Source organism: Mobula birostris, chromosome 3, assembly GCF_030028105.1.
Source record: "Mobula birostris isolate sMobBir1 chromosome 3, sMobBir1.hap1, whole genome shotgun sequence".
NCBI classification, from domain to species: Eukaryota; Metazoa; Chordata; class Chondrichthyes; order Myliobatiformes; family Myliobatidae; genus Mobula; species Mobula birostris.
The window spans coordinates 147,053,300-147,125,388 of NC_092372.1; the positions used below are offsets into that span (position 1 = coordinate 147,053,300).

General features: G+C 40.5%; 1 protein-coding gene across 2 annotated transcripts; it reads right to left on the reverse strand.

Moving 5' to 3' along the window:
* Positions 1 to 3,919: 3,919 nt before the first annotated feature.
* Positions 3,920 to 33,579, reverse strand: sem1 (SEM1 26S proteasome subunit). Of its 2 annotated transcripts, XM_072253419.1 has the most exons (5): positions 33,474 to 33,579; positions 17,889 to 17,982; positions 14,526 to 14,619; positions 8,221 to 8,452; positions 5,683 to 8,125 (listed from the first exon to the last, which is right to left on the reverse strand). In XM_072253419.1, exons 1-5 carry the CDS (start codon positions 33,547 to 33,549, stop codon positions 8,040 to 8,042), a joined length of 582 nt encoding a protein of 193 aa, XP_072109520.1. In that variant the 5' UTR covers positions 33,550 to 33,579; the 3' UTR covers positions 5,683 to 8,039. The 2 variants fall into 2 exon arrangements, with proteins under 2 accessions (XP_072109521.1, XP_072109520.1); XM_072253420.1 differs by lacking the exons at positions 5,683 to 8,125; positions 8,221 to 8,452; positions 14,526 to 14,619 and adding an exon at positions 3,920 to 4,485.
* Positions 33,580 to 72,089: the final 38,510 nt, after the last annotated feature.

The window sequence follows — 72,089 nt, forward strand, 5'->3', positions numbered from 1 at the left end:
TAAGGGTCAGAGGGGCCCAGCCTATCAACCTGTGCACACACCTTCAGAGAGCTATGGACTTGGCCTCCTAGAACTCGCTGCACATGAACAGTTAAGGGCTGAAGTATTTAATGTCCCTTTAATTCGCTCTCTCAAAGGGCAACTTCACGTTTGACTGGATTAAACTCCATCCGCCGCTTCTCCAAGTCTGAAACTCACTATATGTTTTGCCAATTTCCAACATTATCTGTACTCCACCAATCTTTGTATAACCTGCAAATTTACCAATCCATCCAATCTGTGGGTTTATGCTTTATGAATCAATGTCTTTTACAATATTTTACTTAAATGTTGCTGAAGCCTAAGGAAATAACATTTCCTGCTTTCATCTTAAAAAACTTATAGATCTATCATGCAGACTTGCTGTTCATTTCCAGAGTATCATGTTTTTAATAATTGTCAAATCTTTGTTAGTAGCGTGCTTGAGATGTGTAATATTTGTGTATTTATTAATAAATGCAATGAATGCATTTTGAAACAAAGTTTAACAAGTTTAATGTTGCACATTCTGACATGCTGTTTACAAGCATGATCTATAGAATATGGTAACAAATTTACCTCCTTCACAACACCATCTCTTTCAGCCTCTTCACAACCGAATTTTATCTCCTTGGTTTTTGCTATAGGCACACACTTAAAACGTTACCCTCATTTGCTACACTTTCAGCAGTGATATTCTTTGGATTTTGTCTGTTCCTTATAGATCAGTAAAGTCAGTCTCTAAATTCTAAAGAGGAGGAAGTATTAGCAGTCATGCAAGGTGCTGCATAGAGAATTCTTCAGTGACATCAACCACAGCTCATTAAATAGAAGGATGGCAGAGCTAATGTTCACAACTCATTTTAAATGGCTCAGCTTCTCAGTCCGCAAAATACCTTTTCACAAACAATGAATTGGCACCTGCTGTGTGGCCTGAGAATGCACTTGCTTTACTGTGGAGTGAGCAAGTCGGAAGAGCATCGGAAAACGGCAAACACATGCTGAGAATACCTTTGTTTCCTGAAGGCCTAGCAAAATTATCGTGACAAAACCCAACATCCGCAGCATGCCACTTACCAAGCTGTGATCTTCTTTAATTCCTTTGAAAGGAAGGAAATGAACCAACACACAATTATGTGCTGTATCAAGGTTTGTTGAAATGCTGTGACAATGAAATTCAGAAATGATGCCAGAAACCAACTTTTCTGATCTGTATTAGTAATCAGTTTTAAAATACTCATTCAATTATGTATTGATGGGTAACACCAAAAGGAAATGGGAATTCACAGTCCCTGGGACAGTAGGAACAAATGTCCGCCTGACACGAGTCTATTTTTTCCTTTTCAGTGTTACATTAAGTAATGATCTATGCTGCAATCACAGCTTTATCTGGAAAATCCACTGTTACTTAGTGCACTGCAGCATTAGCACCTGTGTGATCAGATGCAAAATGGAATGGACATCACTTATCAAGGAATGTTTGTTTATCGGATTAACTCAGAAGCAATAGTAAACAAGTACTTAAAATTCAGAATTCCAATATGTGAAGGAATCAAAATAATCTTCAAATACTACACAATATAGCAGGTGTGCCATAAAGAAATGAAGTGTGATGCTGGAGTTGGTCATATTCAGCTTGAATTCAACTGATGCCAGAAAGCAAACATAATACCAAGTCTTTGGAGTTTGAATTATCAATTTTCTCATTGATTGCAGTTGATTTTATTTAAGGAAATGTAAATACAAAATAAAGTTACTCCTAAATGCTTTGATCTTCATTCACCCTTTGAAGTAAAAGTGATAATTTGAACATATATTCAGTAGTATTGCTCAACAGGCAACATTGAAAATATGCATACAAATAATCACACCACTGTTTAATACACCATACGTCAATAACCATTCCTCTGTACTGGGGACGCTGCACAAATAACCACCCCATCAATCTCAGGATGTCAGAAACTGTTTGAAAGCCAATTAAGAACTTGCTGAAATACATTTACTCCAGCAAGTTGGGAAAGATAGCAAACTATTTGCAGCCAGAAGAGTCACACAAAATGTCAACAAGCCAGGACTAAATAATGCCTTCGTGGTGATGTTCCTTGATGCATAAATACTGGACAAAAGACGACATGCCTGTTCATCTTATAACAGTACCATGGGACTTTTTTTTAAAGTATCACCTAATACGGTAGATAGGGAGCCAGTTTAATGCTTAATAGCTAGATGGCACCAATGCATAATTCCTATAATACAGAATTACTGGCCTGGATATGGGTTCCAATCACTGGACGAGACTTTTTGATTCAAAGAGAGTACTGATTCCAAGCCATGTACATAATTAACTATGCATTTAATTACATCTGTCAGACTCAGTCATGGTATGCTGCTGAGGGTTAAATGAAACTACATATTGAAGACTAACAATTATATTTTTGTATTTAATGCCCATCTACAGAACAAGGCTGTTTTTTTTAAAATGCAGATCCAATTTTCCAATCAACTTTATAATCACTTGAAGGCAAGAACTTTAAATCACTGCTGTGGAATACAACTATTATTGTAAACTTGCAATTAAACTTGGAATTAACTAAAACAAATCAAATGCGAGAATCCATGTTCTTAACTCAATAATTTCCATACCAGAAACAGTATGGGTTTCTCAGATATACTCAGCAATTAACTATAGGTTAGTTTTCATCCCACCCCACCCCCCTCCCAGCAGGTTTCCTGTTCTACTGCTAGCCAGATTGTTATATTATTACCATATTATGACTGCCAGTTGTTCTGTGAAGCACCTAGGTTAGTAGTAGAACATGGGGCAAGCTGAGGGAGATGAAATTACTGAGGATGGGTACAGTACAGTGAGTCAGGTTAGCTTGGATTGATAGGAGCTGGGCGACATAAAGCAATGGGGGAAATCGGAGACTGCAGTTGTCTGGGGAAGTTGAAAGATTGGAGTATCAAAGGAAAGGGGATTCAGAAATGGAAATTCCAGGGGACAGATTTTGAGGAAGATGGCTCTTGAAGGCTGATGCAGTAAGTTGCCTTGCTGACATTACAGAAAACAGCCTCTCCAGTGAAAGAAAACAAGAGGTTAACATTTTTGATGAAAGGTTGATATAAAATATTAATTACCAGATCCTAGCCAACCCAGCGAATGTTATGAGCATATTTACTTCTGAGCTTCACAATATTTATTTCTCGAGCACTGAAGTCGATAAACAAGATTCAAGAGCAACTGCTCATATTCCAAAAAAACCAAATCGAGATTACTTATTCCTAGCATGAGAAATAGTCAACAAATGAGATCTTGTTGACAGGTTTACTTAAAACCTGGAAGATAATGCCAACATCACATTATAAAATGGAGTTGCTATTTGTTTTAACTCACTCCTATAATTGCAATTTTTAAATTAATGATTTCATTGAAAAAAAAACAATTTCAAATTATAGATGCAAGTCCTATGCAACTGACAGAAGTGCCTCACAAACTAACCACATCTCTCAATCAGCGTCCTCCTGCTGCTGTGCAGAAGAGTCTGCTGTTCCCACATTGGACTCATCAAGCACCATGTAACTGACAAAATTTAAGAGGGTCATTTCCCCCCCCATCATTTTTATTTGAGGTATAGGGAAATTATCAGAAGTACAAACAAAGGATAGTCCACTGATAATTCAGAAACTACTCCCTTCCAAAACTAATCATGCAGGGTCCTGTCATACAGCCTGAAGTTACCTTTTTGGTTTGTGTAATTTTACTCACTTTCAGCAACCAGAATCTATATGCCACCTGTATTTTAGAACTTTAAGTACTACTACTACTACTACTACTAAGGCAATGTCAAACCATTTGGTAGATCTGTTAAACAGAAGGTTGAAACACAAAAGTATCCAAAAGCATGTTCAACAAGTTAAATTTTATTTTCTTAAAGCCGAATACTCAGCCCTCTTGTTCAAATAATTTCAAATAAGCTGCTCAATTTAACATGACGCAAAACATAAGTCATAAAGTTTAAAGTTCTTTTTGAAATGGCATTTATGACCCAGCCCACTTCAGAACTCATCATTAAAAAAATGGCAAAATACTAAGAGTGTCACTTGAAACCCAAAGTTGGTAAGTAAACCCTTGCACTTTCGACATAAACCATGAACCTGGGTGAAATCTGTACAATTTTGAGTTTGTCCACATTGCACCCCAATTCTTTGAGATTATGATCATTACCAAGTATGGAAAATTTAAATACAGAACTCACTTTAGGAAAATAAAACAAAAGTCAAGAGAAAAACTGCCCTTTGCAACAGAATTTTATGCAACTTTTCATTCTCCACAAAGTTGTGTTTTCAGCCACAACTATTTTAATTACACAGGGTTCTCTTGTTCTACATCTTCAAAACATTCATATCCTGTAGTATTGATTCAGCTATGAAGTTTCCATCTTGTATCCAAATTTTTCTAGTTCAGCTCTGAAAAAAAAATGAAATAACATTAACTTGCTAAGAGATCCAGGACTGCTCCAAGATTCTATTTCCTTCCCCCACGATAACCAATCCCACCCTGACTCCACATCTTTTCATTAGTACAGCTTTGCAGAATTGCAGGTAATACTCAGCCTAGAATTATTTTTCTAATCTTCTCAGATGTGGACAATGCTTTCTTCAAGATTTCATTGGCAAGCTCATTGTAATAACCACACATTTAATTTAGCTAAAAAGAGGTTTTATGACAATGAACAGAATTTATTAAATTCTGATGCAGCAGTGTACCATAATGCAAAGTATCCTCTTATGATCTTCTCATCTGTGTGGTTCAAGGTGGCAGGTACAAAAGCACTTCTTACTTAGCTGCTAACAAGAACTAAGGCAAACATTTTCATTTGAAACATCTGTCTTAAGTTTTGATTTTTGTTAATCTATGATGAAATTTACTCCAAGGAACTGTTGAAAATCATTTGGTGGAAGAGGTCTGGGTATCAGGAGAGCACAAGAAAAAACATGGACCTTCAAACCTCTGGATAAATGACAAGGCAAAAATAAAATCCCAATATTAATATGGTAGAGAGTGGACTTTGCAGGAACATATGCTTCAAAATAGCTATAGGAAATAAATGGGAGATTAAGTTTTAGAAATGTTAATAAACCATGAAAACTTCAGGGTGCTAATAATATTTATCATAAATTTGGTTGCACATCTTCAACCCATACATTCCAAATTCTTTCTAGATTGTTCATAGCTTTGAAAACCATTGATTCCTGATAAACATTTTGTTCTGCATTATCAAAAAACAGTTTGTTTACCTTCTCATTTCTGAGATATGGTGATAAATGTAAATTTTTATTACACAGATAGAGAGACATTATACAATACATATATAATTTTCCAATAATCAAGCTAGATCCAGAATTGAAACATGGAGCACATTATATACTTTTGAAGAGATCCAGCAGCATCTTTCAAAAATTACAAATACTTAGAGAAAAACTGCTGATCCATAATAAGATTTTTTTAAAAATCTAAGGCTGAGACTAACTAGTTAATTTCACATCAGGACAACATACTAAAATTTCCTTCTATGATGCAAGATTCTATGATTTCACTCTCACAAGAAATCATGAACAAACCACATCTATAATATTAAAAAAAAGGTCATTTTAACTGACTTTCTCACCCCGCCCCCCCACTCCCCCAAACCCAAGTAGTGAGTGATGTTCCATCTCAATTTCAATGTGGAATGCAAGAGTACCTTCAAGTTCCTTGGCATTAACAAGTCAGAGGATCTACTGTGGGGCCAATACATTGATAAATCACAAAGAAGGCAAGCATGTGGCTCTATTTCATTAAGAGTTTGAAGTTTTGGTATTTGGTATGTCAAAGACTCTTGCAAATTTCTATAAATGTATGATGGACAGCATTCTGAATGGTTGCATCACCGCATGATATGCAGGCTCCAATGTGCAGGATGGAAAAAGGCTACAGAGTGTTGTAATCTCAGCCATCTTCATCATGGACACAGCCATCCTCACCATCAAGGACATCTTTAAGAGGCACTGCCTCAAAGCGCTGTCCATCATTAAGGATGGTCAGTACCTAGGACATGCCCTTTTCTTGTTACTATCATCCCCCGTCTCTAAACAGTCCATGAAGAATAATACCTCATTATTCCTTTTGTAATAACATATTTATTTTTGTAAATTTTTATGGCATTTTAAAGTGCCAATGATTGGAATGCATACAGCTGAATTTACAACAGAGAGCAAAGTTCATGTTAAGACCATAAAACCAAAAGATAGAGGAGCAGAAGGCAGCATTCAGCTCCTCGAATCTGCTCCACCATTCAATCATGGGCAAATCCAATCCTTCCAGTCATCTCCACGCTCCTACTTTCACCCCATACCTTTTGACGCCCTATCCATCAAGATAGATAGAACCTATCTATCCCTGCCTTAAATACACCTAATGACTTGTCCTCCACAGCCGCTCATTGCAACAAATTCCACAGATTTACCACCCTCTGACTAAAGAAATTTCTCCGCATCTTAGTTCTAAAAGGACACCCTTCAATCCTGAAGCCGTGCCCTCTTGTCCGAGAATCCCCTACCATGGGAAATAACTTTGCCATATCTAATCTGTTCAGGCTTTTTAGCATTTGAAATGTTTCTATAAGATCCCCCCCCCCCCATTCTCCTGAACTCCAGGGAATACTGCTCAAGAGCTGCCAGACGTTCCTCATACAGTAACCCTTTCATTCTTGGAATCATTTTCGTGAATCTTCTCTGAACCCTCCCCAATGTCAGTATACCCTTTCTAAAATAAGGAGCCCAAAACTGCACACAATACTCCAAGTGTGGTCTCACGAATGCCTCAACATCACATCCTTGCTCTTATATTCTACACCTCTAGAAATGAATGCCAACATTGCATTCACCTTCTTCACAACCTGGAGGTTAACCTTTAGGGCATCTTGCACAAGGACTCCCAAGTCCCTTTACATCTCTGCATTTTGAATTCTCTCCCCATCTAAATAATAGTCTGTCCGTTTATTTCTTCCACCAAACTGCATGACCATACACTTTCCCACATTGTATTTCATTTGCCACTTCTTTGCCCATTCCCTTAAACTATCTAAGTCTCTCTGCAGGGCTCTCTGTTTCCTCAACACTACCCACTCCTCCACCTGTCTTTGATCACTGGCAAATTTAGCCACAAATCCATTAATACCGTAGTCCAAATCATTGGCATACATCGTAAGAAGCAGCATTCCCAACACCAACCTGTGTAACTGGTAACCGGCAGCTAGCCAGAATAGGATCCCTTTATTCCCACTCTCTGTTTTCTGCTGACCAGCCAATGCTCCACCCATGCTATTAACTTCCCTGTAATTCCATAGGCTCTTATCTTGCTTAGCAGCCTCAAGTATGGCACCTTGTCAAAGGCCTTCTGAAAATCCAAGTACACCACATCTACTGCATCTCCTCTATCTACCCTGCTTGTAATTTCCTCAAAGAATTGCAGGAGGTTTGTCAGGCAGGATTTTCCTTTCAGGAAACCATGCCAGCTTTGGCTTATCTTGTCATGTGCCTCCAGGTACTCCATAATCTCATCCCTAGCAATCGATTCCAACAACTTCCCAACCACTGATGTCAGGCTAACAGGTCTATAGTTTCCTTTCTGCTGCCTCCTACCCTTCTTAAATAGTGGAGTAACATTTACAGTTTTCCAGTCATCCGGTACAATGCCAGAATCTATCGATTATTGAAAGATTATCGTTAATGCCTCCACAATCTCTCCAGCTACTTCCTTCAGAACCCGAAGGTGCATTCCATCAGGTCCAGGAAATTTATCCACCCTCAGACCATTAAGCTTCCCGAGCACCTTTGCAGTCGTAATTTTCACTGCACAAACTTCAGTTCGCTGACACTCTTGAATGTCCGGTATACTGCAGATGTCTTCCACTGTGAAGACTGATGCAAAATACGCATACAGTTCCTCTGCCATCTTCAGTTCATGTTCAGTGATCCTTTCAACATCTTAGATAAGGGATCTTCCAGCAATCTGGTAGATGGAAGCACTTCTTATTATATCCACTAAATTGAACAACCCAATCTCCTTAAAAACACAAATTCAAAGTTTATAATTCTACAATCAGAATAAGTGACCTGGTTAAAAGTGCAGATGAGAATATGACTTCATTTATGTATTACCTTTCATGTTAGGGTTAATCAGGCCCTCTGCTGTGCTGGTAGAAATTGAGGTGACCCAGACCTCATTAAAAAGCAGCATGATCCAAGAGTAGGCCAGCAATCTGAGGCCAGATGAGGATATGACCCAATGTAATTCCACCTTCACAGCAGGAATTCTGACATCCTCACCCGGTATTACCTGCATGCAACCCAGACGCAATCGTTCCCACCAAATGACCCGATTGTACCATTGCTGCTAAATTTAAACAGAAACAGAAGAGACAGATCACCAAGTGTTACACAAGGCACTACATTTGGATACTGCCAAGTTTCCCTCAAGTATGTGGCGGACGATTTGGGAGAGCTGTCCTAAGGACAGGTCAGGCATTACTCTGACATTGGCTGTATTCAGAGGATCATGCACAACAAACAATAAGCCTGAGCCCTCCATCACAATTCTTGGGTATATCTTGTCCTACTGGTTAGACTCAGCAGCACTGTAGAACACAGACAGGAGAGAGAAGCCTCAGAATGCTTAATGTTGGCTCTAGACTTGCTCAAGTCTCATGGCATTAGGTCAAGCAAAAGAAAACTGCACAATTACCTTCTACTGTTCTGCTGCCAATGAATCATTGCTTCTCCTTCTTGAGTGTCGTGACAGCACTACCACTGACCAAGCAGGTAGCGAGTGAATCAATGAGAGATAAACTTGAACAATGAATTTACCAATCTACTGTGGCCAACCCACTTATCAGTGATAACACTGGAAGTGAACATCACACTGTCCTTGTGGAGACTATCCTGTCTGCACAATGTGGACATCCTCTATCTATCCTGGGGTCTGGCACAGAAAACACATGAAACAGAACATAGAATAGTATAGCATAGGAACAGATCCTTCAGCCCACAACGTTGTGCCAAATAATTAATCTAGTGATTAAATGCCTAACTAAATTAATCTTTTCTGTCTACACAATGTCCATATCTGTCCACTGCCTGTACATTCATGTGCTTACCTTCCAACCTCTTAAACTCTTTGTTGTGTTTGTCTCAAGTACAACACCTAGCAGTGTATTCCAGGCATCCACCACTTTGTATTTTAAAAAAACTTCACCCTGCACATCTCCTTTGAACTAAACCACCCTCTCCCCTCACTGTAAATGTAGCATTAGACATTTCAACCCTGAGAAAAATGTACTGTCTACTGTATTTGCGCCTCTCAATTTTAAAAATCGCTATTTTAAGAAGCTGTTTGCAAGCTGCATCACTGCTTGGTATGGAAGCTGCACTGTGGCAGACAGGGAGGCACTACAACGCGTCATTGGCACCAGCCTACCCACCATCAAGGACATGTATACAGAAAGGTGCTGGAAAAGGGCCAGTAACATCATGAAGGATCCCACCCACCCTGCACATGAATTGATAGTCCCACTTCTATCAGGAAGGAGCTTATGTAGCATCCACAGCAGGTTCAAAAACCGTTACTTGCCCAGCAGCGAGGCGCATCAACACCCCTCGCCCTAACAAATAAAGATTATTTAGTATAAAATAAATATGAAAACTTAAAGCACACGGTATTGGGGGTAAGGTATTGATGTGGATAGAGAATTGGTTGGCAGACAGGAAGCAAAGAGTGGGAATAAATGGGACCTTTTCAGAATGGCAGGCAGTGACTAGTGGGGTACCGCAAGGCTCAGTGCTGGGACCCCAGTTGTTTACAATATATATTAATGACTTGGATGAGGGAATGAAATGCAACATCTCCAAGTCTGCAGATGACACAAAGCTGGGCGGCAGTGCTAGCTGAGAGGAGGATGCTAAGAGGATGCAGGGTGACTTGGATAGGTTGGGTGAGTGGGCAAATTCATGGCAGATGCAATTTAATGTGGATAAATGTGAGGTTATCCACTTTGGTGGCAAGAACAGGAAAACAGATTATTATCTGAATGGTGGCCGATTAGGAAAAGGGGAGGGGCAACGAGACCTGGGTGTCATTATACACCAGTCATTGAATGTGGGCATGCAGGTACAGCAGGTGGTGAAAAAGACAAATGGTATGCTGGCATTCATAGCAAGAGGATTCGAGTACAGGAGCAGGGAGGTACTACTGCAGTTGTACAAGGCCTTGGTAAGACCATACCTAGAATATTGTGTGCAGTTTTGGTCCCCTAATCTGAGGAAAGCCATTCTTGCCATAGAGGGGGTACAAAGAATGTTCACCAGATTGATTCCTGGGATGGCAGGACTTTCATATGATGAAAGACTGGATCGACTAGGCTTATACTCTCTGGAATTTAGAAGATTGAGGGGGGATCTGACTGAAACGTATAAAATTCTAAAGGGATTGGACAGGCTAGATGCAGGAAGATTGTTCCCGATGTTGGGGGAAGTCCAGAACAAGGGGTCACAGTTCGAGGATAAAGGGGAAGCCTTTTAGGACCGAGATGAGGAAAAACTTCTTCACACAGAGAGTGGTGAATCTGTGGAATTCTCTGCCACAGGAAACAGTTGAGGCCGGTTCATTGGCTATATTTAAGAGGGAGTTAGATATGGCCCTTGTGGCTAAAGGGATCAGGGGGTATGGAAAGAAGGCAGGTACAGGGTTCTGAGTTGGATGATCAGCTGTGATCGTACTGAATGGCGGTGCAGGTTCAAAGGGCCGAATGGCCTACTCCTGCACCTATTTTCTATGTTTCTATGTTAAAAGTGGCATAAGACATCATTGCCTTTATTAATGCACCAAGTTCAGGAGTTGGATAAATATGAAATTAAAACCAGCTGCAAACAATGCAGCAGGCAACATCCCAGCTGAATACCTATATTTCAGAACTAGTTACTGTGCCTATAATTATATCTACTATAAAACTGGTATCTTCTGGTCCAAATACATGGCTATTCGCAAAAGTACAGGACAAACATATTCAGAGTAATTAAAACCCATCAGTTTTTTCAGTGATGTACGCCATCACCAATTTGCAGCTCTTACTTATCACAGATGCCCAGTTTGGGTAATGGATTACAGTACTTGGCTCCTAACAGCATCACAGTCTTGGCCCAGAGAGATGGATTGAAAGCTCAAAGCAGAATTTGGCTGAATGTGATCTAAAGACACCACGATAAACCTGAAGTCAACTGGCATCAAAAGGAAAAACACTCCAGTGCCTTGGAATCGTACCTCACACAAAGATAGATACCTTTGCTTGTCAGTCCCAGGATCTCCTAAGGACAGTCATGCCACATCAGTGCCAGATAATAATCAAAGAGTCCAGTAACTAACCCTACCCAACGTTAATATTCAATGGCAATACTATCACTGAGTCCCTCCCAGCTTCCAAAATGCAACTGGACCAACCATATCAATAATGCTGGGTGGCACGGTAGCGTAATGCAATCACCAGTCAGGGCTCAATTCCCACCGCTATATGTAAGGAGCAGTACATTCTCTCCCTGGTTGCGTGGGTCTCCTCCAGGCAAGTCCAATTTCCTCCTACATTCCAAAGACGTATGGATTCGGGTTAATCAGTTGTGGGCATGCTATGCTGATGTCAGAAATATGGCAAGACTTGTGGGCTGTCCCAAGCACCTAGTCAGACTGTGTTGGTCACTGGTGCAAATGGTGTATTTGACTATGTTCCAGTGTACATGTGACAAATAAAGCTAATCATTAAATATGATGGTCACAAAAGGTCAAAGAATCACTTCCTGACATGACAAGGTTTTTGTACCGTCTACAAGCATACATGGGATAGAATAGCCTGGGTTCATGTAGTGCTGATAGTAGAAGTCTGAAATCAGGCCAAAGCATTAACTTGATTGGAACCCCATCCACACTGCTGCTAGGAGGCTGTAATATACACCATATGCTGCAGTTATTTGCCCAGCTACTCCAATGACCGCCCCCCCCCCCAGCTACAAACCATGGGCAGCAACGTATAAAAACACTGCTTTGTGCAGTTTACTCTCTAAGTGATACACTATACTGACGTGGACACAAATATTAATTTCTTCATTGCTGGTGTGTCCTGGAATGTCCTACCCAATAAGATTGTATAGTGCCCTCCTGCCAAAATGACTGTAGTAGTTTAATGCCACTGCTCACAAACTTTTCCAGGGCAATTAGGTTTGGGCAATAACTTGCATCCGAAAAATAACTTTAAACTTCTTGAGTTCTAAATATAGCTAATCATAGAAGTAGATTAAAACATGAATTGAGGCAAGATGAGAAAATCATGATTCTGGTTAATTCTGTATTGCTGAACATATACAAGAGCTCCACTGTTTGGAAAACTTCAGAATTTCAGCATGGAGTATATCATTCTTCTTATTCCTGATCCCGATGAATTCCAAAAGACATCAGCGAATAAGACATTGGAGCAGAATTAGGCCATTTGGCCCATTGAGTCTGCTCCGCTATTCAATAATGGCTGATCCTTTTTCTCCCCATTGCCATTAATATTTGAAGGGAAGGAATTATTTAAAAAAATTACTCATATCAGGAAAATTCATTCAGCAAACTGTTGCAAATTTTAAGAAATAGTAAGCGCAAATCTCCACCTGAGGAAATCCAGTTGTGCTTTCTTTGCAATCATTTTGTATGATGGTTCTAGAACAGGTCCTCTGAGATAGTGACACCCAGGATTTTAAAGTTACTAACTTACTGACCTTCTCCACTTCTGATCCTCCGATAATTACTGGCTTATGGAGCTCTGGTTTCCAACATCTGAAGTCTACAACCAATTCCTTGGTCTTATTGACATTGAGTGAGAGATTGTTGTTATTGCACCACTCAGCCAAGTTTTCAATCACCCTCCTATATACTAATTCATCATCCCCTTCAATACAGCCCACAATACTGGTGTTAAGAGCAAACTTGTACATGGTAGCCACATAGTAAAACTGTAAAGCGAATAGAGCAGGAAGCTAAGTACACATTCCTGAGGTGCTCCTACGCTGATGGAAATTTTTTGTCGATCCAAACTGACTGGGGTCTACAGGTGAGGAAATTGCACAAGGGGTACTGAGGCCCAGGTCTTAGAGTGTACTGATTAGTTTTGAGGGGATGATGGTGTTAAGTGCCAAGCAATAATTGATAATGAGCATCTTGATGAATGCATCTTTGCTGTCCAGATGTTCCAGGGTTGTGTGAAGAGCCAATGAGATAGCACCTGCTGTAGACCTGTCACTTCAGTAGGCAACTTCAAGCGGACCTAAGCTGCCATTCAGACAGGAGCTGATGTGCTTCAACACCAGCCTGTGCAGCAAGTGAAGGCGATTGTGATGAAGAATTTGTTGCGAGTAGAGGTTAGTTCAATTGTTTCAAAGTGAGGGCAAATTTACATAATATTAAAGTGCAAGGTGAAGCAGCAAGTGCCGATGTAAGTGCTGCGAGTGATTTTCCTGAAATGCTGAAAAAAATTATGAGGGGGGGAGGTTATTTGCCAGACCAAATATTTAATGTATTTGGAAGTGTTTCTTAAGTGTTTTATATGCATGGAAAGGTAAAATATATACTATATACTAAGACAAACATTTGACTAACTGACGATAAAGAAGAACCCTATGTACCTGTCCCGCCCTACCTAGAAACTCGACTTAAAGACAGACTGAGGAACAGATCTCATTCATAACCCAGGGACAGCCTGCACTGCAGTACCAAGTTAACCAATGAGCACATGCTTATTCACTTAATGCAAAACAAATCAGCTTGCAGAGCTTTCCAGTATACTTTGTAGAGCTACCAGAGGCTTATTAAATGGTTGTGCATACTATACCAACTAGGAATCATAGTAAGCAGTTACTTATATACAAGTACTTATAAGAAATAGAAGCAGATAATCATTAAACTGCAGAAAAAAATTAAACAGTCGAATCCAAGAATTAAACAGCTGGATTTAATAGCAGGAAACCTCAACACAAGACATGTCAATGACAATAGAAAGCATGAAAAAAATACCTGTGTCCACAGAATAACCCAAGATCATTAACAATATGAAATATTATAGAATGCTGGAAATAAACAATGAGGCAGCTGCTGTGGGGAAAAGGATTTAATGATTCAGGTTGAGCAGGAAGATTCACTGTGGAATAAATCTGTTAGCTTTCGAAGGACAGAAGTAGTACATAGTTGTTAAGAAAAAGTTTGTGAACTCTTTACAATTACTTAGTTTTCAGCATTAATTACTTAAAATGTGGTCTGCCTTCGTCAGTCACAATAATAGACAAACACGATCTGCATAAACTAATAACACACAAATAATTGTACTTCTTGTCAATACTGAGTACACCATTTAAGCAATCATAGTCTATGTTCATAGAATTATGTAAACCTCTGGGGTAACGTCTTCTACAAAAGCTATTTGGAGGCAGGTGTTCCAATCACTGAGGTGAGACTGGAGGTGTGGGTTGTAGAGGTGCCCTGCCCTATAAAAAAAAGACACACGAAGTCAGGTTACTGACAGAGGCTGCTCTTCAAGAAAGCTCTGTTTGGCTGTACAATCCCTCGATCAAAACAACTTTTAGATTAATTGTAGAGATGCTTGAAGCTGGAAAAGGCTACAAAAGCATTGCTGAAGACCTGAGCGTTCATCAGTCCACAGCAAGAGAAATTGTCTTGAAATGGAAGAAATTCAGTGTACTGTTACTACTCTCCCTAGGAGTGGGCATCCAGCAAATATCACACCAAGAGCACAACATGCAATGCTGAAAAATACAATACTGAAAAAGAACCCAAGGGTAACAGCAAAAGACCTGCAGAAATCTCTAGAACTTGCTAAAGTCTTTGCTCATGTGTCCACTATAAGAAAAATGCTGAACAAGAATGGTGTTCATGGAAGGACACTATGGAGGAAAACACTGCTCTCCAAAAACAACATTGCTGCACATCTTAAGTTTGCAAAAGACAACCTGGTTGTTCCACAATAATTCTGGGACAATGCTCTGTGAAGAGAGACAAAAGATGAACTCTTCGGCAGAAATGCACACCACTATCTTTGGAGGAAAAAGGGCACTGCACACCAACACCAAAAAATCATCCCAACTCTGAAGCATTGTGGAATGAGTATCACAGTTTGGTTTGCTTTGCTGCCTTCGGGACTGGACAGTTTGCAATTGTTGAGGGAACAATGAATTCAAAATTGTATTAAGAATGTCCATCATCTAAAGCTTAATAGAAGTTAGGTCATGCAATGAACCGAAACACAAGAGTAAATCAACAGAATGATTTAAAAAGAAGAAAATTTGTGTTTTGGAGTAGCTAAGTCCAGATCTTAATCCAGTTGAGGTGCTGTGGCATGACCTGAAGAGGGCTATTCATGCAAGGTATCCCAAAAAATTGATGAACTGAAACAGTTTTGTATGGAGAAATGGTCTAAAACTCCTTCTCACTGGTGTGAAAGTCTGATCAACAGCTACAGGAAATGTTTGGTGGAGGTTATTGCTGCTAAAGGAGTTTCTACTAGTTATTAAATACAAGGGTGCACATACTTTCTCCAGCCTGTACTGTGAATGATTAAACAATGTATTCAATAAGGACATGAAAAATACAACTGTTTATATGTTATTAGTTTAGGCAGATTGTGTTTGTCTATTATTGTGACTTGGATGAAGATCAACCACATCTTATGAGTGATTAATGCAAAAAAAAAAAGGTCATTGCAAAGGGTTCACAAAGTGTTTCTGGCAACTGTATATGCTGGAACTAAAGTAGTGGTCAAATTAAGTTAGATACCTCTGTTCATTCATACCACAAGTTACCTAAACAAGTCAAGTCATTCTTTCTGAATCAAGAGTCTAGACTTCAACTGAGTTTAAAATAAATAAAAACATTTACAGATGAAATATTATAAACTGCAAATGTGAAAATACTTTCAAAATGAAAAATTGAAATGTTTTGGGTAAATGTAACTCAAAACGACAAACTGTATGCAGTTTTCACTGAAGAGAAATACTGTAGAAGAGAAACAATGCACACAGTGTACTCTCTCTCTCACTTTTAGATCAAAATAGATAAACAATTCTCTGACTGGACAGGAGATATTTCATCACTCCATCCTCAATCTCTAGAGACCTATCACACTTGGTCTCAAGTTCAGGAAACAGCCATTTATTATTACTGGTAGAAAATTCCAATCCAAGATTACTTACTTTAAAAATCAATCGGAGCCATGTCTTTCAAATAAAAAGCCAAATTTACCTTTATATTACTAAGAAAAAACTACCAGCAAATTTACTGAGATTTTGCACCCTGTTCAAATGACTTCAGTGAAAGTGCAAAATCAACAGCTTTGTCACCAACTTTTCGTTCACTGAAAAATACTGAAATTAACTTCAACCAATTTCTATTAATGCTGAATGACCCATTTGATAAGACCGTCCTAGCTACATGACAAAAGATCACCAGGAGTTGTAGATAAAGGGATGACAAGTTTTTCCAAGCAGTAAACTTAATTAGATTTTATAGAACAATGCAGTCTTCTCAATTAAACAGCTGCTATCACCATGAAAGAAAGCAACATTTCCACAACCCGAAATGACAAGATGTTTCAATCTAGAAACACCTTACCCTAACACCAATTATACATCTCAACATGAAATGAGATATAAAGGAATTGATCTGCTCTACAATTAAAATTAAAACTCTCACAGCACACAAGGCCACTAACCTGGTCTGTTCTTATTTAAGTTCAATGGAGGGACATTGTTCATTCTCCCCATACCAGATCAGCCCATGATTGAATCGCAGAGCAGACTCGATGGGCCAAATGACCTACCTCTACTCCTATATCTTATGGTCTTATCTCCTAAATAACCCAATCATCCAATTTTAATGGTCAATTCTAATTATTTAGAGAGCTACAGCATAGTAACAGTCCCTTCCGGCCCAGTAAGACTGATTATACCCATGTGACCAATTAACCTACGAATCCAAATGTCCTTGGAATGTGGGAGGAACTGGAACAGCCAGATGAAACCCAACCAGTCACAGGAAGAAAGTACAAACTCCATACAGAGAGCGGTGGAACTGAAACCCAGTCGCTGGCACCGTAATTCTAATCCTATGCCACAGGGAGTACAAACTTCTTACAGAGAGTTGCGGATTTGAAACCCGGTTGCTAGTGCTATAATTCTCTTCCTATGCCATATCCTATTGATATATTTAATAACCACTACCATGTCACCCAATGTGTTAAAATAAATGACCAGAAAAATCCAGCCACTCCCAGTGCCAAGGAAAAATATACAACATCATTTTACATTGCATCTCAAATCCTCTCCAATTCTAAATTTCTAATACAATCACTGGGGGTACGTCTCATACATTAATTAATTCTTAAGTGAAATGCACACATGAATTTTGTAAAATTGCCAAAACAGATAGTGTTGTATGACCTTGAAGATGATGAATATTTTTGATTATAAAACCAATCTTTCCTCAATGTAATTTTCATGTGTGATCTGCTCTCCCAGGTTATAACAGAAAAGTTCTCTTTGACTCTTTACAAATGATGGCTTCAACACGCTTTTTACCAATACCATGAAATTTTCTTCCTATGTCACATCCCCTTGATATATTTAATGTAGCCGTACTTATGAATGCCCAATTAATGGACACCAGCTCGTTTGTATGTATGGATGTTATAAACATATGGTTTGGCATTCATTACCCAGGAATGGCCTGTGGTGAATTTTACCTTAACTGGTTAGAAAAGTCATCCTCTACATTGTCATCATCCCAGTTGTCTTCCCAGACATGTGCATCCTCATCCTCATCTAAACCTGTCCAGCCTACAACAGAGAAAAAGAAAAACAGTTAATTTCATCCACATATCAAATCTGAATGGAACATTTCTTACCTACGCTATAAGAACAGCTGATCATACTGCCACACCATCTTTTATCTTTTCCCTGTTCTTAGCTACTAACCTCTACTCCTCTTACTGTTTCCAAGTCTCTGTTCTATTAATGCTTAATAAAATTATTGTGAAGTAACAAGTTTTATGCCACTTTCTGATTTCCAAAACAGCCTTGGATCAAGACATCAGAGTCCAACAATCTTGCGTCATTGGCAAGGATGATTGCAAAGATTTATGGACTTAGAAGAATTGCAAGTGATGTGGAAATTTTTAGCAAATAGATGAAGTAGAAATTTTTAGCGCACAAACAAAAGAGATAAGAGCTTTTCTAATTCCAAACTGTCTGAGAGAAAACCTAGTTCATTGGATGGAAGTAGGAGTGAGGAAGTTACTAAGCTGCTATTTTGAAAAAACAGATCTGTAAAAAATTGAATACGTGCAAGCTGGAAGATACGAAACTACTTAAATACATGAAAGCCAATGGAATGCAAAAGAAAACTTTGGTTGTAGAACAACGCATTAAGATTTTAGTTGCAATTTAACAATATTTTGAGATTGTGGACAAAGTGCAGTGCAGTGTATCAAGCTTTAAAGCAGATTGAAAGAAAATCAAAAGACTCTGCAGGAACTTCAAGGGAACAGTCCAGCCAATGGCACTTCTCCTTGGGAAATACTCTCTACATCGGACTTTATTCCAAGACAATGACACCATCTAAACTGAGGAATTACAAGATAGGCATGACATGGACTCTACAATAACTCCTAGTGACTCAAGTGAGGATAACAGTGATGAAACAAGATTGGCAGTTATGTTACAGCTTGCTTTAGTAAAGACCAAGGCAGTGAAGGCAAGCAGGACTTATGAAACCTATGTAAGGAGACTCACAATCTATTACAGGGCCAATTGATGTATTGACAAACTAACCCCTACAGTGGTAGATCCATCAACTATTACTCAACAGCTCAACAATCTGCTGAAAGCTGTAAGTGCCCAGATGACCTTGTGACTCTTAATGAGCAACTGAAAAGTGTTTCAAGCTTTAAAGACGACTTTGTATACTGCACCTGCTTTAAGAATCCCTGACACAGGAAAATCATCTACCCTGTATGTAAATGAGAAACACATGATGGCAGTCTTAACTCAAGAACATGGAGACCAACAGCATACTGGTGGTTATTACTCTGCCAAAGGTTTGTACAATGATGACTCTACAACGACTGAGAGGGAAATTCAAATGGTACTAACTGAAGCCTGCAAGGTAACAGAAGGATCAGCTAATATCTAAACTAATTCTCGGCATGCTTTTGGAGTCGTTCATGATTTTGGAAACCTATGGAAATCGAGAATTTCTTACAGCTGTAGGACCCCAATCAAGAATAGCCAATTAGTACAAGAACTCATTAATGACACACAATTGATATCAGAAGTTGCCGTATTAAAATGTAAAAGCCACCCCAAATAACTACAATGGAAAGCCATGGAAATGTATTCACAGAAGAACTTGCAGAAAAGAATGCAGGGAAAGAAATTAAAGTTTAATGGTCAAAGAATTCAAAGTATGAGAACATATACCATGAACCCAACAACTGAAATTTTGGAATTTGAGTTGAAATCTGTATCACAGATGCACATACAAGATATTCAAGAGATGCAAGCTCAATGCTCTAAATAAGAAAAGTGGTTCTGGGTGGAAAATGGTGGGGGGTTAAACAGTGATGGAACATAGAGTTATGGCACTAGTCAGGCTAGTAGCTTTAACCACGTGGCTTCCTAGGACACATTGTAGTGAAAAGGATGATCAACAGAATCTCCGAGTGGTAGGGAAATCCAACATTCAGGGCACAAGCTTGACAGATGTTTGATAGATGCACAACAAGCCGGAAATGAAATCTTGGAGTAGTGGAAAAGTTACTACAATTAAGTGCTCCTGCCCCACCTGGTCCATTTTTACACTTACAAGTGGACTACATTACTTTGCCAGTGTCAAGGATATTCAAACATACTGGTAATAGTAGACAAGCTTTCAAGATGGGTGGAAGCTATTCCAGCAAGAAAAACCACTGCCACCCACACACAGCAAAAACTATGATCAAGGACTACGTTCCTAAATAGGGACTGCCATGTCAAATCAACGCTGACCAAAGAACACATTTCCTTGAGTTTGTCAGGAATTATGTTGACCGATGAGCATTGTTCACATCACCCAGAGTCAGGAGGTCAAATTGAACAAATAAATGGAATCAAACAATAATAAGCATCATGAGGAATGCATACCGTGGCCAGCAGTCTTATGCAGGATCCGAACAACACCAAACAAGAAAACTAAATTAAGTCCATTCGAGAGCGTCCTATGTCACTGTCGGGAGCCCTTGAACCCAGAGGCTGATATATTCTGATTAAGAAATCACATAAGGAACCACTGGGAGCTTGATGGGAGGGATCTTATCAAGTGCTGTTAATTACTACCTCAGCGGCGAAAGTCGATACATGCCAACTACTGCAAGCGAGGTAAAGTGGTACCTAACGAGGACAACTAGCATCGTGGTTAATGTGTTAGTACCCTTTGACCCAGTGCCTACGCTGCTGGACTACAGTAAGCAAATCACAAATCAGCCAGAAAACTACTAACAGAATCAACAGCTACTGGGCATTATGAATTTTATTCTAATATTATTTGTTGTTAATATTCAGTAATTCTGCCAATTTACCAGTTGAGATGATTCAAAGTATACTTACGAGTGCCACATGAATTTTCTGATGCTGTTAGTGCCTCTAGCTATTGGGTATCTCAATTTATACCAAACACGCTGAAATATTCAGCAATGCTAGGCATCCCTGCACATTCAGAACAAACATATGCCCTCTGTCTTAAGTATTCCAGCAATGGCTATGTTGACATTATACCTATGATTCATTATTCTCAAAGAAGACAAGTATACAATGATTATGCCCCCCCCCCCATCTGAAGGTAGAGTGTTCCTATGAAACAGTTCGTAAGCCGGAATGTCGTAAAGTGAAGAAGCAATTACCATTTATTTATATGGGAAAAATCTGTGAGCGTTCGCAGACCCAAAAAATAACCTACCAAATCATGCCAAATAACACATAAAACCCAAAATAACAGTAACATGTAGTAAAAGCAGGAATGATATGATAAGTACACCGCCTATATAAAGTAGAAATACTTTTCTACAATCATTGCCGCACTGTTCTCCGTAGCCAAGATCTCACGCAAGCAGTCTCGGCAGAAACACCCACTCCAGTAACCTTTAAGCTATGAAGCTGCTAAATCATACCAAATAACACATAAAAATACACAGCCTATATAAAGTAGAAATAATGTATGTACAATGTAGTATCACTTACCGGAATGGATAAGTCAGCGCCGGACACACTGATGATTGTGTGTTTGGCTGAGTCGTTGGAGATTGGGGTGGTGCAGTGGTCCCCAACCTCCAGGCCACGGACCGATACCGATCTGCAAAGAACGCAGGGGTACAGTGGTAGCCGGGACGCACCCAGCACATCCTTAAGAAAAAAGCCGAAATAAACAAGCTAATTAATTAGGTGCCACCCGGCATATAAATGTCGGCCCAGATCAGAGGCGACGCAATTAGCAATCGCCTCTGATCTGGGGCGACATTTACGTGCCGGGCGGCACCTAATTAATTAGCATGTTTATTTCCACTTTTTTCTTAAAGATGTACTGCGTGCGTCCCGGCTACCGCTGCATTCTCCGTGGCAATGTATCGGTTCACAGCCCGGGGGTTGCGGTGGTGGGACACTGGGGTGTCGTCTGTTTCCATCAGGGCAGGCAGGTCATCTTCTTCTATGTCTGCCTGCCTCAATGTCGAAGGTCGGGGTTCGTCGTCTGCTGTGGCTGATGTGGAAGGCTTGCTTGACTGCTTAGCCTCGCGCATTTTTCTATCATACAGTTCTTTGTAAGCACTCAAACCATCCTGCAAATATGCCCTAAACCGACGTACCCTTTCAAAATCAAAGTCGTACTTTTCTGCAATAATTGCAACGAAAATCTCACACAGTTGCTTCACGTTCAGTTCCTGGGTGACTTCGCTTTAGGTCCGTTTGCTACTGCATATGGTTTCGATTGTTATCCTTTCCTCTTCCAATTGCATCAGCTCTTCATCTATCAGTTCTTCGTCATGGGATGCCAAAACCTCTTCAACATCATCTTCGTCAACTTCCACAAGCCAAACTCACTTTGTCGTTGCTTTGTTCACCACAATCGAAACGCTTAATTATGTCTAGTTTTACACTAAGTGTAGCACCCTTACGAGCTCTTTTAGGCTTTTCCGATGCCTTAGAAATCATCTTGCTAACGGCTGCTCACAGGTATGCGGTTAAGCAACGCTGGCTAAAATACAGTTCCGGGGGAGGAGCTTGGCTGCTCGGGGCACGCGCTGCCTTTTTTTTCGCGTGCTGCCTTTTTTTTGGAACAGTGAAAACACCTTCTGTTAGCGAAAACAGGTAACTAATGTAGGTCTTTCGTAACAGCGAGGTTTCGTAAAGCGAACGTTTGAAAAGCAGGGGACACCTGTACCATCTTAAACTAGTTAATTTATGCATATATAATCAGCATGATTTAGGGAATCATATATTTGACTCTATTCATCTCTTTTCCTGGTTATCTCTATATCTGCATCTATTGCTCATGACAAAGCTATTAAACTGTTTTCATGTTCACTAATACAAGCTGCCTTTTGCTTGAGTTCACAGGGTAGCATTCCAGTAGGGCATAGTTTATGCAATTATACTTGTCCTAAATGGAATAATGACTCTGGAATTTTCTTTGACAACACCCATCAGAAAAATATTAGAATTCAACAAGGCTCCTGCCGAGTAATAAGGAATGGACTAAGTTCATGAAACAATGTATACTTTATGTGTGGAAATGAAGACTTAAAATCTCCTCCATGCAATTGTAGGATCTTGTTATTGTCTTTCTTGCCATGAGACACACACAGACCTTACCCTTACCTCCTAAATCTAGAAGTAAATGAATAATTTCAGGTGGTCAATTTTATTTCCATTTTAAGATGTTGCAAAGAGCCTAAGAGATTAAAATGTCACTGCAGCTTTAGAAAGTATAAGCAATGACACTGCTTATTTCTTGGGAAAAGTAACAACTGAAATAGTCACTATGTGCAAGATGGTTCTTCAAAATCAGATGGCATTAGATCAATTATACTTAGACAAGTATAACTGCATAAACTATGCCCTACTGGAATGCAGTTAAGGGGAAACACATGCAGTTATAGGCAAGGAGTGTTGTACTTAGATACCCAATGAGTCCAAACTGACTTGGTTACACATATTCATAAAGCAGCAGTTAAAAGACATAAATTTGATGGATGGGATTTCTGTGACTGGATTCATTTAAGTCTCGGAAGCCGGGGATACTCAATACTACGAGTAATGTTATTTGTTTTGATATGCCTTACGATAATTTACATTTTTACTTCGATAAGGTGGATGATTAATAGAGTAGTTGAAACTCATGTCAGCCTACTAATCTGCCTAGCCATGACATAATGCTATGAATACTTTGAAGAATATACAGCCTTTAATATTTTCATAATTTAGGTAGTTTGATAATTTTATATTTACCATAGATACTACAAATCCTTCTGCATCCGAATTTTCAGATATAATGATTCTAAATGTGTGATTCAGAAACAAAGAGGGAACTGTTAGGTTAGACTGTTCATTGTCATTATCTTTGTAGCTTAACAATTAATTTCCTGCTTATATTTTCTATAAATACCCAAATACATTTAACTGTTTGATATGTTACCTAGTGGTCATAGTACGTATATGAAATTGCTTAGTGTCCCCTCCCCCACCCCCCATAGGTACATTAATATGATTCTGGAAGCATCTCTTGGCAACGCATTATTTGTAGAGGGGCTACTTGACTGGTTAACTCTTATCTACGAATCTGAATGGAATGTTTCTTATCTATGGTATAAAAAGAACAGACCATGCTGTACTGCCATCTTTTGGTCTTTTTCCCATTCTTTGTTTTTAGCTACTAATCTCTGCACCTGTCACTGTTCTTTTCCAATTAGCACTTAAAACAATCATGAAGCAACAAGGTTTATACCTCTTTCTTAACTTCTGAAAGAACCTTGAATCAAAAACATCAGAATCCAACAATGACAATGCTTGATATTGGTTTATACAGGATTAAGTGCTGGATCTTTTGCTTTTGTCATCTGCATTATATCAACAATCTGGATGATAATGTGGTATACTGGATCACCAAATTTGCTGATAAAACCAAAATTGGGGATGTAGTGGGCAGTGAAGACAAACCTGGGTAGGGCTTGCATGGTGAGCGGTAGAACAAAGCAATCTGGGAATAAAGATCTGTAATTCCTTAAAAAGTGGTGTCGCAGGTAGATAGGGCCATAAAAAGAGCTTTGGGCACATTAACCTTCATAAATCAAAGTATTGAGTACAGGAGTTGGAATGTTACGTTGAAGTTATTTAAGATGTTGGTAAGATTCTATTTGGAGTATTATATGAAGTTCTGGTCACGTACTTACAGAAAAGACAAATAAGATTGAAAGAATGAAGAGAAAATTTACAAGGATGTTGCCAGGACTTGACCTTGGTTATAGGCAAATGTTGAATAGCCTTTATTCCCCAGAGCTTCAGAAAATGAGGGAAGCTTCAACAGAGGTATACAAAATTATGATGGGTACAGATAAGAGTAAAGACACACAGGCTTTTTCTACAGCAGTTGGGTGAAACTAGAACTAGAGATTGTGGGTTAAGGGTGAACTTCACTCAAAGAACAGTGAGAATATGGAATGAGCTAACACTGGAAGCAGCGGATACAGGTTTGGTTTCAACACTTCATTCGGTACATGGATGGGCAGAGTATGGAGAGCTTTCATCTGGGTATAGGTAGATGGGATTGGGCAGATTAGCAGTTTGGCCTGGACTGGGTGGGTCGAAGGGCCTGTTTCTATGTTGCAGTGTTCTACGATACTAAGAACAGTGCACTTTTGTAATAATTTTTTTTTGTATTTTGAATGCTTACTACTAATATTGAAGACGTTGGAGTCAATTTACACAAAAAACCTGAATTGCTGTGCAATTAAATTGAATTTATTATTGTAATGGAGAGGAACAACAGAAAATTTGTGCATATCAATGTCATACACACAGAAATGAAGTAAAAGAATCAGATGAGTGCCTTGGTTTTTGCTTCAGGGATAAATATTGCCCAGCACCCCTGGAAAACATGCTTGCTCTTTAAGTAATGCCAGGGCATCTTTTATCAATTAACAAAGCAAAAAAGGGTCTTTTTGTTGACAGACAATACAGTATACACTAGCATGTCAACCTGGAGCAGTCTGAATCCTCTCTGGGATTATCTTACAAACAGAAACTAAACAGATTAACCCTGAACATTCTGGAGTTTAGAAAAATCAGAGATGAAGAATTAAAAAATTCACAAGGGGCTTGACAAGATAGACATAGAGCTTGTATTTCCCCTTGCAAGAGTCAATCTCAAAATAAGGTGCTGTCATTCAGGACTGAGGTGAAAACAAATTTCTTCATTCCAAGGGTAGTACAGTAAACCTTTATCAAAAAGGATGGCAGAGGTATAGTCTCGGAGTATAATGGAGACAGATGGATAGGTATTTGGATATTAAGGCAATCAATGAACAGGCATTATTTTACTGGAGGGCTGAGCTGGTAAAGGGGACCAAGGACAATTCCTGGTTTTATTTATCTTCCAACTTTTGGCATGGAGACAAACATGATAAACTATGAGCCAAGGCTATTATCGAAGATGAATAATTACTTCCTGCATTTGATGGGTAGCTGCTCCTTCACAGTGCCAGGGCGCAGAGTTCAATCCTGGCTTCAGATGTTGTCTGCATTCTGTGTGACTGAGTGGGTCTTTTCTGTCCTCTGGGTGCTCTGGTTTCCACTCACATCTCAAAGGCATGCAAGTCGCTGGTTAATTAGCTAGAGTATACTGTTCATAGTGTAAGTACGTGATAGAATTCGGGGGGGGGGGGGGTTTAAAACAATGAGGAGAGAATAAAAATGGGATTAATATAGGCTCAGTGCAAATAGGTAGTTAAATGTTGTTGTGATCTCAATAAGTCAAAGGGCCCATGTCGATGCTGTATCTATGCAGATTGAACTTTCAAAGGGTATTTGATAAAGTGCAGCAAGACAAGCTAACTACCAAATTAAAGATTAAGGCGCTTTACCAGCATGGATGTAAAATTGGCACAGCCACTAGAAACGAAGAGTTGGAGTGAATATTTATTATACAGGCAGATAGTCCCCAGGTACTAAAACCATATTTTTCTTGTTATAACTGATAAACTTGGAACATATTTTGTTCATTTAAGAGAGTATAATGCTCAAGGGGGACTGTTTCTGTGCTGTACATTATGAAGTTCCATATAAAATTACTGGTAAGTATAAAAAACAGCATGGAGGGAGAGATTGGTAGTGACCAAAAACTTGAGTGAAAGAAATGTTTTTCCAAATGTCTTGAAAGAGGAAGGATACAAGAACCTCAGAAAGATGAGCACTGGGCCATTATGAAGGTAATGCAAATACATCAAAAAGACAAAGGACAGAAGTCAACATTGTGTGGTGGTGAATGGATTAATGAAGTTGAGCAAAATATGTGTTTGAGAAACGAGCATTTAAATTTAATAGTTCAGGGATAGTTTACATTTTCTTTTGAAATAGTTGCTGAAAGCAAAAGAAGACAAAATGTTACAATCTTTAATCACTCCAGTGATAACTATGTGGTGATAAAGACTTCCATCTATGATGGCAGTGTTCAGATGAATGGTAACTGAATGACACTAAAGCCATTCCATGGATTGAAACAACATGCACTAATTCTTGTCTATCAGGATGATCAATTCAAAAACTGTAGACAGGTCAAAAGAAGATGCACAGAATCTCATTACTCCATGATTCAAACATGCAAAATATCACTTGATAATGTATAATCAAATTGGGAGACAGATCACAGCCAAAGCAACAAAACTGAAAGAATCTACCAAAAAATCCTGATGATGGCAACCCATTGACTTTTCTTATAGCAGATGGAAATCTGCAAGGTCACTTTTGAGTTGCTCTCCACCACAATGTCTGCCAACTGTGCAGGTTTATATATGAAGAGTGGCCACTTGGCTGAAACACTAATGGACTTTCAGTACACTAGAAGCCTCAGTATATTAGGAAAGAGGATTAAAAGGTTTAAAGTCAGACAACCAAAACTGTCAATAAGCGTTCACGCAATTTCAAAATGTTCGAACAAAAGCTCCAAAATCTGAAAGTTGACCAAACATCTTTATCCATGTTGTATCAAATGCACTGAACAGTAATAATAGTTGAAATCATGGTATCCAACACATTATTGGAGACATCAAACAAAGCTTCACTGCAATGTACACTTTGTTACTGATTTTAATAGACACTTCAATAATTTCATGTGCTGTGCTAAAGATCAAGATTCAATCTTTTAGAGGTACGAAAATACTTAGGTACTGTTAAAAAATGCTAACCAAAAGCTTCTAATACACTGAAAGAATGAATATTCCAAATTTAGGAATATAGTCTATCGAAATTAACACGTAACATTAAAAAGAGAATTTCTTTGAGCACAAATTAATGCCAGACGGGGGGAATATAGTGTTAATGAAACAAGGATCTGAGGTTATTGCACTGTTGTGCCGTGGTAGTTCCCCCAATTTATCTAAAGTCATGTGTTTCCATTATCTGACTAAATATGATCAATTCTTTGTTTAGGGCTAATTGGTTAGGTATAGAAGTGATAATAACCATTAGGAAATCATACTAATTTACTGTTTTTTAAAAATTATTCATTTTTGATTAATTTTGCCTATCACATTTAGAGAAAATGTAGATAATTGCAAAACACATGTTCCATCTAATTTCCCAAAAATCTGTGCTTTACTAACTGAGGTGGTTACTATTTCACAAGGACAAAGTAGTTTTGATGGTAACCAATGCTAGATGAGCAGTGGAACTGCAAATTAAGTAAACTTAATTGTGAAAACTACATTTAAATGCAATTCAACCTACACAAGTTATTTTAGCTATAGAAATTTTTACCAGCCAAAGTCAGTGAGCAGCAAAGACTGCCTACAAAGGAGCTTCTTCCCTTACGTATCATCAGCAAACAAAAACTGATCTGAATTAATAAATACAAGCACACAATATGAATTTTTTGTATCTTATGGTGATTTTTGTCTTGTACTGTGCTACTGCTGCAAAACAACACTTTTCACAAAATATGTCAGTGATAATAAACCTGATTCTGAATTCCAGAGCACTAGAAGCTGTATTAAATAGCCATATGACATTCTTTGTAAGAGTAATCTTATTACATTGCACATTTCACATCGATAAGACATGAGAAGGCTCACAAATTACTTTTGATTCCATCACGTTGGCAAACTGCAGTACCCAACTTGCACACAGCAGGACCCCATAACAGTAGGGAAATAAATGGCAAATTAAAATGTGCTTTGATAGTGCTTATTTGGCATCAGCTGCTGCTCAGTTGGTGACCGGAGTCTGTAAGCTGTGGGTTCAAGTCTTAGAATCAGAATTATTACCACAAAGGTTGTGGTTACTTGGCCCATCAAGTCCACAAACTGCCCTTTTATACTGTAATTAATTCAGTTCCATTTTCCTGCCTTTTTTCTCCTTAGACACTCAAATTACTTCCATTGAACTTCTTATCCAGTTCCTTTTAAAAACCCTGAATGAGGCCTCTTCTGGTGTCGGGTGAATGGCAACAGATTCCAAAGTACTATTTTAAAGATTAGGGAAGTTCTCCTCCGAGTCCTAAGACCAATGCTTATTTTCAATGTCACACAAGTATTATTTAATCACCATTTTATTAGTGTTTATGAGGTCTTATGCATGAATTGCCTGCTGTGTTTCTTGCACTTCAGCAATGATTAAAACACAGGTAGACAAAATGGTGAAAGCAGTGTTTAGCATGTTTCCCTTCAAGCAGGGCACTGAGAACTACAGCTGGGATGACGTTACATATATAAGATGCTGGCAAGGACACATTTGGAACATTGTATGCATTTCTGATAGACCAGTTAGAGCAAGATTGTGATTAAGTTGTTGAGGGTGCAGAAAATATTAACGGGGATGTTGATCACTGGCAGGCTGGGGTTATGAGACACTAGATAGACTGAGACTGTATTCTCTGGATAAAAGAAGGCCGGGGTGACTAGAGGTTTATAAAAACCATCAGGGGCTTAGATAAGATGAACGGCTATAATCATTCTCCCTCCACCCGCTCCCCCCCCACCAAAGTAGCTAGAACGTACACAAAGGTGGAGGGGAAAGATTTAAAGATAATCCGAGAGACAAGATTTTCCACAGAGGGTGGTGAATATAGGTGATGAGCCGCTATCGGAAACAGAGGAGGGTAGAATAATAGGAAGGGCCTGGAGGGATACAGGCCAAGCACGGGCAAATGTGACTATCTCAGGTAGGCAGAGAGTATTTGGGCCCAAAGGCCCATCTCTGTGCAGTATAATTCTATGGCTATGCACAGACAGGTCAGTGCTCCTGCACACCCTTCAATACGGTGCATATATTCTCTTATTTCCTCGCAATCTGCTCTTCACACTTCAGGATCAAACGTCATATGGAGTCTGGCTACTAGTTAACGTTTGTCCAGATCTCCGAGCATGGAGTGACCTTTAAAATTTTGAAATCTCACAGCACATACCCATGCTGGATAATATATCAAAAAGCAGAGGTTTTTACACTGACCTCTGGTGAAACACCACTTCCCTCCCCACCTTCCAGACAACTAAAATTCATACAGGGTTCTATAGGGTAAATGACAAAAGGATGTTTCTCCTGGCTAAGGAATCTAAAGTTAGAGACACAATATCAGAATCAGGTTGGCATATGTCATGTAATTTGCTCTTTTGTAGCAGCAGTACAATGCAACACATAAAAAAACAGCACAGTAAGAAAAAATATACAAAATAAGTAGTGCAAAAAGAGCAAAAGTAGCAAGGTAGTGTACATGGATTCACTGTCCATTCAGAAATCTGATGGCAGAAGGAAGGAGAAGCTGTTCCCAAAATGCTGAGTGTGAGCCTTTAGGCTCCTGCACGTCCTCCTTGATGGTAGCAATAACAGCCTATCCTGGATTGGGGGGGGGGGGGGGGGGGTCCTCAGCGACGGTTGCAGCTTTTTTTGAGGCATCATCTTTTGACGATGTTCTCTTTGCTGGGGAGCTAAGTGCCCACGATGAAGCTGGCTCTCTCGCAACTTTCTGCAGCTTTTGCTAATCGTGTGCAGCGGTCCCTTGATACCAGATGGTGATGTAACCAGTTAGAATACTCTCCACTGTACATTGGCAGAGACTTGCTAGCCTTTGATGACATGTTAATTCTCCTCAAACTCCTAATGAAATACAGCTGCTGTCATGCTCTCTTCATAATCACATTAATACGCTGTACCCAGGATAGATACTCAGAGGTGTCAACACTCGGGAACTTGAAACTGTTCAACCTTTCCACTGCTGATCCCTTGATGAGGACTGGCGTGTGTTCCTCGACTTCACCTTCCTGAAGCCCACAATCAATTCCTTGGTCTTACTGATGTTGACTGCTAGGTTGATGCAAAACAAGTAACCAGGGATGAAAATGAAGCAAGGTTTTTTTTTTAAAAACTCAAGTGTACTGAATCTTTGGAATTCTCTACCCCAGATGAATGTCAACACTGTCATTGAAATTTCTGAATCTGGCTAGCCTCTTATGGTCATCATCATAGCTTGTCACACCAGACGGCCAGCCACTCTAGTGTTGTTTGGCTGATGTTGAGCAGGTCAGTGTCAGCTAAATCCTCTGAGAGTGGGCAGTTCGCAGAACATTTTCAAAGTTCTGCACCCTTTCACCATACTCACAGGATTCGCTGGTCTTTAAACCCCACTTCACCATATTGTCTCCTGTCCTGCAAACTCCCGCTCTGAGAATGCACCACTTCCGTCTGTCAAGCAGTGCCCCGTCTGGCAACATTTCTGTGGGGTCTTGCACTGTATTGTTTAGAGGGGTTCTGGCTTCTGTTTGTTGCCAGAAGTCAATCCTGTATGTTTGGGGGGATGTTCCATGCGGTAGTTCCTCCACTGTAGCAAAGCTTTTCCTCGATTTTAGGCGGTTGGAAACTGACACATGATGTAGTGGGTGCCATGGTTCCAAGTTCCGTTTACCTTTTCCAATTTTTGTTGTACTGTGTGTTCGGATCTCTGGGGGAGCAATGCCTGCAAGTCTATAAATGATGTTAGTGGGTGTGGGGCACAGTGTGCCTGTGATTATTCAGCAGGCTTCGTTAAGCAACAGGTCTATTTTCTTCACATGGGCTGATCTGCCCCACACAGGTGCATAGTATTCTGCAGGTGCATAGCAGAGTGCTAGGGCAGTTGATCAAAGTATGCGAGCATTAGCTCCCCATTTCATGCTGCTAATTTTTTTCGAGAGAGAACTGTGAGAGCCAACTTTCCCTCAGAGTTTTTGGACCCTCTTATGGTTAGAAAAGATCAAATATTTTCTTGTTGAATAGTAGAGGTATTACTCCCATTTTCATTTATGTTTTATGTTCTGTTTACTGTAATTTTGGTTTTTAAGTCCTTGACACATTGTTCTTTTAACTCATGTTGTTTCTGACCATGGTTCTCAATATTTGTTAACTAGACATTAAAGCAGGACTTCTCCAAATGACTTCAGAAAATCCATATCTGCATTCTTCTTAAGACCACTTTTCCTTCAGAGAAATACAAGTTAATAATGAAGGGCTATTACCAATTTATTAAAGGTGAAAAATCTGACTATTTTGAATTTTGTGATGAAATACATATTAATACTCTTCAAAATGGCTTCTAAAAGGGCTTCTCAACTATAATTCTCTTCAAATGCTTTTCTAAACAAATATGTCACACTCTTGTCCTCCAGAGGATTTTCAAACAATTGCACTGTCCTCCACAGCACTACTTCCCACACTGTGCATGCCATCTGGATCAAATCTAAGCAGAGCCTGTCTATTTCTTTTAACACTTTAGATCTACCTGAAATTGCTACAATCTCTACTTCTACAATGATAAGCTGCCTCTCTTTAGGGCAGACCAACACCAAATATACTAGCACTTCCTTTTTATTTGCTCTCAAGCACTATAGTGTATCCTTTAATGATACTGCCCTCTCCATCTCACCTTACATGAACTTCCTGTACACCAAGTATCGATGAATATTGCATGCCCAGTATCATCTTTTATAAACAAGTAAAAACATAACGTTATCATTTCTCCACAGCTCACTAAAAATATTCAGCACACTTTGTATGTTAACACACATGCATGTCTCTCTGACCGTATGTTGCACCCAAAAATGTAAGCTAGGCCTTCTCCAGGTTATGAACCCCACTACATATGAATGAGCTCCCAATTCAAAACTCTGACATATATACGTACATACATTCAATCCTATGAAAGTCAGATCTAGTTTGCCCTCTCACTCCACTTTAGTAATAACTGCAGTCACCTTCACAAGATTTCCATTTGATATAATTCTACTTGCAGCACAAATATCTGTTAGTTTTCCACTCCTTCACAGGCATTCCCTTTGTTCTCTCCCACTTTAAACATACTTGATTTCCAACTTTTCCTAGATCTGATGAAAATTCTTCAACCTAACACATTAAATATTTATCCCTCCATTGATATGTTGGATCTACTTAGTAGCTTCAGCAACTTGACTTTACTCTGTCTTTAATGTCTTTAGTCTATATTCTGTACTTAAATGTCCGTGGTTTTCAGTTATTCAAATCACTGTATTCCCATTTTGCTTTCAACATTTTAATTACCTTTTAAATTTTCTCCGCATCCATCGCAGTTCACTTTCGCACCTCATCTGCCTCCGTAACAGAGAAAAACTAAACTCACAGTTAAGTAAATGGTTCAATCAGACCTTGATTTCAACATATTCTACAGCTTATAGTCTCTCCAACTTTCTACCCTGGACGGATACCTTGCATCACAGAACATTCGCCCCACACTCTAAACCTTGTTGCACCTCATCTGATTCATAAAGGAGCACTTGTTTGTTGTTCCAGTCTCCAGTGTCTTGTGTCTCCACCGGAGTGGCCAGGTGTGGAGGAGGACGGCAAGTCCTAGGCCTAGCCCTGCTCCCTCTCTATCCGTTAACCGCTCATGCCCAACCGGTGCGGAGCGCCGCCTCGAAATGTCATGCTGGACCCCACTTGACCAAACTGCGGTAGGATCGGGGAGACTGAAGACCAGCCAAAAAGTGTCGACCCCTTGCCCGCCCACCGCTGTTTCCAACAATTCTCACCTTCCGCTGGAAACTCCTCGAACTCATCATCCTCCTCCAGCAAACCCAAGTCCACCGGCGCCTTCTTGTCCGACATGATTCAGCGCAATACGAGCATGGAACTCTGGGATGGATGACATCACGGACTTTCTGTACGCAAACGCAGATTGGCCGGCGGGCGCGGCCTCGTACATGGTACCCGAGCGCCTGGTAGGCCGACCTTTACCCTCTCGGCGCAAGGAGGCCTGCCTTCCTGCCTGGCAGGTCGTTGGGTGTTCTGAATTGTTCTGTTTTCCCCCAAAGTCATCAGACCATCGGAATAAGGGCATTTTAATGAGATGCAAGAGATCGCAGATGCTACAGTCTGCAGCAAAATAAAAAGCATCAGGAGGAACTCAGTGGGTCTGGTAGCATCTGTGGAGGCTAAGGCTTGAGCGACCCTGTATCGGGAAGTGCCGATCCTCCAGCAGTTTATTTTTTTTTATCGCAGATCTTCCAAGTCTGCTTTCAGTGTTCCATGCATTTTTGAAATTTTTTTGTTGTTTTCTAACTCCCAGATAGCGAGGCAAATCGGCTGAAATAGACTCAAAACACAAAATTCTAAAGCAATAACAATTTTGGATTCTTTAAATAATAAGGGGAAAAACTCGTGATTAGCAAGTCGGATTTAAAGTCAGTGCTGTAAGGGTAGCTGTGGTTATGATCCTGGCTTGTGTTATTTTCCTTGTCTCTGTCATTTTCTCCCAGGTATTCTTGCTTCCAAAGACACACTAGTTGGTAGGCTATTTAGTTGCTGTAAAATGAATGGGAGACAGGACAATGAGAATGGAGCCAGTCCAAAAGCTAGAGAAAATAGAACATTGAACAGAAACAGGTTGTTGGGTTCACATTTCTACTGATTTTGATGCCAGTCCAAGCTAATCCAGCCTACCTAAATAATCCCTATTTCCCTCTATTTGCTGCTTATACACGTCTAAATATTTCTTAAACATTGCTTTAGTGTCTATTCCTACCACTTATGCTGGCATTGCATTCTAGGCATCCACCATCCTCTGTAAAATAAACTGAACTCATAAACCTCTTTCCTTAAAGCTATGCTGTATAGTGTTCCATATTTACATTCTGGGAAAAAAAGACAGATCATCTACCTTTCCGGTCGTAATTTTCTTTAGATTTGTCAGGTCACCTCAAGTTCCTGTGTTCCAGCGAAAACAAACCCAAGTTTGTCCAGCCTCGCCTTATGACACTCTTAAAATTTGGTAACATCCTGGTAAACCTCTGCTAGGCCCTCTCCAAATCCTTCTCATTCTCCCTGTAATGTGGCAAAGAACTGAGCACAATACTTAAAAAATATCCTTACCAAAGTTTTATACAGCTGCAACATGATTTGTCACTATTATATTCAGCGGCCTGACCCATGAACACTAGCATGCCCTATACCTTCTGAACCGGCGTGCTGAAGGGTCTCGGCCGGAAACGCCAACAAATAGTCTTTTCCACACATCCTGCCTGGCCTGCTGAATTCCTCCAGCATTTTGTCTGCATTGCTTGGATTTCCACCATCTGCAGATTATTTCTTGTTTGTTTCCAATGCTTTCTCTACTACCTTTTCCAGACATCCCACCTCTCCTGGAACTTCCGGGAGTCTCCCGCGCATATTAATAGTGGCTCCCTAATGCCCGCAAATTATATACAATATCACAGAAATCAATTTTTTTGAGAGCGAGCGAGAGAAAAGCAAGAGAGTGTGAGAGCGACCACGAGAGAGAGCGAGAGAGAGAAAGCAAGCGAGAGCGAAGGTAAGTGAGAGAGAGCAAGTGAGCGAGAAAGCAAGGGAGAGCGAGCAAGCGAGAGCGAAAGCAAGCGAGAGCACTTGAGAACACACGAGCGACCACGAGAGAGAGAGAGAGAGCGCGCGAGTGAGAGCGCGCCATTGCAGGGTGTTCCAAAAAAAATATAAGACGTACGTCACCTGAGACCACTAAAGTGTACCCCTGCCTAATAGAGGTAAAAAATAATGACAGTGTTGCTCGCTGCACTGTTTGCAACAGTGACTTTTCTATTGCCCATGGTGGGTTAAGACTGTAAAAGACATGTTGAGGTGAGTTTAACATGTTGAGGTGAGGTGTCATTCGTTCATTAGCATAGCTAACGTTATTTAAACTAGTTGGCCAGCTGCTAAGGAGCTACTCTATTGCAGACATCCCACCTCTCCTGGAAGTCTCCGCAAATTGATGGTGCTACCTCCCTGAAATGGGTTTTTGCAGGGTGGGATGTCTGCTTTTCCAAATGTGTTTCTACTTTCAGGGAGCTATGGACTTGCACCCCAAATCCTCCTGAATATCAGTGTTTCCAAGGACCCTGCCATTTACTATATACTTTCCTTTTGCGTTTGACCTCCTAAAATCCACTACCTCACACTTGTCCAGATTAAACCCCATCTGCCATGTCTCCCTCCAATTTTCCAATTGATCTGCATCCTGCTATACCTTTTGACAACTTTCTTCATTATCCATAATTTTACCAATTTTTGGTCATCTGCAAACTTACTAATGGAATCACGCACATTTACATCCAAATCATTTATATAATAAAGGACAAAGGTTCCAGCATGTGGACACATGGCCAAGTGGTTAAGGCATTTGACTAGTGATCTGAAGGTTGTGAGTTCGAGCCCCAGCGGAGGCAGCGTGTTGTGTCTTCGAGCAAGGCACTTAATCACACAGGTAATGCCTTACCCTTATTAATCACCTTTGTTACCTCCTCATAAACTCACATCAAGTTTGTGAGGTCTGACCTCCCTGGAAAAGCTATGCTGTCTATTCCTAATAAGTCCATGCTTTCCCTCAGAATCTTCTCCAATAATTTTGCTATTATTTTGATGTAAATTTTACCAGCTTAATTTGCTGGGAATTTAAATTATCAAAAGAAAGTTACATTTGTATGTTTGAATGAAATGAGTAATTAATGAGTCATTCACCCATCTTGATTGTCCTCGCTGATTTACATTTGCTGTCGATTTGCCAGTTGCCTCAAAACTAGAACTTTCACCCCACCCCAAAATGTGGCTGCAAATTGTTGTGAGTTTTGAGTGAAAGGTCTGCAAGATTGTGGATGGGTTTAAGAGAAATATGAGTTGGGATGTAGAATGTAGAAGACTTGGTGAAAGGCAGCTGTCAAAGTGTTCCATTGCAGCAGTTTGTGAAAATATCTGACAAAGTATTTGAGACTTCAGTTAAAGCAAACAGGTTTTGAAGTTGTGTATACAGAGTAAGTCAGGTCGAGTTATTGTCAGATGCATCTGTATGGTGAGGTACATGCACAGTGAAAAACTTGCTTCCAGCATCATAGGCATGTAAAAATGCCCCTTTCTCCTATTGTAAGACCTTGGCTAGCCGCTGATTAGACTCTTATGTCTGCTTTGGACTCCTCGCGTGATAAGATTATTAAAGTTGGATCATGTGGTAATATTAAATATTTCAGTTAGAGAGACAAATAAAACTAAGGACTCCATAATGTTAATGTAAGGATGCTCCTAAGTGCCCCTTTTGGAATTGGGTTGAATGTTAGAAGATTATTCATTCCTATAAGAATAGTGGACGTGCAATTTAGAGGAGAGATGGCCATTATAAAAAGGTGAGCTGAGCAAGTATGCCAAGCAATAGATGAATCCAGGTGAGGAGGCCTGATAGGCAAATGGAGAAGGGAAGAGTAGTCCCCTCTCCCCATTATTCCTATTTGCCAACCCCACTTCCCTTATTTGGTTCTATGCTCCACCTTTCATTCCTATCAGATTTCATCATCTTTGTTGCCTCTACCTATCACCTCCCAGTCTCTGCCTATTTACACTCGACTCTTTCAGTGGAGGTAAAGCATTAAGTGTGCATTTTCTTCAACAGGTACTACCTAACCCACTGAGTTCAAAGTCAGAGTCAATTTATTATCAAAGAACATACATGTTACCTTGAGGTTCATTTTCTTGGAGGAAAGTAAAGAAATAGAATTTACAAAAAAACTGTAATAAACAAAGACTGTACAAAAGAAGATGAATTATACAAATAAAAAATAAATCATATTGAGAACATGGGTTATTGAGTCCTTGAAAATGAGACTGTAGATTATGGAATCAGTTCAGAGTTGAGGTGAGTAAAGTTATCCATGCCAGTTCAGGAGCTTGATGGTTGTAGGGTAATAACTGTTTCTGAACCTGGTGATGTTAGCCCAGACCATCATGAGTAAAGCCTTTCCCACCTCTGAGCACATCTCTTTGGAGCACTATTGCAGGAGAGCATTATCCATCGTCAAGGACCCCTACCATCCAGGACTTGCTGTCTTCTCACTGCTGCCAGCAGGAAGAAGGTACTGTACAGGAGACTCGGGACTCACACCACCAAGTTCAGGAAACAATTGTTACCCCTCATTAGATATTTGAATTTTAAACTTTAAGGCTTCTGTACTTCCTACTCAATGGTGGTAGTGAGAAGAGAGCATGGCCTGGATGTGGGGGTGGGGGGTCCTTAATGATGGATGCTGTTTTCTTGTTATCGTGCTCCATATAAGTGTACTGAGTGGTGGAGAAGCTTTTACCTACGATGGACTAGGCTGTATCCTCCACCTTCTGCAGCTTTTTCCATTCCTGGGCATTGGTGTGTCCAAACCAGGCCATGATTCAACCAGTCAGGATGCTCTCCACTGTGCATCTATACAAGTATGTCAAAGTTTTAGGTGACTTGCCAAATGTATGCAAACTTCCAAGAAAGTAGCAGTTCTTTGTGGTTGAACTTATATCTTGCTCCTAGGACAGATCCGCTGATATGATGATGCCAAGGAATTTATAGTTACTGACCCTCTCCACCTTCAATCCCCTAATGAAGACAGGCTCATAGATCTCCAGTGTGTGGCGCGTGGCCAAGTAGTTAGGGCGTTAGGCTCATGAAGATCGTGGGTTCGAGTCTCCGCCAAGGCAGCGTGTCTTTGAGCAACGGACTTAACCACACAATGCTCCAGTCCACCCAGCTGAAAATGGGTACCGGCAAATGCTGGGCGTTAACCTTGTGATAGACTGGCGTCCTATCTGCGGGGGAGAGTCTCGTACTCTCAGTTGCCTCACGCCACAGGAGCCGGCATAAGCACCGGCCTGATGGGCCACAAGGCTCGGGACAGACTTTAACTTTAACACAGATCTCCAGCTTCTTCCTCCTATAGTCGATAATCAGCTCTTTGGTTCGGCTAACGTTGAGTGAGAGATTGTTGTTGAGGCACCATTCAATCAGATTTTCAATCTTCTTCCTATATGCCAGTTCATTGCCACCTTTGATTCAGCCAACAACAGTGGTGTCATCAGTAAATTTAACTGATAAAGGAGCTATACTTAGCCCCACAACCATAAGAATAAAGTGAGTAGAGCAGGAGGTTAAGCACACAGCATTATGGTGTACCTGTTCTGATAGTGATTGTGGAGGAGATGTTGAAATCTGTGCTGACTGGGTTTTGCAAATGAGGAATTTGAGGATACAATTCATAAGGAGGTATGGAGGCCCATGTCTTGCAGCTTAGTGATGAGTTTTGAGGGGATGATAGTGCTGAATGCTAAGCTGTAGTCAATGAAGAGCATCCTGACATGTTCATCTTGATGGTCTATGTGCTCCAGAGCTGTGTGAAGGGCCAAGGAAATGCATCTGCTGTTGACTTATTGTGACACATTGCTCAGTATTTTGTTTTTCTTTTTGGTTATAAAATATTGTGCAGCGTATAGGTAACATATTATAGAAGAATTAATTCTAAAGAAATAATAAACTGGAATTGATGCTTTATTTGAAAACTGGGGCGGGGGGGGGGAGCCCATATGATGGATTAAAGTCTCATCTAAGTACAAGTAAATGCTTTGTCTGCCTATGGGACTTTCCAAGTATATTAGGAAATTACATTGAAAACTGATTTTATTTATTATTGCTTATACAGAATAATTAATATGCTGTATTCTAAAACATGTAGAAAATTATTCATCCGGAGTAATTTAGTAAACTTTAAATTGCAGGGATTATGTAATAATGGAGGGATTATGCATGATTAAATCAATGTTTAATTTTATGTATATTGAAACTTAACCCTAAGACAATCGGAGCTGAGCAGATGTATAATTTTATTAAAGAAAACAAGATTATTCATATTTTTAAAATTTTCCAAGCATTCTGTTCCTGTTCTGTGCTTCTGTATTTTATTTTTTTTATAACTTGCGGTTAAGAGGCTTGTAACAAATATTTAGAAATAACACAAAAATTGTATGTTGAGAAAAGATTAACCAAACTGTGAATATTCTGCTGTGAATATATTAGGAAGATAAGTGGATCTAATACACAAAGAGCCCAAAAGCCAGGTGAGCTTAATGGACAAGAAAATCTAAAATCTTTTCAAAGTTTATACGGACTCATTTTTAGTTAATTTTCTTCAAGAGATTGTTCTTACTTTCTCAATCATGATTTTGAAAAAAAAATATGCTCCTATAAATTAAATGAAAGGAATTTATTTTGACAGTACTTATGAAAGATAGGAATTTATGCATGAAAAGTCAGAATAATTTTGCATACTAAACTTGTGGATAGTGAATGGTTAACTGCACATTTAATTAAATCTTTATTTTAATATGTTGTGGATGTTATAGTTTAACATTTCTTTGGATTTCAATGAGATTTACTATGTATACCAAAACTACCTTGATATATGAACTGTTACTCAAAGCCTTTTACAGTTGCTGCATTGAAGAAAGGCCGATTTAGCTGTTTCCAGACACAGACTGTAATTACATAGTTATGAAATCAACTAATGGAGTTGCTGCAGCAGATATTTACACTTTAATAGAACTGCACAGTTGCAGTTAATTTGTTGCCTTCCGTAATAAACACAAGGAAACATGAAATTAGTTTTATTTTAATATTTTTTCTTTTACCATCATGATTCATCAATATTATTAATTCTATTAGATGTGTTTATATATGTTACAATACGTACAAATATATTTTTATTACAGAGAATTTCTCAAAATGGAGCTGCAGGTTAAGAATATATACTCTTTATTTGCTCTTGGTTTAGTTATGTAATTCTGCACAATGCTACGTCCGCACCAGTTTATTTATTTATTTATTCTATTTCATGACAAATGAGATTTAATTATAGGTGTAGACCCAATTCCATGTTCAAACATAAATTAAGCTTTAGAGCAAGAATTAAAAGTTTGGCTATTAGAAAAAAATGATGGATTTTTACTTTGAGTTTTATTCATGCATTCTTTGATTTGCTCAACTATATTCAGTCCTTCAATATATTTCAAATGACAGCTTTCATTGTATTGACCTTGAAACTGTGATGAAAGTCTAGCCTATTTATTAAGGGCTTTGAATACAAATAGTCCATGCACCCACATAGACAAAGAAGTTAGCCAAAGATACTTTATCTAAAACCTACAGTATTTGTTTTTTTTTTACTTTCATGTTCAAGTTGATCAGAAAGATTTTGATAGATAAAATTAGCAATTTTTCAAACAGTCAGCTTTTTATTTTTGTCTCAATTACAATTGAAAAGCAAAGGAATGCTTGACATACAGTACATATCTTGAAAAGTTTCCATGGAAGGGCGAGCTAGCCTGATAGTTGTCTCCTTGGCATTTGTCACGTGATTCGCTATTTCAATTTAGAGGCTGGAATGTAACCTAAGATCCTTTATTTGATATATTCATTCTTTTTAAGCAAGTTTTAATGAGGTTACATAGCAATTCCATTTCACAAGTTTCCCTTTGAATGTACTTTGGAGAAACTACTAATACAGTTGTTAAAGTGGGAATAAAATACTTCATTTGTAGAAAGAAGAATGCAAATAGGAATTTCAGATGAGACGAAAGATTAAAGCTGGCTCTCGCAATGGGAATTACCATAAATTATTTAAGAAATATATTTCCTTCAAGCTTATAACAGTCAAAAGATTAACCTTTATTAAACAGGCTTTTTGAAGCAAACATGAACATGAATATGGCATACTACTTAATTCAAATTTGCAACAGAAAATGTGTTGAAACAATTTGTGTGAGCTGGATTTGTTGTTCCTAGATACTGTGCCATTAGGTTTGGCATAAATTGCAATAATTATTGGTCCTTGCTAATTAAGGGAGTTACCCATTTCTCTCCATGTGTATTGTTGTGCCTTTGGAAGATGCTTTAAGGTTTATTATTTTATAAATCTGGATTCTACATTCAGTACATGTGAAAAATAGAAAGACATTCATAGAAAGTTCAACAGTATTTAGGGTGAAATAGATAAATTTATTTCTTCTTATTTGCATATCAACTTGTAATATATTTTAGAATTGGAGAGTTATACAAATATGGTGGGAATGCACAGAAATATTTTTATAGAGATTTGACAGTTCTATATAAATTTGCACAGCTGACATGAAAATGTTAAATGAAAGTTTTGGAATGTGAAATTTAATTCTTTTTTTAGGGTATATCTAAAATGTAAATCTAACAAAAAATAGAGAAGGGAGTCAGATGACACTTGATACCATTTTAATACATCAAAAGCAGGAATGGATAGTCCAATAATTATATGTGAAGTCTGGGTGCTGTAGTTTGGACTGGCGGTCTTTGAAGAAAGGATTCGAGATCAAAGTGCGGACATCTCTATATCTAAACAGTTATACAGAGTATCAAATACAGGAAGATGTATCAGGCAATCTCACTTGAGAACATTAAGATCAAAATAGAAGAACAAAAGATATGTACACAGAGACTGGAACAGCATAGCATGTATAGCTCCTGTAGGATTTCTTACCAATTTAATTAGGGATTGTAAAGGAACCACTTGATTTTTAATTGGTATTTTATGTGGTTCATATATAGGATAAATTTAATACTAAGAGTTCTATTTTAATATTCTGAACCAAAATTTGCCGTATCTTATTGATGCAATGAGCTTCAGACTAACCCCATGAAATTTTAACATAACTTAATTTTAAATTTTAACTTTAAGCCAAATTTTGATGCAACAAGATTAGAGTGAAACCATTCTCTTTACCTCATTCTATCGCAGCCCACATAGATACAAAATCTCTAGCCCTGCCACCTTGGGACCTCTCTTCCAGATAACACCCTTAGGTTGAACCACTGTTATTCCTAACTTATAAACCCAAAAACTGAAGTTTTATTCAGCATGTGTATTAAAGTTTGCAGAATTCAGTTGATTAAATTGAGCTGAGTTGCAGATCAGCTGTAATAAAATTGAATTAAAACGTAAGGGGCTTAGTGCCCTACTGCTATTAATTTGGGAAGTTATTATCTATATTACTTTGAAAAATGCAATTCACTTTTATTATAGCAATAACAGGAAAGTAGTAACTGAAGTATAATTTACCAACAATACTGTAAAGTAACCGTTGAGCAAGACATTACATAGCCAGTTTCATTATGTGTTGATAGAGAAAAGGCTCAAAAGACAGTGACCCTTTGATGTACAATGTTCTAGCCTAGGTTCAAAACGTTCAAGTAATTTAGAGGGACATAGTTCCAAAATGTCATTGATGAATATTTTACTGATCAAATTGTGTTTACAGTATTTATTTATGGTGGGTGGGGCAAAGATCCTAATTACAATTGGATGGGCAAGGGAGAATCCAAATATGGGCATTCTCATTGTGTTTGCTAACAGGGGAGAAAAAATAAAGGCAAGTGGGGTGGTTGATTGTATTGAAGTGGCAGAGGCTGAGGAGAGATAACTTATTGTGGCTGAGGTTTTCAGTATTCTCGCAATGGAGACGGTCACTTGGCAGCCAGAACCTGAGGAGGGAAAGAACAGGACAGTGTAAAAAGGGGTGACTTGTGTGCTTCAAATAGATAACATCAAGTTAACAAGTTAACAAGACATCAATGTAACACCCATGTGAATTCTACTGTCCTTAGTCTTTCCCCGGTGCTTCTAGACACCAACCTTTATGGCTTCAATGCAATTGGAGCAGGCTGCTCATAACCCAGCTGTGACTGTTGTTTTTTCTTATTTATTTCCTTCTGGGCTTTTAAGAACTTTAGGTCCCTGCCAGAGACTGTTCCACTTGCACATGTACCAAACCAGACAGAGTCGCCAGGAATACAAGGTACTAACGAGGTGTAGTGGAGTAACAGATGATTGACTGTTTGATGCCATGCTCCTGTGTCAACTTTAATTCTGTCACCAAATGGTTGGCAAACCTCCATTTCCCTTCCTTTGATTTATAATGTCTCCTCCTCTGCAGGTGTTAATTGTAAGAGGGATAGATGGCCAAAGTCTCCAGTTCTTTATTATTCCATGTTGCCCCTATGAGGAGAATGAAGAGACTATAACTGAGCATAACAGCATATTTTTCTGATAAGTGGATAGTGTTTGTTCAGGGTATTAATGAGGAATAAGGATAGTATTATAAGGGTGAAAAGGTATGTGTGTAAGAGCATTGTTACAAGGGATGATTGCTTCTGAACAGTATACTGGTGTGAAGGTTGAAGTGCTGGGGAAGACTTAGGAAGGAAAAATGAGGATGTTAGGAGAATGTGTGGTTTGGATATGGCACACATCAGAGAGTGGGACCAGACATTGAAGATACCCTGCTCTGTGGAAACCATTGTCAAGTGAGCTGGGTTGCCCCATTCTGGGTCCCTCCCCCTGCTTGTTCTCCACCAGCAAGATCTGTTATAGCGCTTCACTGTCAGGCCTGCACATGCAGGTACATCCCAGTCTCCACCTAGCTAAAAGGATTCACCTGCCACTCATTCCAGACTCATCTTCTGCAGCCTATTTAACCACAGTTTCTATCCACAATTCTTGTCCACTAATTGAACTTGCTAGCCTCAGACAGTTGCTCCTAGCCTTCATTTATCCTGCCTAAAGCTTACCTTGTTGCCTGTTGTGTTTGGTTTCTGTTCTTTCTCGTACTGTGGCTCCAGGTGGCTTGTTACGTTGTGACCTGTAGGTAAAGTATCATTACCTGCTAAGTTGTCTCTGCTGCTCTGCTCTTGGGTCAAGCCTCCTCTACATTTCCTGAACTGTTGATGGACCCAGCAGAATATACTTAAAGGAAGTCATCTACCAACACGAATACATGATCCAGAAGCAGCAAGAAACTATTCACCATCTGTCCACCACTCCCCTCCAACTCTGGGTCTCAATGCGACAACTCTGCGCCTGTCAACCTCCTCCCTGTAATCCCTGGATTGCAATGCCTGAACGCTTCGATGGGTCTCCAGTCTAATGCTGCAACTTCTTGTCCCAGTGTGTCTTACACTTTGAGCTCCAGCCATTGCTGCATCCTGTGGACAAGGAAAAGATCCCCTCCCTCATTTCTCTTGGCTAGGAGAGCTCTGACCTGGGCCCCCGCTAACTGGGACAATAGAGCCACCATTTGTGACAGACTGGAGGATTTTATGACTGAGATTCAATGGGTTTTTGACCACCTGGAAGTGGAAGTGGGGCAGTGGATCTGATGCTTTGCCTGTGCTGAGGCTCACGCCCAGTGCTGGGTTACACCCTGGAATTTAGGACCCTCACTGCAGAGTGCAGCTGGAATGTGGAAGTCTTGCTGGCCCATTACCATCACAGCCTCTTGGAGTCCTTGAAAGATGAGCTGTCTGCCCGAGCGATGGCCTCCGACCTCGAAAGCCTCATCACTCTGGCCCTCTGTATTGATAAGCATCTTACGGAATGGCCCTCCAGATCATCAGCCAGGCTCCCAGTTATGTTCCCAGAGCCAGTTCATGCTGTAGGGCCCTCATCACCAGCGCCTCCAGAGCCCAGGCAGTCGGGGAAAGTTTCTTTAACCACCCCCCACCCCCCCAACAGGAGTGTGAGCGTCAGTGGAGAAACAACATACACCTGTGGCAGAGCAGCTGACCACCAACGCATCAAAAACCACTGCGACTGGGGTGGCGCCTCCAGGTAGAGGTGAGGGATCTCCTATCCGGCAAGCTTAGCCCAGCCCCTCGTTCCAGCACCATAGCCCGTTTCACTCTCTCTGTCCTCCACTCTCTGTCAGCTCTACATGCACAGGAGGCTCTGGTGGATTCCAGCGCAGCAGACAACTTTCTGGATTAGACCGTGTGTGAAGACTGAACACCCTACTGAACCTATCTCTCACCCCTTCAACATCGTGGCCATTGATGAATGCCCCTTGAGGTCTGGGACGGTTAGAGTGCACACAATGCCTGTACACAGGAGTGTCGGAAAGCACAGTGAGTCCATCTAGTTTCTCCTGATCAACTCACCCAACACTCCTCTCATCTTGGGTTACCCCTGGCGCTCAACTCACGACCCTCACTTTGTCTGGTCATCCCGTTCACTGTTCAGTTGAGGACCCACTGGCCAGAGCACCTGCCCGCAACCTCATTTGACTTCACCCTGTAAACCTGTGGAAACAAAGTAAACCTTTGACCTCACCAGACCCCCACAGGGATATCAGGACTTAGCCATTTTTCTTATACAAAGGGAAGCCAGCGCCCTGCCTCCTCACAGACCACACAACCACACAATCAAATACTTCTGAGGCATCACCCCTCCCTGAGGCCGTCTGTTCTCCTTCTGTCCTCCTGAGACCCAAGCCATGAATGACTACATCACCGAAGTGCTACAGCGCAGCTTCATTCACCTATCCTCGTCCCTAGCTGATGCAGGATTCTTCTGTGCCAAAAAGAAAGATGGGGATCTTCGCCACTATGGCTATTGTGGAATCAACAACATCATCGTTATGAAATGCTACCCTCTCCCCTTGATGGATAGTGCATTCAAAACACTCCACGAGGCCCAGATCTTCAGCAAACTGGATCTACAGAGTGCTTGCAACCTGATCTACACCCACTGGGGCGGCGGGGTGGGGGAGGAATGAGTGGAAGATAGTGTTCATAACACCCACTGGCCACTACAAATACTTGGAGAAGCTTTTCAGACTCTCCGACAGTCTGGTCGTTTTCCAAGCCTTCATTAACAAGATCCTCCGAGACATGCTACACAGCTCCAAAACCCCACAAGAACACGTCAATCGTGTCCATTCAGTCCTTCAGTGACTCCTTAAAAATCAGCTACTGCAAGTTATCACAGAGTGATTGGTATCTGCAGTGTCCTGACAGAAAAGGTGATGGAAGCAGATCTGATAGCAATGTCTAAGAGGAATTTAGACAGGTGTCTGGACAGGCAGGGAATGGAGGAATCTAGACTATGTGCAGTTCAAATTGGGATCTTGGTTTGTACAGATGTTGTGCATAAAAGAGTCTCTTCCGGTTCCGCAATGTTTCTCATTCTATGATCTGATATTTCTTATGATGTTAGTGATGTGGCTGCAGAGAACTGCAACAGGAGATTTCTGGAGAGACTGGAGGAAGCAGAGCCACAGAGAGTATTTAATAAATGTCCAAATGAGCACTTAAATTGCCCAGACACAGAAGACTATGGGCCAAGTCCTGGAAGATAGAATTGATACAGATTGCTGCTTACTGATCAGAGTGGAAGCAGAGGGCCGAATGACCTATTTCTATGCTGTATAAAGCAATGATTGTCTGACTCTAACTCACTAATGCATGATCACTGGATGCAAACTCAATTCCCAAGGACCAGTGAGCAAGGAATGAGCCTATGTTTGGCCATTGTTGGAGTGGACTTGGGGAAGAATTGAAGTTGCAGGGCCCGAGGGCGAAGAATGAGCTGATGTTTGGCTGATTTAAGCGCAGGGCCAGATGAAAAGGTGGGTGCGTTGGGGCCAGAGGAGAAGGATGGGCTGGTGTTCAGCTCACTGCTCCATGAGGTCTACTTGTCTCTGCGCTGAGCTGAGGCTGTGGCCTGTAACTAACGGGCTCCTGGACCAGCTGCGGTGATGTCTGCCTTTGTGACTGTGGACTCAATTTTGCAAACTTTAGTTCTGAGTGTTATTAGTTTGCTTTTTATTGCTTGCATAATTTGTTATTTTTTTGCACAATGCACATTTGATAGTCTTTTTTAATGGGTTCTGTTGGGTTCCTTTGTTTTTGTAGCTGCCTGTAAAAAGACAAATTTCAAAGTTGTATACTGTATAGTATAGATAATTTGATAATAAATGTACTTTGAACATGCACACACTTACCTGACCATCTACTTAGAAATCTACTGACCATCTACCTGACCATCTTTTCCTTTCGTTCATCTTTCCCAAACCCTACTCCATCTGGTTCCCCATACTTGGCATCCCCTCCCCACCTGTCAGCTACCGACCTTTACCACTGTCCTGGCCTTACATCAGCTATACACTAAAAATTGTTTCTCTTCCCGCTCAGTCCTGATGCAGGGTCATGATCTGAAACACCAACATACTCTTTGTCTACTTGATACACTAAATTCTTGCAGCGTTCTCTCTTTTTTGTTCTCTAAAATTTGCCTCGCTGTGTTTGTTGAACCTTTTTTAACACTGGATTGTTAATATGATTACTAATTTAATTAGCTCAGCACACCATAGTGGGCCAAAGGGCCTGTTCCTGTATTATAGTGCTCTCTGTTCTAATATGGTCCTACATTCTTGCTACTGTCCTTGACCAGATCATTAATACTATTCCCAGTAAAACATCCAAGAGAGTGCTGCTTAAGCAAAGCTCCACTGCAATCGTGCTTTGTTTCTCCACGCTAACGCCACATGATTCAACTTGCCATTTGGGTTGCTTCATGCAGGACGTCATCATAATCAGAGATTCTTATTGGTTGGGAAAGCCAGAACGAAAATGCTTATGAATAAAATTCCAGTCAATGGAAGATGTGCTGTGCATACTTCTGGGTTTCCTCATATTATCCGGCACCCCACCCTATAAATCTAAGAATTAAAACTAGTCCCATGGATCTCTTTTAAAGTGCTCTACAAAAGTGCTGAGTGCTACATTTTCCATTAGCCTTGTGTGGATAATTGGAATTCAGTTTTGAATAATTATGCTTTTGATTTGTAAATAAAATTGAGTGATCAAAGCCACTCCTGAGCATATGGCCTGAATCCTTGTACTCAATGCATATGTGTACCTTTTTTTCATTTACTGGCAGAAGAGGTAAGGTTGAGGCTCTGTGCTTTTTTATCATTATGATTGCTTTACTTCATGGTGACTGACAGTGATCATCATGTTTGTGAGTAGGTGTGTACAATTTACGTACATTTACCTATATTGTCTAAGTGAATGCAAAGCATTTTGTACTGAAATTATTTCCTGTAGCTCAAATGATTGGTGTACTCGCTCCTGTGGCTGGTCAGCAATTTCTATTAGGCTGTTCTGCAGCAAACTGGTCTGCTGATTTTCTTTTCCTCCTCTTTGTGGAAGAATTCCCATCTTCAGTTGATGCATTTAATGACAATTTGATTGAGATTACGAGCTTGGGGATTGAATTTCCACAGGGGACCTTCTGATGATGCACTAGTGACATGATTAAATTGCAGGATTAGCATTCAAGGGCTTAGGTTACTGATGTAGATGCATGTGTAAGCCTCACTGTTGCAGGAATTGCATTAATTTCAAATTAAGCAAATAAATCTAAAACAAAATAAATTTTACCAGAGTTATTTTATTCTGTGAAAATGCTTTAAGCAAAGAAATCTCTCATCCTGACCTGCTCAGGTCTTTATGTATCTCTATACAAGGGGTTCCCAACCTGAGGTCCACAGACACCTCAGTTAATAGTATGGGTTGATGGTATATAAAAAAAAGTTTGGGAACCCCTGCTTTAGACCCTCTAATGTAGTTGACTCTTAACTGCCCCTTGAAAGTTCTGGTATAATTTTAACAGGAGATCTAATTTTATATTATTTGTTCAGGTCTTCTGCGGATATTCCATTGAACATGGCAATCATTGAGAAAAATGTCTGAGGAAATATTATCACATGATGCATGAGCAATCATATCAAGAAGTAAAGAAAAGGAGTATAAATAAGTCATACAGCCCAACAAGACTGCAGTGTCTTTCAATTACCTCATGACCAATCATTTTGATAATTTCAGAACCAGAATCGGGTTTATTATCACCAGCATGTGTCATGAAATTTGTTAACCTAGCCACCACTTTCCTCAGTGCCTCTTTCTAACTCAGTGCAGTTTTCCTGCTTGATCTACAATCCTTGATTTCCTGAAGTCAAAATGTTTTACCCTTCTACCAAAATAAGATTCTTATTGCAAAAGCAAAATGCTACAAAAGCTGGAAATAAAAACAGAAAGTAGTTGTGAACCATTTTGATGAAAAGATTGTCAACCTGAAATATTGACTCTCTTTCTTTTTTCTCAGATGCTGCCTGGCTTGCTATGTATTTCCAGCCTTCTCTATTTTTATTTGAAGTTTCTTGCTGAACAGTCTGAAGCACCTTCAATTTCTCCAAAAGACTGAGGTTTGGTAAAATACTGAAGGGCTTTTATTCGCTGTACAATACGACCTCCACAGTGAGTGTCTGCCCCCGGACTGAGGGGGAGGGGCAAGACGAACACCTTTATACAGGACTCTGTGGGAGGAGCCACAGGGGCAGTCAGCAGAGGGGTGTGTCCAGACAGGCAACCGAGTTACAACATATATACATGGTTTACCACATTCACCCCTCCTTTTTTTAAAAAGAGTCCCGCGGGGTGAAGTGACTGACAATATTTACAAGAAGTATATTTACAGGTTAAGTCTATCAGGCGGTCGAGTCCGTCGCTGTGATCTACGTAGCACCGGCGGTGATTGCACCGGCGATGGCGGTTGTGCTGGCTCCGGCCTGACTTCAGGTCGTTAGGCGTCGGTAATCCCTCGTGCGTGTGCATCGCGCCCGGTATGGGAGTGTCGTGTGGTGTCTGTATAGGGTTTGGGGTGCACGGTGTCTCGTAGGTACATACATTGGTGGGTACGGGGTCAATAGTCACCACGCAGTGTTCAAGGTAGGGGCCCGGAGCTCCTGCGGGCGCCAGGTCCCGGATGGAGACTGTGTCCTCCTGCCCATCAGGTAAAACCACGTAGGCGTACTGGGGGTTCGCATGAAGTAAGTGAACACTCTTGACTATCGGGGAGTATTTATGGCTCCTCGCATGTTTCCGGAGCAGCACTGGCCCCGGGGACGTCAGCCAAGTTGGTAAGGTGGTTCCAGTGGTCGATTTTCTGGGAAGAGAAAAGAGCCGCTCATGAGGGGTGGCATTGGTGGCCGTGCATAACAGGGAGCGGATGGAGTGGAGTGCCTCGAGAAGGACCTCCTGCCAGCGGGAGACCGGCAGTCCCTTTGACCTGAGGGCTAAGAGTTTGGCTTTCCACACTGTGCCATTCTCCTTCTCTACCTGTCCATTCCCCCGGAGATTATAGCTTGTGGTCCTACTGGTTGCAATTCCCCTAGCCAGTAGATATTGGCGCAGCTCATCACTCATGAACGAGGACCCTCTGTCACTGTGGATATAGCATAGGTATCCGAACAGAGTGAAGAGCTTGCGCAGGGCTTTTATAACTGACGTGGTAGTGGTGTAGGGACAGGGGATGGCGAAGGGGAACTGCGAGTACTCGTCAATTACGTTAAGAAAGTACACATTGCGGTCGGTGGAGGGAAGGGGGCCCTTAAACTCAACACTCAGTCGCTCAAAGGGGCGGGTGGCCTTGATGAGTGGTGCCTTTTCGGGTCGGTAGAAGTGCGGTTTGCACTCTGCGCAGACTTGGCAGTCCCTGGTCATCATCCTGATCTCCTCAAGGGAGTAAGGCAGGTTCTGGGCTTTCACGAAGTGGAAAAGCCGGGTGACTCCCGGGTGGCAAAGGTTTACATGTAGGGCATATAGCCGGTCGATCTGCGCGCTGGCACATGTTCCCCGGGATAGGGCATCAGAGGGCTCGTTGAGCTTCCCAGGCCTGTACATGATGTCATAGTTGTAGGTGGAGAGTTCGATTCTCCACCTCAGAATTTTATCATTTTTGATTTTGCTCCGCTGCTGATTATTAAACATGAACGCGACTGAGCGCTGGTCAGTTAGCAGGGTGAACCTTTTGCCGGTAAGATAGTGCCTCCAGTGCCTTATAGCTTCCACTATGGCCTGGGCCTCTTTCTCTACCGCAGAGTGCCGAATTTCAGGTCCTTGAAGGGTACGGGAGAAGAACGCCACTGGTCTTCCTGCCTGGTTGAGGGTAGCAGCCAGCGCAAAGTCGGAGGCGTCACTCTCTACTTGGAAGGGAATGGCCTCATCCACCGCATGCATTACTGCTTTGGCAATGTCCCCTTTTATGTGGTTGAAGGCCGTGTGGGCCTCGGCAGAGAGGGGGAATGTGGTGGACTTGACCAGGGGACGGGCCTTGTCTGCATAGTTAGAGACCCATTGGGCGTAATATGAAAAGAAGCCCAGGCACCTTTTGAGGGCTCTGAGGGTATTGGGAAGAGGGAGTTCCAACAGGGGGTGCATACGGTCGGGGTCAGGGCCAATGACTCCATTCTCCATGACACACCCAAGGATAGCAAGTCGGGTGGTCCCAAATACACACTTGTCCTTGTTATAGGTGAGGTTGAAAGATTTGGCCGCTTGGAGAAATTTTTGGAGGTTGTTGTCATGATCCTGCTGGTCATGACCGCAGATGGTGATGTTATCCAGATATGGGAACGTGGCCTTCAGTTGGCACTGGTCCACCATCTGGTCCATTGCCCTCTGGAAGACAGATACACCATTCGTGACGCCAAAGGGGACGCGCAGGAATTGATAAAGCCTGCTGTCCACCTCGAAGGCAGTGTAAGGGCAGTCCTCCCGGCGGATGGGGAGCTGATGGTAAGCGGATTTTAGGTCTATGGTCGGGTACACCTTGTACTGTGCTATCTGATTGACCATATCCACGATGCGGGGTAGAGGGTACGCGTCGAGCTGCGTGAACCTATTGATGGTCTGGCTATAGTCCACACCCATCTTATTCTTCTCCCCATTCCGAACAACGACCACCTGCGCCCTCCAAGGACTTGTGCTTGCCTCAATGACCCCCTCCCTGAGCAGCCGCTGCACCTCCGACTTAATGAAAGCTCTGTCCCCCCCACTGTACCTCCTGCTTTTAGTTGCCACGGGTTTACAGTCGGGGGTCAGGTTGGCGAACAGCAGTGGGGGAGGGATCCTCAGGGTGGAGAGGCCGCAAGTGGTGTCGGTAGTGTGGCAGTTGGCATGATGTTGGGTGGGATGCACGGGTCGGTGTGTGTGTGTGGTCAGTAGTGGGGTATGTGACATATCTCTACAAAACAGAATTTATGACAGTATTTGGCAGGAGGGGCCCATCATACTTCATTGTCACGCTTTTCAGGTGGCTCTGGAAGTCCAACCCCAACAGCACAGGGGCACACAGTTGAGGCAAGACCAGTAACTTAAAGTCCCGATATTCTGTGCCCTGCACCACTAGTGTCGCTGTACAACCCCCCCGGATGTCTGTTGTATGCGACCCGGAGGCCATGGTGACCCTCTGACTTATCGGCCGTATCATGAGTCCACAATGCTGCACCGTGGCTGGGTGGATAAAACTCTCCGTGCTGCCTGTGTCAAACAGGCAGCTTGTCCTGTGCCCCTCCACCAGGATGTCCATCATTGACCTTGCGAGCTGGTGGGGAGCGCTTTGGTCGAGGGTCACGGAAGCCAGGGTGGGGTCGCTGTCTTGGTCCGGCGCGGTGGGGTGGCCCGTGAGCACCCATTGGTCGTAGGCAGTGGGAGGTGGCGCCGACCAAGATGGCCGCCCCCATGTCTTGCACGTGGTGGCGGCGTGCAGGGAAGATGGCGGCCCCCATGTCTCGCACGTGGTGGCAGTGTGCAGGGAAGATGGCGACCCCCACGTCTCGCATGCGGCGCTGCTCGATCCCGCTCGCGGTTTTGACTTACAGACCTTGGCGAAGTGGCCCTTCTTTCCGCAGCTGGAACAGGTAGCTTGTCGGGCCGCGCAGTGTTTCTGGGGGTGCTTCTCCAGTCCGCAGAAGTAGCACTTCGCGGACTCACGACTGGCTGCAGCCGAGGTCGATTCGCCAGCGGGTTGCGGGGTCTGCGGCACCCACGAGGCCATCGGGGGATCGTGTGCCTGGAGAGCCTCGGAGTTATGCAGAGCGGCCTCCAACGTATCAGCCAGCTCGATCGCCGAACTTACGGTAAGATCGGCTTTTTCCAGCAGCCGCTGGCGCATGTACACTGACCTTGTCCCCGTAACGAAGGCGTCTCTCACTAGGAGTTCTGCATGCTGCGCCGCCGTCAGCTCCTGGCAATTGCAGACCCGCACGAGTGTCTGTAGGGCCCGGACAAACTCAGCACTCGATTCCCCTGACCGTTGTTGCCATGTCGCTAAGCGATGCCGAGCATAGACGCTGTTTATCGGCCGCAGGTATTGTCTTTTGTGTGCGTTCATCGTGCCGTCGTAGTTCAGCTGGTCTCTGATCAGTGAATAAACCCATGGACTGACCCTGGAGAGTAGAACTCTGCGCTTCGCTATGGGGTCGGTCGCTTTAATCTCCTCTAGATATGCTTTGAAGCAGGCCAGCCAGAGTTCGAAAGTGTTTCCAGCTTCAGGTGTTTGCGGATCGAGGTCTAATTTGTCTGGTCTCAGGGTCTGTTCCATGTTTTAAAATGTACAGCGAATAAAATTGAAGTACCTTCAATTACTCCAAAAGACTGAAGTTTGGTAAAATACTGAAAGGTTTTTATTCGCTGTACAATACGACCTCCATAGTGAGTGTCTGCCCCTGGACTGAGGGGGAGGGGCAAGGCGAACACCTTTATACAGGATTCTGTGGGAGGAGCCACAGGGGCAGTCAGCAGAGGGGTGTGTCCAGTCAGGCAACTGAGTTACAACATATATACATGGTTTACCACACAGTCTAGCTTGCTAAATAAGTTTAGTGCTTGGCAAGACAAATACTGTATGTTTTAGTTAAGCATATGAATATTCTTTTTTAGAGACGTATTTAAAAATCCTATATGTAGCACAATCTGATAAAAATTAAAAACCATCTACTTCAGTAATTTCAGAAGAGCATCACATACTTTTTATTCCATTTCCTACAATGGCCTTTTGTAATGATGCTGTTTGTTCTTATTGGATTTGAAAAGGAGCAGCGTCTGGAACTCTGAGTTGATACAATAGACAGCAAGAAAGCTAGTGTGTAATAATCAAACCAAATACAGAAACAAGGCTGTTTGGTAAAGTCTGCAACAAATCCTTTTAATTATATGACTTTTTAGTGTCTTAATAATCCTTTTTGTCTCACTGTGGTGCTTCATGCTGAATTAATAGTAACTTTTCACCTATATGATCATATCCACCAAAATTTGGGTTACACCTATTTTACTCATTTTCCATAGGACTTCCAGTTAATAGACAGAAGATACTTTATCTCTAAATCTGGAAGTATTTTAAGTCCAAAACATGAAGAACACCCCTTTGACCTGAAGTTCACAGCAATTGCTAAACTAAATCCAGTGCTTCTCAGATTCTTTGTCAGGAGGCTTGATCAAAGGAAACATTGAAGAACTGGCACTGCCATTTTGAAGCGCTCCCTGGTAACTATGTTCCCTCCAAACAAAATTTGCATTTAGGAGAAACTTGCTGCTGAATTTATCTTCTTAAAATGGTTTCTTCAGGATGTGCATGAGAGAACTAATTAACAGAGATATGTTTTCTGATGATGCTGAAAAATAAAACCTGATTTTAATTCAGCATGCATTCAGCCAGGAGCCTTTTTTACATCATACCTTATATTGGTCTCAATTGAAATCAATGTTAGATTAAAATCAAAGACTTTATTTTTGGACAAAGAAATGTAAGTTGTGAGAGCATTGGATTTGATACCAGAATCTTACACAAAGTGGGTCAAGATTTAGGAGGTATTATACATCAAGAATTGCAAAATCACCATAAGTCACAGAATACACATTTGCCTCCATTTCTATGGTTGGTTATATGTCATAACAATGGCTTACCTTGGAGAGGATAACACTTAAATCAGGCTAGAATCCCTGTGCAAATGGGAATTTGCTCTCAGTTTAATTCCTGTTGGCCAATTTTCCTCAGGAAGTAACTCAGCTAGATGGAGATAGGTGCTGCAGGCTGCATTCAGTACAGTTCTAGTCATGAGGCAGATGGAACTCCTCTTGGCTCCTCAAGCAAATATTCGGTCTTCCTGTTGCAGTTCAGAGACTTTCCTCATTGCCATCATCTGCAACACCACCCATTCCTATTTTCCTTCAACCCAAAATTTCATAGCTCTTACCCTGTGATCTGCTGGGTTCCCAACTCCCACGCAGTCTTCAATCTTTCCTCATTCTGCAGATTATCTCCTTTCAAGACAGCCATGAAGGTTGTACTGTGCAGGACCACCAAGATAGACAAAGGCAAATTGAACATAGGCACAAAAATGTTTAGTAGATGGTCGCATAATTTTCAACTTATTTGGATGTATAAACAAGGTTTGATGTTGGCATTTATTGTGGTTAAGTAAGGATGCTTAGCAACAGAGGGAAAAGTAGTGTATTGTGACATTGCAATTATGGCCACATAAATAACAGTCCTATTAGCTGCTCATTCATAAAGGAACTTTTGCTCAACTGGATCTGCACTCCTTATATTTATTTCTGATCCTCTTCCTTTCCCTCTGCCTCCTCCATCCTGTTCTTCAATGGTTAAGTGTCATGAGCCCTGTGGGCCTCTGAAGCTTGTTGTAGAGCATTGGGCTTCCAGGTTTCTCAAGCACTTGTATTTACTAATTCTTATCTTAACTAGAACCGTTAAGCTCTGGTGTTTTCTGTTTAATCTAGTCAAGTTAATTGTGACTGGAATGGGTTTCCTACATTCTATGATTATTTATAGGGGATTCTTGTTTAGCATTGAGCAAAGTTTGTGGAGAATTTTTTGTCTTGTAATGTTGCTTGGTCATGTCTCTGATGCTCTATTGGTATACCTATGGCTATCCACTTGTTTCTGTCTCTTCATGGGGAGTTTGCTGTTCCTCCTCAACTGGGTAGGGTCATTGCCAGCACTCAAGGTACCGAAGTCTGCTGTTCCTCCGCATGGGTCCAGTCCTGCCAGTGACCACCGTGATAGAAGGACTCCGCTCATAATAGATGTATAAGGTGATCAGTGTCATGGTCCAGTCCATGAAGTCTGCATTCTGGTTCATGGTCCGGTCCGTCAATCCGTATTCCAGGTTTTCCATTGTTCTGTTGGGTGCTCTTTGGCAAGTGCATATACTCTGTCAAGTACTAAGAAGGAGATATGTTTCACACTCCTCCTCAGAGTATCAGTATTCTGTTCAATGCAATGAGAAATGTTGCAGATTTTCCCATCCCCAAATTGGAAAGGTACAGAAGCACTATAGCACTCAGTGCTACTGGCACACAGACTGCCCTTGTTTTACAACTCTAGCTGTGGCTTCAGCATGTGGCATATCTACATCAGTAACACAAGAGATTCTGCAGATGCTGGAAATCTTGAGCAACGTACACAAAATGCTGGAGGAACTCAAAGTCAGGCAGCATCTATGGAGAGGAATAAGTAGTCGACATTCTGGGCCAAGACCTTTCATCTGCACTGGAAAAGAAGGGGCTCAACACTGGAATAAGAAGGTGGGAGAGGGGTAGGAGTACAAGCTGGCAGGTGATAGGTGAAACCAGGTGAAGGGGAGAGTGAATGGGGGAGGGGGGGATGAAATATTCATCAGTTCCTAAAGATGCTCTGTTAATGCGTGAATGAAATCACCGGAAAGAGATACTCATAGATACAAAGCAGCTGCTTTATTCGACCAAACAAGGTACAGCGAGCATCATACCGACAGGTCTGCTGGCCCAATGTGGGGCTCGATATTTATTTGCTAAACACAAAGGACAATTCAATATTTACAAGTATAGACAATGCTTTCTTTTGAAACTACATGCAAACTTCACACCTTCTGGTTCACATCCATCCCACAGGCGCCAGCAGTGTCTGGACTGGGCTTTTAGGAATCCATTGTTCCAAACTGAATCCACATACATTTATTTGGTATTTTACGTGCTTAACATGAAGGACTGTCCATATTTACAAAGCATAGATAATGCTGTCTTCAAAAACTACATGCAAACTTCACACCTTCGGGCTTACATCCATCCCACAGTTACCAGCAGTGTCTGGACTGGTATTCACAGCTTTTAGGCAATGCATTGTTACAAATGGACTGGGATTCATAGCTTTTAGGAAATGTATTGTTACAAACTAAATCCACAGTACATTGTCAGGGAACAGAAGACTAGTGGCCAAAGCCATTTGCTAAATGTAAATGACCTAAACCTAAAAATCACTCTAACATGCTCCATCAGTTGCTCCTATGTGAAGCAGAGTGATCTGAGGCATAGTTCCTTAATGAGGTTTGCATTGGTATAATATCCTTAAATGAGCTTCTTGTTGCCTTTCTCCACACTTGCATACCACCCATATCCCCTCCCCTGGTCCCTTGCTAGTCACCCTGTTCTGCTTGCTTTCCTGCTGTCTACCTGAGGAATTGTTACTATAGCATTCTTGTCTGGCAGCATCTTTGTTCCGTTGAAGCATTAAGTCATTTCATTCTGAAAAATTGGACAACATGGTCTGCCAAAACTGTGGCATTTGGAGAAAGAGTAGCCTATAATTTACTATAGCAAGCATTCTCTATCACCAACACTCCTGGAAGTAATTGATGGGGTGAGAGGGTGCATCCGTGAGTTGAACACAGGGCATTACATTGCATTGTTGAGATCAACTTTAGTCGTGTTTGTGTTATATTCCTGTTGCACACTGGGTGACATGACAGTCTAAATTGTTTATGTTCACACAGGCAACAATCATTCCCAGTATATTGGTCAGATGAATCAGATGAGTGTGGATATTTCAGAGGATTATGGAGCTGCAGGAGATTAGACACAGAATGGAGCAAAGTGAAAGACGGATTTGAAAAAGGAAAATAATAATTTCAAAGTAACACACACAAAACGCTGGAGGAACTCAGCAAGTCAGGTAGCATCTATGAAAAGGAATCTATGAAAAGCTGACATTTCGGGCTGAGATCCTTCATTAGGGGACATGAAGGGTCTCAGCCTGAAATGTCGACTGCTTATTCCTTTCCATCATTGCTCCCTGACCTGCTGAGTTCCTCCAGTATCTTGTTTGTATTACTCTGGATTTCCAGCATCTGCAGAATCTCTTGTGTTAATAATAGTTTTCAAAATTGATACATTGCCAAGATTAGAGTCAGCTTAAATACAGGGGTGATGGGTACGCTGAAATTTGTGTAGGTTAGTATGTAAACAAGAGCATTGAGGCAGTTGTCTGGATGTAACAATCTCATGTACGACTGATTCAGGAGCACATAATTAAAAACAAAGGAATCTGAAAACAGATTGACTTGTGAATCCACTAGATATGATTCCATAACACTTGAGGCCCCACCGATGAAGGGAAGCATCGCACATGCCCACCCCACCTACCAGTGCCATCAGCTTTGAAATCCTTGAACCTGTGCACCATGATTTCTCTGGACCTCGATACGCCCAACAGTCCCACCATTCTTTAATTCTTTCAAGCTGCATCGCCTCAGACACACCAGGACTGAAGTCCACCTGTCATTGCTCCGTCCACCCAACCAACTGATCATGATGTTTGCAGTTTTGGACCATCCTCTTCACCATCAACAACGTCACAGGTCCTTAAGTTATCAGCAACTCCAGCATTCACGCCACCCTGTACAGATCTAAATCATCAGTGTATGCATCAAACTGCAAGGGTCCTATACTTGATCTCTGTGGCCTCCAATTAGTAAAGCAAATCTCTCCCCCTCCCCTCCCCCGCCGCTGCCCCTGCCCCAAGCCATCCATGGATCCACTCTGCCCCAGATCCCAGATCCCACAGGGTCCGATCCTCTGACCAGCCTCCCAAGTTGTATCTCACCAAAGTCCATGTACGTCACATCAACCACACTGTAAGCCCCAATCTCAATCAAACTGGTCAGACAGGATTGCCCCTCCACCCCAAAAAGAAAAACCATGCTGACTAAAGCTGATGAAGCTTTGCCTCCTTTATGCTTTCCCTCTGGAAAAAGATGGCACATTTGCTGTCCTCCAGTCATCTGCCATCTCACCTGTGACCAGCAAAGATTTAAATATCTCTCTCAGGGCCCCAGTAATCGGCTCCTTTGCCTCTTATAGCAGCCTGGGGTACATCTTTATCAAGCCCTGGGGATGTATCCACACCTTTAAGCATGCTTAGACACTTAATACATTTTAATAACATGTTCTTATCCACAAGCGTTGTAAGAACTGCATGATTTAAAAAAACAGCTAATTCATCCCTTCCCCAAGGGCATTTAGGGATCAGCAATAAACGCTGGTTTTGCTAATGTCATCAGTGACCAATAAACAAATTTAAAAAAATATCGGTAACGGGTCAGGAAACAATAAGCCGTCATAGTAGAATTGCATGCTGCATGAAGTTAGATACAGGGCGTATAAACAGAACAGAAACAAATAGGTGTTGCAGACCATAGTAATTTACCTGTGAAAAGAAGTATGGTGCTGTTGTCAGTTGTTTAGATTTGTACTTAAGTACGATTTAATGTAACACGTTTTTATTGCTTGAAATCTGGACTTTGTTGATGACTTCTAATTTTCTGATCAAAATGTATTATTTTTTCTTCCTTTAGACCCATACCGTAAAGGCACTATACAGTGTAAAAACAAAAGGCTGTTTATTCATAGAGATAAAGTACGCCATGTCTGCGTAGTAAAAGAACAGAATCATCTTGTTTAATTTTCAGCAGATAGCACTGGAAGGGAAATGTAAAACATGTTTATTTTTTAAAATATCATCTTATTGGTTTCAGGTGTATAAACCTTTGCTTCAAATTTTTCTCCGCTGGGGAAGCCTACTTTAAAGCTGAAACTCATAAAACGAATCATACTTGATTTTCCCATGGTGGGAGGAGACTTTGCGCAAGAGCATCGATTTGACCAGAACAGATAAAAGTATATTTTAATTAATTGCATTTTCCGACTTCGGGAGGTTTCTGCGTTTCTTTTTATTGCACCCGTAAAGTACTTCCGTGAGAAAAATATGAGAAAAAATTGTATTTTTAAGATAGAATCGGTCATGGAAGAGTTAGCATGTAGTCTCCGAGAAGGGCACTTTTCATGGGCTTGACCTCTTACATTTATCTTGAAGCAGTGTTCTGAAAAAGAGAGCGATCGTATAATTACACGCCCAACTCATTGCATTGTTACTGGTTTAGCAACCCTCCACTTACTTTAACCCGTAGACTCGTTGACAAAGCCTCCCCCATTCCCAAAAAAAGAAAAAAAAAGCTTCTTTGATTCCACGGTAGGTAACAGTTAATAATAGACTTGTTCAAACTTCAGTGCTGGGAATGAAGGGTGGCTGCTTGGCATACCTGTGGCTGCTGTTACAGGGTGGCGCCTGTATTCCTCGCGTTCAGACAGCAGGCCGCCCAACCTGTCTCCTAGCATTTGATCCAACTCATCTTAGCTTTCATGGGATCCAGCTGCCGGCCCTTCTGATTCCTTCCGCGAGGGGGTTGGAAGCCACGATGACAAGTCCCGGGGCTGGGGGTGGGGGTGGGGGTGGGGGTGGGGGCGGGTCCCTTTTCTCTTCTTTTTCCTATCTCGGCCACAATCTCATCACAACCCTAGGTCAGGTCGTCACCACTCGTCCTCCACCCTTCTACCGGCTGTGAGAGCTCCCGGCTGCAGGTATCGCTGCGGGAAAAGGAGGGCAGAGCAAGCCGAAAGCGTTTGATGCCTTTGGCCACAGTACTGACTGCAATAGGATGTTAATCCGTTCAACACACAGTTGTAGCACACCAACCTTTACTTCCCCATCCACGAAAAATCTTTTCCTCAAACGTACAAGACCAACATACTACACATAAAACGTTATGCCGTCATGGCTCATATATATCTTCAAATTTCAGATTTTATTTTAGGGACTAGGATAAAAGGCCTTTCTTTTGTCAAGCCGTCATATAAAGAAAATCTATGACAAGGAAACACAAGAGACTGCAAAAGCTGGAATCGCGAGCAAAAGAAACACTGACATTTTTTATTATATTTTCAGGAAAGAAATACAAAACTCCAAGCACGTATTCACGGGGTTTCGTTTGTAGCCGGCGGCATGCCTGCGGAAAGCAGAGAACAGATATTTATTGTTGCTGATTCGGATTAATCTAACTATCATCAAGGATTTGAATGTGTTTAATAATCTTATTAATAACGTCCACACACCAGAAGCGCGCCATGGTTCAGTCTTCAAAAACCCGCAGTTCCAAGTACCTTTCAGGAAACATCTTTCAAGATAAACAATTATATTTAATCTGAAGTTCTAAAATGGGCTATATAAAAACTAAAGACTGTTGTTTGGATTCTTATAGATTGCATTTTCAAAGTGCGCAAAAGCTGGTCGTAATACGGAACCTTATAAACACATCCTGATATTAATAATTCCTCTTAACTTGAAACTTCGCCATATTTCTGTTAAAACGAGCACGCATCGTTAATAACATTATCTCACAGCGCAGTGCTTTTCATTCAACAACGACATCTTTCATGAAGAATTTAAGTTTCATATTTTGCATCTGTCTGTCTTGAAAAGGCCTGTCATCTGAAGCTTGAAGTACAGTTTGCCAACAGGCTTACTCCACAATGACAATACAATCTGAGATGTGTGCTGCTCGACTCCAGGTAATCCTTCACTTTCCTCCTCAGCACTCTCAACAGCCCAGTTATGATCAGGTTTAAGTTGCATATTTTGTTTTATCAGCATTTTGCTGATGAATGCTATCAGCACCAGTGAAATGAGATCCAGGGAATCAGAACATTACATTGAAAGCACTTCCCTTACCAACAAGCGACCTATAGTGTGGGAACGGAGTTAGAGGAGACAGATTTGAAATTATATTTAATAACTTATCAAAGATCCTATCTAAAATGGCCATATCCTACATTTGACTTAACTTTCTCAAGAATGTATAGCTGTATATATTCTTAAAGATTATATAGTTAATTTAAATGGAGCCATGAAGATTGCACAAAATTGCTGCAGGTTTTGGGACAGGAGTTCTATTTGGGTCAAAGGTTAACTTTTAAAATTACTGTATAGTCTAAATTCAGAATTTTACTGATTATTTTGGATGTGATCTTGACAGTCATCAATGTAACTCTGTAAAGTTTGAAGAAGTTGGGGTTCTATCTAGTCGGGAGATCTTCCAGGTTATCTCACCTCCTTTACCTTTCCACTAGTTCCAACAAATGATACATAAATGATTTCACTCGTAGGTGGAGGTTAAGCAATTTTTATTATTTTGTTTTTTTTTGCTTAGGCCCCTTTTTTCCTTCTATATGTGCATAGCCTGTGAGGTGGCCGGAACGCCCTCAGTACATGCTGGCCTTTCTGATTAGATAAAATCCCACCGACCTGCTCCAAATCCACTTGGAATGTCCCATATACACTATTATTTGCCGTTTGTTGCCTTAAGGTCATATATGGCTTTATTGTTACATTTAGGACCGATTATTCTTTGTAGATTTGCACCATCTTTTCTGAGTACAGGAGAGTCATGTCAGATTGAAGAGTATTACTTAGAGTTGGACTAGTTAAGTGAATATCACATACTTTAACAGTACTGTATCATAGAAAAGCTCATAGCGATACACCAGCCGAAAGGTTAACCTCAGACAGAGCAGGCCAGGTGTGACTATTTTATGAAGTCAACTGAAACAAAAGAATAATTATAAAATATTGCATGCAACCTAATATATTTAATGATAGAGCATTAATCAATATCTACATTGTATGAAGTACCACACACAAAACGCTGGAGGAACTGCTGGTCTCCGGAGTTTCAAGGATACAAAACTGTGAGGTTCTTTATTTTCTGGTGTGGAATTAACACGTTGTTAAAAAAAAATTAAGCACGTGAAACTTTTCAATCTGTTGGACTTTTCCAGTAATATTATTCCTCGCGATTCTATATATTTCTGCATACTGTATACTACTCTTTCGAGACAAATCAACATTGGCTGTTAAAAGGAGGCCCTCATCTGTGACTTCAGTCTAACTCTTGAAAAGGCTTAACAATAGTGCAAGCCAGTAAGCGTTATTGACATCTAATTATAAATTTTGAAATAACGTGTCCAATAATTTTCAAAATATAGAATTCATAACAAATTACAAGAGGAAATCCTGGTGGTTCAATATAAGTCCTATATCAGAATCAGGTTTATTATCACTGGCATGTGTAGTGAAATTTGTTAACTTAGCAGCAGTTCAAAGCAATACAGAACATAGAAGAAGAAGAAACAACAATAATAATGAATAAATAAATAAATAAATTACAGTATATGTATATTGAATAGATTAAAAATCATGCAAGAGCAGAAAAGTTCATGGTTTCAATGGCCATTTAGGAATCATGGCAGAGGGGAAGAAGCTGCTCCTGAATTGCTGAGTGTGTGCCTTCAGGCTTCTGTTCCTCCTTCCTGATGGTAACGGTGAGAAAAGGGCATGCCCTGGGTGCTGGAGGTCCTTAATAATGGACACTGCCTCTCTGAGACACCGTTCCTTGAGGATGTCCTGGGTACTTAATTGGCTAGTACCTAAGATGGAGCCGACTAAATTTATGACCCTCTGCAGTAGCCTAAACTTATCATTGCTAGATCAACCATTAGTATAAAGACTAATCTTGTGCATGTAACATTAAAGGTTACATTTAATTCACAAAGTAACCACTTTAAAACTTCCTCTCAAGCCTAAGCCACTATAAAGCTTTTAAGTTCATTATTCCTGAGCCCTTAAATCACATGGACCAAGAGAAATAACATAACTGCTCACCTCTGATGATATCTCCAAAGAACAATTCAACAACAGGATTGTGTCTGGATTTGCACCTACATCAGAACTTGTTAGCAAGCACAGTTAAATAAACCAACACACATAAAAGTTGCTGGTGCAGCATCTATAGGAAGAGGTACAGTTGACATTTTGGGCCGAGACCCTTTCTCAGGACTAACTCTCCCATCGCTTTTGCCCTCCTGTCCCATGATCCTCTCATATCCCTTTTGCCAATCAACTGTCCAGCTCTTGGCTCCATCCCTCCCCCTCCTGTCTTCTCCTATCATTTTGGATCTCCCCCTCCCCCTCCCACTTTCAAATTTCTTACTAGCTCTTCTTTCAGTTAGTCCTGATGAAGGGTCTCAGCCCAAAATGTCGACTGTAGCTATTCCTATAGATGCTGCCTGGCCTGCTGAGTTTACCAGCAACTTTTATGTGTGTTGCTTGAAATTCCAGCATCTGCAGATTTCCTCGTGTTTGCAGTTAAATAAATGATTCCTTTTCTTGGCCTGTTCTGTGAAAGCTGTTACATAAGTGGTTTTTATTTCATACATGTGCTCTGTCTAAATTTATCTCACTCTGGCAATGCAGCATTCTGATTAAATTAATACAGGAAAGAAGGGCAGATGGGAGAGAGGGATGGGAAACAGAAATACAACCTCCATAACCTTAGGACATTCTGAAGTGCTGTACAGACCATAGTGTGCATTTGAAGTACAGTGTCTGGTGTAATATAGAAATCACAGCTGCCAATTTGTCCACCTATGATTAGTTATATTTTACTGTTAGCGAGTGATGTCCATATTGTGTCCAATAATTCCCATCACTCGCTAACACTAAAATATAACTGATATGTAAATGATTTAATAGCTGGATTTCAAAGAGGAAAGATGTCCATATTGTGTCCAATAATTCCCATCTATCCTCTTTGAAATCCAGCTATTAAATCATTTACAACCACCTGAAAGAGCAGGTTAAAGACTCATCTGAAAAACAGCATCTCTGACAGTGCAGCACATTCTCAGTAATGCACTGTGCATTACTGAGCATTATAGAGCCTGGACATTTTTACTAATATCATCTCATTGGCTTACTTTTTCCACCATTTATTTATTTTTTGTAATTTATAGATTTTCATGTCTTTGCACTGTGCTGCAGCTGCAAAACAATAAATATCATATCATACATCAGTGATAACAAATCCTACATTAACATCACGATCTACCAACTCAAAAATAATTGTTATAAAATAGTGGATATGTTTAGAATATTTAATATGGAAGGATGATTGTATTGATTTATGTTTTGATAATATCTGGCAGTTCACAATCATAAGAACTTTTATAGAACAATCCAACTTTAGTTGGAATCTTAAAAAAAAAGTGTATTTGAACTTCTGGCAGCAAGACATGGATCCATTCCCAGAAATGATTAATGTACTAGTTTTAAATGTATTAGTGCAAACTGCTCTCTGTGGGGAAAGAAAACAGTTCCGGAAGTTTGCATTTGTACAGTGGAATCTGAGAAAGGGGAAACAGGCAAATTGGGATACTTTATCCAAGGGTAATAGGAGAAGGTCAAAAAACTAAATCATAGATGCACAGGGGTTATCACTTGAATTAGGATGATAGATTTAGAATAACCAGACTTTTATTCAAAGCCAGGGATTTCCTCCTGTAACACTCTATTTCTGGCACGTTCGCTTTATTTAACCAGATATTTAGACCATTTCAGTCAGAGCTTCTAGTTTTATGAAACTGTATCATTTTCCTTTGAGGTCGTAATGCATTATTGTTGGTTTGGCTCCCATGATTTCCAGGAACTATCCGCGGTGTTCCAGAAAATGTCCATTTACACCTTTATCTTTGTTTATGTCCTTATGACACCAAGTATGTGGTGAATCACACTCTTACAGGTTTCTCTGCTTTCCCTACATGCTAAGATAGGCCATTGTTTTGCATTGACTTATGTGGATTACCATACCCTCCTGATAGTTAATTAGCATTTAAAATTATTGTTTGACTTGGAACAGAATTGGGTTTGGTGTTGAAAGTAGGTTTCGAGTTAGAAATAAGAATACGTTTCACAGAGCATAGTATAACACTACATTTTAAAAACAGATGCAGACAGCAGCATATTTATTATTTTTATACATTTAGATGAATTGAAATGTTCTTGAATGATTATTACATTATCCGTTTACCTGTTTTAAAGCATGTGTTGATTTAGAGTTGTAGCCTTAATCTAATGAATATATTCAGTCCACCTTCTCAAGACTGAACAATCAAAGCAATAAATTCCAGTAGCTGGTGCAGATTACGGATTATTTTTTGTATTTCTTTTTTTCCTCCTATCTAGATCAGATCACAGAGAATGCTAACCTAAAACTCCATTGTTAATCCAGCACTCTCAGGACCTTGATGTTGAGGGACCAGCAGATTTTCCAGACTTGGTTTCTACTCGTGTTAATACCCAAAACACTTTTATTTCACCTTTTCTTAACATGTTACACAGCATTTTCCAGTGAATGTGAGGAGTTTAAAGGGAGTGGGAAATATACAAACACTCTGGGCTCCGGATTCAGCCACAGGTTTACCCATGTTCCTGACCCGTGGTGTTCTGGATACAAACCCTGGCGCTGGCTGTACATCTAGTCCATAGTCCAGACCCTATCCCTGGCTGCGGTCCAGACTTTTGGCTCTAGCTGCACAGCCTGCTTGCATTCTGGAATCCAGGCTCACATTCCAGACTAATAAGTGATACAGATGCTGGATCATTAGGATTTCCAAATAGCTGAATGCCAGATTATTAGAGTTTTACTCTGCTATGAGTGACCCTTGAGACCAAAGCCATGAAATATTGAAATATTTGGTCTCAAAGCCCAAAAATAGAACGTGCATTTATTTTGCTGTTCAGTGATGCAGAAATGTTATCAAACACACATGCATAAATATATGCTTACTTATTTGGTCCTTTAGCTCCTATAGGCCATACCGATGACCTCCGGTCTCCATCGCCCTCTGAAGTCGATGGTATGGTTGGAGTTCATCAATGCTTCTGCAATCTGTTGTATCCACTGTACAGGTGATTGGCCATTACAGCTTCACCAGAGCCCTGTTGGCCAGACTTACACATTTCCACCTCTCACGACGAGGATGTAGGGTTGGACTTTGAGAGGCAAATATATACTCAGTCTTTAAAATCAAATTATGAAATCTAATTGGTGGTTAACTGAGCAATGTTTGGAAAAATTCTATCATTTCTGTCATTAGAAACTATAATGATGAAACTACTTTTGATAATTTTACCCCAAACTCTTCTCATGTCCACTTTTCCTATTTTCACCTGTTCTTGTGGTGTTGCTTTCTTGTTCCTTTTAGTTTGATTGACTGCCTGGTATGCACAGTGTGGGCATGTGGCCAAGTGGTTAAGGCATTCGACTAGCGATCTGAAGGTCGTGAGTTCAAGCCCCAGCCGAGGCAACGTGTGTTGTGTCTTTGAGCAAGGCACTTAATCACACATTGCTCTACGACGACACTGGTGCCAAGCTGTATGGGTCCTAATGCCCTTCCCTTGGACAACATCAGTGGTGTGGAGAGGGAGACTTGCAGCATGGGCAACTGCCTGTCTTCCATACAACCTTGCCCAGGCCTGCGCTCTGGAGAGTGAAGACTTTCCAGGCGCAGATCCATGGTCTCGGAAGACTAACGGATGCCTTAAATGCACAGGACTGAAAGAAGCTGCAGAGAGTTGTAAATTTAGTTGGCTCCATCTTGAGTACTAGCCTGCAAAGTACCTAGGATATCTTCAAGGAGTGGTGTCTCAGAAAGGCAGTGTCAATTATTAAGGACCCTCAGCACCCAGGGTGTGCCCTTTTCTCATTGTTACCATCAGGTAAGAGGTACAGAATCCTGAAGGCACACACTCAGCGATTCAGGAACAGTGTCTTTTCCTCTGTCATCCGATTCTTAAATGGACATTGAACCCTTGGACACTACCTCACTTTTTAAAATATACAATTATTTCTGTTTTTAGCACGATTTTTAATCTACTCAATATATGTATATTGTAACTGATTTATTTTTTTCTCCTATATTATGTATTGCATTGAACTGTTGCTGCTAAGTTAACAAATTTCATGACACATGCCAGTGATAATAAACCTGATTCTGATTCTGACATTTCATTCCTTCATCAGGTTCAAATTCAATTTATTACATTATGGAAGAGGCACAAACAAAGTTAAAATGACAACTTATTCAGGAGATCTTAATTTTTTTGTACAGTTTCAGCATAATACAAATACCAATGATGATAGAGGTAGACACTGTAAGCTTGACTTTAAGCCTATGTGCTCAGTGAAACCAGACAGGCATGGAATTAAAATTGCCCAAAATGCTTAGCCATGTTAGTCCAACTGAGATGACAAGGTTGGGCCTTCACATGCCTTCTGCAGGAAGCGGCAAGTATAGGCTAAAACTAGCAGAGTCTCTTTTTAAATTATTTATGTCGCAATGATGTGTTTTGGATGTACTGGTATTGTTATGTGGCTGCATGAATGGAAACCCAAGTGAATTTAACATGGATGACAGAGATTAAAAAGACGGAAGGGAATCATAAACATTTTTCTCTTTTCTCTTGTCAAACACCACACTTTCATTACGATGCAGAGAAGTGACGACAAGCTTGCCAAACGAAGTCCTTCCTTTCATTGATCTTGTGCACTGATGCTTCACTGATCACATGAATCCTGTGGCTTGTCCCAGCAGTGAATCCCTTCAATTTGCTGAAGACAAAAGAAAGTGCAGATGCTGGAATCTGAAACAATCTGATCCCAATAAGGATCTCAACCTGAAACAATGACTTACAATTTTGCCTCTGTGGATGCTGTTTAACTTGCTGAGTCCTTCGAGTCTCCTGTTTTTTGTTTCCACAAGTTTGTCAGCCCCTAGTCTTTGGGCAATATGATTTTGTTTGCAGTTTAGTTTTAAATGGTGAAAAGTTGGTCAACAAAATTTAAGTGAGACCTGGAGTTAAAATATTCTGGGCGTTAATTTTAGAACTTTATAAAGTTTCTTACCAAAAACTCTGCCGGAACACTCAAAATTGACCCAGAATTTAAATCCACACTGTAACAAATCTTGCAGGTTCTTATACTTAATAAAATTTTAAAAATGGCATGAATGTACCAAATGAAATTACAAAACTTGGAGGAGTTTCAGATACACTTGGAATACCTTTAATTATCTTGCTTTAAATTACAGATCAGACAAATAAACATTCTGTTTTAATAACACTTTAAATGGCAAGAAAGAATTGTATTTCCAAAGGAGTGATAAAAGAGTTGGGCACTCTCTGCTTGTCTTTAACACAGGAATCTATATCTAGTTTAGTTCAACTTAAAGAGTTGTCATGGCTAAAAGTAAAATAGTGAGGTATGTCTACTTGTGTAGGCTTAGATAATTGGATTTTATTTTTTGTTGGGTGCACTCATGCACCTCCCTGTCCTGAGGGCACTGGTTGACGCTTTTAAGTGCTTATCCTTCATCAGACTCTTAAATGAGTGGCAAAGCAGAGAGTTTCAATATCTTTCTATTCTTCATCTGTCATCTTTGCAGACATAATGACATGTAAATGACATCACTTCTCTTGGATAATTTAGAAATCCTCTAAGATAGGTTTGTACTTTTCAACAGTGAGTTGTTACCCCAAGTAGCAAAATATTTAATAAACATCTTACATTATTTACGATAAGCTGAAACTTGTTGTTGATACCAAAACTCTCTGCAATGTTTGTTGAAACTAGCTTACTTTCAGCATGGGCAATCTAACTGACAAATACTTTGAGTGTTTTCAAGTTGTATAACGGGACCATTGTTCTGTCAACTGGCTGATTAGTCACCATAAGATCTAACTTGAATGGAAATGAAGTATTATTAAATAGGCATAGTGCTCATATATTTGCCTGATGTTTTCCAAATCTAAAGAGTGAGTTGGCAATTAACTATCCTAGGATAAAATTATCTTGTGCAATAGTACAGTATGTATGAAAGAACATATAAAATTCCTAAGTAAACTATTAAAAAAGCAGCTTATCTGTTTTAAATATTTCAATTTTTTTTAAAGATCATGTTGAATATGACTTTTTGTGAATAATAACCATTTGTAAAATTACTGTACATTGTATAAGCATATCCTAAATTATTTAGGGAATAATATTCAAAACAAGTTAATATGTTGTAGACATTAATATGAATTTTAAAATAATTAATTGAATAAATATCATGTTGGTGCATCAAATTTTATGCTTAGGAAAGAGATTCGCTTTCTGAAAATGTCTAGAAAATCTTCATTTGGAAATGAGTCACTTTTAATTGTGATTGTAATAGAATTAGTAGCCGGTTGGCCAGTGACTATTTAATGATAATGATTTATCAGCCATTAGTTTGGGCAGATCATTAATCATGTTTAAAAAGGAAACCAACCTAAGTTCACTTAGCAATTGCTGAGCAAGATTTAATGTTTGGAAACTAAAACCAAATTAAAAGGAGGCAAAATTCAAGAATAAAGTTATAGAATCCTAATTGTCTCTCACAGGTAGTGCAAAATAATAGTGCCAGTGTGTAAGTTGTCTCCAGTGACTAAATAGTGGATTTAGCACCATCAGAGATAAATTCCCAAGCAAAATGTTCTTCACATTTCTCCTTTGTGTTTTCCAGTTGATAATTGTGATTTCTGATAGTTATGATCTGTTATTCTGATTTTTTTTCAAGAAAATGCCAAATGAGTATAATTTACAAATATTTTCAGTTTTAGTGGGCCACAGAATCATCTCCACTATTGTACTGCCACCTGTGGCTCAGCTGGAAGCACTTTTGTTGCTAATTTAGAAATAATCTAGTCAGCACTCCATTACAATGCTGAGTTGGTTCTGGGGGTTCTGAATTTTGGATGAGATGAAAAACTGATGGTTCTCCCAGATGGACATGAAAGATGCCATATTGTCCTTTAAAGAAGAGCAAGGCCTATTATCGTTAGAATCCTGGGCACTATTTATCCCTCTTCAACATTATTAAATTAACAGATTTTAGGATCGCTACTACATGTAGGAGCTTGCTGCATGCTATTTGGGACTGAATATCCTACATTATGTCAGAATCTACTGAAAAGCAAAAAGAAAGACACAGTTGCTAGAAGTTTGAAATAAAAGCAGAAAACCTGTGTAGGGAGGAACAGAGTTAATTTTCATCAAAACCAGGAAATATTAGAAATGAAACATATTAAGTTGCTGAACATGGGGAGAGCTGGTGGGAACTAAATATGGAGACCAAGAAGGTCTAAGTTATGCATAAAGTAGTTGGCCAGAAAAGAGAGTGTAATGAATGAAGGCTTGTTTATCACAACCAATCTGTCTGGAGGCTTTTTGAGATGAATGACCATCAAGAAGTGAGAAAAGAAGCAATGCTGGAATTGTAGGACAGAAAATATTGTAAATGCTTGAAGTTTTAAATCAATAAGAATACTGTAATATCCAGGTCACACAGCATCTGTAAAGAGTGAAAACCATGAGCTAATGAGCTTGATAATTCTTCACCTGAAATGGCCAATCTATATAAAAACTGGAAAAATTGGTTCTCGAAACTGTTGAACTCAGTGTTAAATCTTGAGGGCTATTATGTGATGCTGTTTCTTTAACTTAGAGAGTAAAAGACAAACAAATAGAAACAGACCCTTCCGTCCAAAGGTTCCCAGACATATCAACCCCATTTGTCAGCACAAGGTCCATAGTTT

Excerpts from the sequence above, each read along its gene's own strand:
- sem1 (XM_072253419.1), bottom strand. The coding sequence starts at position 33,549 with ATGTCGGACAAGAAGGCGCCGGTGGACTTGGGTTTGCTGGAGGAGGAT. Across the intron at positions 14,620-17,888 it reads GACTTTTCTAACCAGTTAAG|GGCAGGGCACCTCTACAACC; the intron begins GTAAAATTCACC and ends TTTTTTTTATAG. Across the intron at positions 8,453-14,525 it reads TAGAAGACGTTACCCCAGAG|CAATGGTACAATCGGGTCAT; the intron begins GTTTACATAATT and ends TAAATTTAGCAG.